The following is a 72,089-nucleotide window of genomic DNA, read 5'->3' as shown; positions in this document are numbered from 1 at the left end:
TTGAGTGAGATTCTTAATCCTGAGTTCTAGCTTGATTGCACTTTGATCTGAGAGATAGTTTGTTACAATTTCTATTCTTTTACATTTATTGAGGAGAGCTTTACTTCCAAGTATATGGTCAATTTTGGAATAAGTGTGGTGTGGTGCTGAAAAAAATGTATATTCTGTTGATTTGGGGTGGAGAGTTCTGTAGATGTCTATTAGGTCTGCTTGGTGCAGGGCTGAGTTCAATTCCTGGGTATCCTTGTTGACTTTCTGTCTCGTTGATCCGTCTAATGTTGACAGTGGGGTGTTAAAGTCTCCCATTATTAATGTGTGGGAGTCTAAGTCTCTTTGTAGGTCACTCAGGACTTGCTTTATGAATCTGGGTGCTCCTGTATTGGGTGCATATATATTTAGGATAGTTAGCTCTTCTTGTTGAATTGATCCCTTTACCATTGTGTAATGGCCTTCTTTGTCTCTTTTGATCTTTGTTGGTTTAAAGTCTGTTTTGTCAGAGACTAGGATTGCAACCCCTGTCTTTTTTTGTTTTCCATTTGCTTGGTAGATCTTCCTCCATCCTTTTACTTTGAGCCTATGTGTGTCTCTGCATGTGAGATGGGTTTCCTGAATACAGCACACTGATGGGTCTTGAGTCTTTATCCAATTTGCCAGTCTGTGTCTTTTAATTGGAGAATTTAGTCCATTTACATTTAAAGTTAATATTGTTATGTGTGAATTTGATCCTGTCATTATGATGTTAGCTGGTTATTTTGCTCGTTAGTTGATGCAGTCTCTTCCTAGTCTCAATGGTCTGTACATTTCGGCATGATTTTGCAGTGGCTGGTACCGGTTGTGCCTTTCCATGTTTAGCACTTCCTTCAGGAGCTCTTTTAGGGCAGGCCTGGTGGTGACAAAATCTCTCAGCATTTGCTTGTCTGTAAAGTATTTTATTTCTTCTTCACTTATGAAGCTTAGTTTGGCTGGATATGAAATTCTGGGTTGAAAATTCTTTTCTTTAAGAATGTTGAATATTGGCCCCCACTCTCTTCTGGCTTATAGGGTTTCTGCCAACAGATCTGTTGTTAGTCTGATGGGCTTCCCTTTGGTGGTAACCCAACCTTTCTCTCTGGCTTCCCTTAACATTTTTTCCTTCATTTCAACTTTGGTGAATCTGACAATTATGTGTCTTGGAGTTGCTCTTCTCGAGGAGTATCTTTGTGGCGTTCTCTGTTTTTCCTGAATCTGAATGTTGGCCTGCCTTGCTAGATTGGGGAAGTTCTCCTGGATAATATCCTGCAGAGTGTTTTCCAACTTGTTTCCATTCTCCCCGTCACTTTCAGGTACACCAATCAGACGTAGATTTGGTCTTTTCACATAGTCCCACATTTCTTGGAGGCTTTGCTCATTTCTTTTTATTCTTTTTTCTCTAAACTTCCCTTCTCACTTCATTTCATTCATTTCATCTTCCAGGGCTGACACCCTTTCTTCCCTTTGATCGCATCAGCTCCTGAGGCTTATGCGTTCTTCACGTAGTTCTCGAGCCTTGGTTTTCAGCTGCATCAGCTCCTTTTAGCACTTCTCTGTATTGGTTATTCTAGTTATACATTCTTCTAAATATTTTTCAAAGTTTTCAACTTCTTTGCCTTTGGTTTGAATATCCTCCCGTAACTCGGAGTAATTTGATCATCTGAAGCCTTCTTCTCTCAGCTCGTCAAAGTCATTCTCCGTCCAGCTTTGTTCCGTTGCTGGTGAGGAACTGCGTTCCTTTGGAGGAGGAGAGGTACTCTGCTTTTTAGAGTTTCCAGTTTTTCTGCTCTGTTTTTTCCCCATCTTTGTGGTTTTATCTACCTTTGGTCTTTGATGATGGTGATGTACAGATGGGTTTTTTGTGTGGATGTCCTTTCTGTTTGTTAGTTTTCCTTCTAACAGACAGGACCCTCAGCTGCAGGTCTGTTGGAGTACCTGGCCATGTGAGGTGTCAGTCTGCCCCTGCTGGGGTGTGCCTCCCAGTTAGGCTGCTCAGGGGTCAGGGATCAGGGACCCACTTGAGGAGGCAGTCTGCCCGTTCTCAGATTGCCAGCTGCATGCTGGGAGAACCACTGCTCTCTTCAAAGCTGTCAGACAGGGACATTTAAGTCTGCAGAGTTTACTGCTGTCTTTTTGTTTGTCTGTGCCCTGCCCCCAGAGGTGGAGCTTACAGAGGCCGGCAGGCCTCCTTGAGCTGTGGTGGGCTCCACCCAGTTCAAGCTTCCTGGCTGCTTTGTTTACCTAAGCGAGCCTGGGCAATGGCGGGCACCCCTCCCCCAGCCTCGCTGCCAACTTGCTGTTTGATCTCAGACTGCTGTGCTAGCAATCAGCGTGACTCCATGGGTGTAGGACCCTCTGAGCCAGGTGTGGGCTATAATCTCCTGGGGCACCGTTTCCTAAGCCCGTCGGAAAAGCACAGTATTCGGGTGGGAGTGGCCCGATTTTCCAGGTGCCGTCTGTCACCCCTGGAAAGGGAACTCCCTGACCCCTTGCACTTCCCGAGTGAGGCAATGCCTCGCCCCTGCTTTGGGTGGTGCACGGTGCACTCACCCAGTGACCTGCACCCACTGTCTGGCACTCCCTAGTGAGATGAACACGGTACCTCAGAGGGAAATGCAGAAATCAACCGTCTTCTGTGTTGCTCACGCTGGGAGCTGTAGACCGGAGCTGTTCTTATTCGGCCATCTTGGCTCCTCCCTCTAATTTAGATATTTGTTATGTGATTTCAGTACATGAGAGCTCTGAAGTGAATGCTTCCCGAAGTCATGTTGATAATAAATATGCTTCAATATTGGCAGGGAGGTGATTGCTTCAATTTTATGCCATCTGCTTTCTCCCTATCAAAACATAAAATCTACTTAAACTAGAATAGGACAGATTATGGTATATAAAATCTGTTCCATAAATTGTAAAATTACAATTTTTTTCTTCAAAGTCAATAAAGCCTTTTAACAAATAGAAGCAGACACATAGCTAAACTAACATTGTAATTTTATATAAAGAAAGAAAGCAAGAGAGAGAAAGAGAGCTGTGTAAACTCATATGCTTCCAGTTAGAGCATCTTTTCTCATTCTGCTCCCACCTTAAAGGAAAAGTCATATAGTGGATTGAACATTATTTTAAATCAGAAATCAGGCTCCATCATTTCCTACCTACGATATATTGGCCAGTATACCCAATCTTTTTATTTCTACATTTTGATGCACTTAAAACATGTTTACAGGATGGGTAAAGACATTAATTGTGACATTTACAAAGAGTTTGACATACCATTGGTGATTCAAAAGTGGCTGTTATTTTCAAAATTATGTCAATAGAAATAATTTGAAGAAATGTTTTATTGCTATGTCAAAGCCCACTTTTGATATTTAAAACAAATAATCCCTGAGTTTTTAATTCAATATGAGGTTTTTTTTTCAGCTTTTTTGTAATAATTTCATCTTCATGCTTTTCAGCCTGTGGAAATAATTATTTCTTTCAGCTCTAACCTTTTTTTAACTTTTGAATATTTCCTCTATTTTCCACTTGATCATAATTCTACTATCTTTTACATTTTTAGTTTCTTCTTTTTTTCCATACAAAAAAGAATATTGGCTGGATTCCTCCATATCTTCTTAACCCTTTAATTACCTTTATGTTGTGGTAAATAGTTATCTTATTTAATAAGCACTTAAATTTCGGTGTTTCAATTTGCCCTTATGCATTCATTCTGATTTTGTAATCCATAAGAAGTGATTTTATGTATACATTTGTTTTAAATTAAATGTATACCTTTTGCATGAGTTTCCTCTCATGTAATATAAGGCAATAGCTAATACGTCTTACCAGAGATTTTGAAGGTGTTTCCATTTCCTCAAATCAGATTAATTTTAACTCCTGTTGATGTCTTCTTTCCCAGTTATCCTAATAGGCCTGGAATACCTTATTTGATTTAATTTATTTTTAATATATGACTCTTGTTGTTTTCTATTTTTTATTTTGATTCTTGGATTTACAACATTAATTTTGAGAATTTTGTATTAGAGAAATAATTTTTTATTACTATGTAAATTAACTTATAGATAATGTATACACTGATAAGTATTCTTATTTTTTTCTTTCCTAGAGGAATGAAGAAAAGACTACATCAGAAGTAAAGAAAACCTTGATTTTTGGAAATGTAATTTTTAGTTTCACAATGAGGGAAAATACAATGTATGACCTTGGTTTGAAATAATAAGGATTTTGATAAAGATGGGATTAGGATGGAATTAAATGTCATTGAGAAGGTTCACATGACTAAACTGTAGTCAGGAAGCAATGAAATAAGTTAAAAGCTGCAGGATGACATTTAGGGAACGTTCTATGTTCACTTTATGCTAATTCATCACAACTTCTACTTCTTTGAGAGAAATGCAATCCTCTTTATAGAGTCACTGAAAGCTTGTTTCACTTGCTTGTTCCTCAAGGTATAAATGAAGGGGTTCAACAAGGGTGCGATAGAAGTAGTAAGAACTGAAACTCCTTTATTTATGGCCACTTCATCTTTTGCAGAGGGCTTTATATAGATGAAGATGCAGCTTCCATAGGCAATGGAAACCACAATCATGTGGGATGAACAGGTAGAAAAGGCCTTTTTCCTTTGCTGAACAGAAGGGAACCTCAGAATTGTTCTAACTATGTATGAGTAGGACAGAATCACACAAACTAGGGTGATAATGAGTGCAAATACAGCCATAAGTATAACCATCTGTTCTATTACCCATGTATCTGAGCATGAGATCTTCAGGAGAGGACCTGCATCACAGCTAAAATGATCAATGGCATTGGAGTCACAGAATTTGAGCTGGAGGCCTAAGCTAAGTGGTGGAACAATGATCATCAAGCCAGCCACCCAAGAGCAGAGAACTAATAAGGTACACACCCTGTTGTTCATGATGACCACATAATGAAGGGGTTTACATATGGCCACATAGCAGTCATAGGACATGGCTGCCAAGAGAAAAAATTCTTTTGCTCCAAAGAGAATAACAAAGAATATTTGACTGGCACAAGCATTGTAGGTAATGGTATTGTACCCCATTGATATACTGTACAAGAATCTAGGAATACAGACTGTAGTAAATGAAACTTCTAAGAAGGAAAGATTTCTGAGAAAGAAGTACATAGGAGTTTTAAGGTGGTGATCCACCAGTGTGAGGGTGATAATAGTCAGGTTTCCTGTTACACTCAACATGTAGGTGAGAAATAGAAAGATAAAAAGCAGAACTTGCAGGTGTGGGTCATCTGTCAGTCCCAGCAGGATAAAAGTTCTTATTACTGTGCAGTTTTTCATCACTGTTCTTTGATATCTACCCAATCCTCCTTTAAAAATCATGGTTTATGAGGGGGTAGATATTTGAATTCTATAGCAAAAGGATATGCATCTAGAAGCCAAGCTGACCAGCCTACATTTATTTTCTCCCTTTATAGAATAATCAATGTTGCCACTGTTCCAATAACCTTCCTAAATTTCACATATATGAGCAGTGGATATTTCCTTAAGAAATCAAGTTTTGTAAAACAATCCAACTTTTTCCTTGATCATTCCTTATCCATCAGAATTTACAAATGCAGTTGATTGTAGTTTGTTGCATGGAATGGATTTACAAATGGGTTAGAAAGAAATGATGTCATTTTATAGGTACTTAAATATTTTTTGTCCAGGACAAACTCTGAATATAGGATATATCCAGGTAATTGATAACATTAATTCTCTTCAGTTGTTATCATCTGAGGATTGTATTAAGATTAAATTGCATTTCTCCTGAAAAACAAACAAACAACAATGACAACAGAATACAACCATTGTCCCTGAGCCTTTCCCTGGTCTTTTTAGTCTTCTCTGCTGGCATTCCTTATTCTCAACCCTCTAGCACCTGTAGATGGGTTGATGTACAATTATTTTATCTATAATGTGAGAAAAAGTTGTGTTCAAGGTTTTTACAAAATGAATATTCTCATATGCTTTCATTTGATGTTCAGTTAATTGTGATTCCTTTCCTCTCAAAGCTCCAGAAGCAAATCTACATTTAACACCACCAAATATAATCTTCTAGGCTGTGTCTTTTTCAATATATCTTTAGGTCCTTTGAAAAGACATCATGTGTTCTCACTTATTGGTGACATCTGAAAATCAAATCAGTTGCACTCATAGAGAGTAGAAGGATGTTTACCAGAGGCTGGGAATTATAGTGGGGGGTTCGGGGGTAGGTGGGAATGGTTAATGGGTACAAAAAATAGAAAGGATAAATAAGAATTACTGTTTGATAGCACAATAGGGTGACTATAGTCAATAATAATTTAATTGTATATTTTAAAATAACTTAAATGATATAACTGAATTATTTGTAACTCAAAGGATAAATGCTTGAGGGGATGGATAACTCATTCTCCATGATGTCTTATTTAATATTACCTCCCTGTATCTAAATATTTCATGTAGCCTGTAAATATATGCATTTGCTATATACCCATAAAATTAAAAAAAAATTTAAAAAGATATTAATGTCTCCTCATCTCACCCCTACTCAATTAATGCTTTAACCCTCTGTGTCCTCACTTTCACCTCCACCCCCTGAAGAATCTGCAAAGACTTCATTACTGTTGAAGCTAAGGGCACATTTAGGTTTTTAATCTTGCCTGGAATTGCTATAGTATTTTTGTTTTAAAGTTCAATAATTCTTTAAATGGGCTTCATGTCTAATTCTGATATTCTTTCTATATCTGTCTTTTTAGGGTTTCTCTTTTTAGTCTCCTCTTTCTCTCTTCATATGTGAAATACTGGTATTCTCAAATCTTCAGACCTCCTGCTTCTTGTTTTCTGTTTGTTATTCTTCTTCTGGGTGATTTTGCCCAGTCCAGTTGATTTGATGATCATGTATGTGATGTAGCCAAAGATCAGGTAAAAAGCATTGTTAAGTATACATCACAAGTTGGGTGTTCCACAGACACCTCACATATCACATGCTCTAAGTCAAGTCATGCTGCCTCTTTGAGACTTCTGTTCTACTGGTGCTACCTATTGCTTGTTACAGGTTAATCACTTTTGTGTGGACTGCCAGGCTCTTCATGGGCAAGACCTTCCTTAATTTTCCCATCTCATCACTTACCATTTTCTTACCTTTCTTCTTCATGGCTCAAGTTGCCTTAGCATTGACTACTTGCAATTCTTCAATTTTCTACATGCTCTTGTTTGCACAGGCTAATCTTTTGACTGACTCATGCAAATCAGTCTTTAGGAGTCTACTTAGGTATTGATTCTTCAAGGAAATGTTCATTTACCCACACACCGAATGTGAAATTATGCTCCTGTGTTTTTTCCAAGTACTTATGTACTTGGTCTTGGATTATATCACATTGTATTATACTCTTCACCATACTTGTATTTCTCCTGTATGTTTCTATGAACTTCTTTAGAGACAATATTTTATATACCCTTATTTTCTCTTATATCTGGCCTATGTAGGGTTCTTAGTAAATTCAGTGAAGAAATAAAACAGATTTGTCTACATAGTGACAGTAAGCTATATTTTTAATGCTTATTCCTGTCAGTTGGTTCAAAGTTCTTATTTTCATATCTGTTTCAAACTGCACTGTCATTTTTAGTACATTCTTAAACAAAAGGCCAGACTGTTTTCAATTCAAAGTTCTGCAAATGCTATTTTGCTAGTACATTTTCCAGAGTTTTTCTTTGCTCTCTGAACTACTTCTTACTTTATCTTGGTATTATAATTCCTTATACGCTATTGTTATTTGCTTGGTTGTTTCTAGTAATCTCTCTCCTGACCTCTTCCTTCATAGGAACTTAGGATTTTTTTTCCTTTTTTTCCAGAATTTGATTGTCATATATTGTTTTCTAGAGACTACAATTGTTTTACTCTGTTTTCCTTTCTTTTTCAAGGCTGAAACCACCTACTATGTGTCTAAAGATTCATTTCTTTTCTAAGAGAGACTTTGGATTCTCTTACAGAAAAATCAGGTGGAATTCATATAGATTATATGCATGGATATATCCAAGAAGTTCAAAGATATCCTAATACTCTTAGGATCAGTGAATCTTTAGGGTCACTCAAATGTAAACACTATGAATAGGAGCTTTGTTCTTTCTCTGTTATATCTTTTACTGCTGTGGAGACTCTGCCTGACACATAGCATGTGTTCAACAATTTTTCAATGAGTTAATGTACCTTTTATACAACTGTATCTGTATTTTTATCTCTTAAAAAGCAGTTTTAAAAGTTTTTTTGAAAAACCCATTTTAAAAAAGTATTTTAAAATTTAGACAATATTAAGCTAAAAGGCTCCTACTGCAATGTCAAGAAGATTAGAATTGCTGCTGTACTTATGATTATTACTAGGTAGAATTTTCTTCTTTGTTTAAATAATTTACTTTCTTATTTATATCCTAAAGTCTGTTTCTTTCATACCAACACTCCTAGTACATTTGCTAATTAATATAACCTGAACATATTAGTGAAATATCTTTTTATTTGCATAATTCTAGTTCCACCCATCTCTTTCTACACATATTAGAAGGTTCATTTAGTTGCCCAATTTTCTATGCTATAATAGAACCAACCTCAGTGAAGAGTGTTTTTAGAGAAACAAAAATACTTAGCATAAAGAGATATGAACAAACCTACTTCGTGTAATAGAAAAATAATGTCATTATATTTCTATAGCCTGGAATAATCATGGAGTTTAAAACACTGTATTATTCAGCTTTTCTTTGCCTAGTCAGAACCCCTCCGCTTTTTTCCAGTACATCAGTCCACCTAAAATACCACAGCATTCTAAATTTCTTATGACTCAACACTTTTGGGTTAAGGAAAACAACCCTACAATAGCAGTGTATTTCTTTTTTTTTTTTCCTTTTTTTTGTGCAGTGAATGGAAGCCAGATACAGGATAAGGTAAAAGATACGTGGGTAGGAAAAGTTTAGTTTTAGGTCTTTTTTTTTTTTTTTTTAATCCTGTCTTTTTTGGTGATTCTATTACCCCTCAGGAGGGGTAATCATGATTAAGTTTCTTTGCTATGTTGGAATTCTCAGGACTTTGGAACCAGGTATAGTGAAAAAATAACTGTGACTACTCAGCTAACAGTTTTTAAATTTTTTCTATAATTAAATTAATTAATTTCTAATTAATGTTATAAAAATTCACTCATCCTCATATTTTCAAAATAAACAGATAAATGGTAGTAATTTGGAGAATGCTGGGGAATTTAGAACACAACTTATGAAATGGGAGAAAATATTTACAGACCATATATCTGATAAGGGCTTAATCTCCAAAATACGTAAAAAGTTCCTACAATTCAATAGCATAAAAAAGACAATGCAATTTAAAAACGGGCAAAAGAGTTGAATAGAAATTTTTCCAAAGAAGACCTATAAGTGGCCAAAAGGTATATAAAAAGATGCTTAATATCATCAATTATCAGGGAAATGCATATCAAAACTACAATGAGATATCACCTCACACACATAAGGATGTCTGTTAAAAAACAAATAAAAACAAAACAAAAGGAAGCTTTGGGCAAGTACATAGAGAAATATAAACCCTTGTACACTCTGGTTAGTAATGTAAAATGGTGTAGCCACCATAGAAAACAGTATGAAACTTTCCTCAAAAAATTTAAAATATAACTACTATATGATCCAGTAATCCCACCTGTTGGTATATATGCAAAATTATAGAAATAAGGAGTTTAAAGAACTAACTTTACTCTTAAATATTGAGCATTATTCACAATAACCAAGATATGGAAACAACCCAAATGTCCATCAACAGGTTAACGGATGAAGAAAATGTGGAATATATAATACAATAATGGAATGTTGTTCAGCTTTAAAAAGAAGAAAATCCTGTGATTTGTGACCGCATAGATGAACCTACAAGAGGTTATACTAAGTGAAATGATCCAGTTACAGAAGGACAAATACTGCATGATTATACTTATATGAGGCATGTAAAATAGTCAAATTCACAGAAGCGGAGAGTTAGAATGTTGGTTGCCAGGGGTTGAAGTTATGGGAAAATGGGGAGTTGTTGTTCAACAGTTATAAAGTTTCAGTTATGCAGGATCAGTAAGTTCTAGAGATCTGCTGAACAACATGGCGCCTATACTTAGCAAACCTTATTGTGCACTGGAAAGGTTTAAGAGAATAGATATCATGTTAAGGGTTTATGTAAAAAAAAACAAACCCAAAAAACTAAAAAAGAATCCAAGAAAGCTAAGTTAAGACTCACAGAAACTTTGGAGGAGTGACAGATATGTTTATCACCTTGATTGTGGTGATGGTTTCATGGTTGTGTGCAAGTGCAGTTTTTAGTATAGATTATACCTCAGTAAAACTGTTAAAACGTATATAGTGAGGACCATGAGACTATCTAAATCAATCGTAACTTCTGTAAGTATTAACAGGCTGCAGCACATTCTGCAAAATAGCATTCAGCCTTAGACTCACTGGTCTAAGTTCCTTGTGAATAGGCTAGGCTATCGGTGAATCGCATCTACAGGTGTAAGTTCAACAACACGGTTTGGAGAGGAAATAGAATACTTATTCTGACGGTCTTAAAGACAAAATTTACCTATTTAATTATTGGACCTATGGTTTGCCCTTTTCTACTTTTCACCTTCTCACACAGTCCTTTACCTAAACTTTGAGTTTAACCAGCCTCTCTTTTTCTCTTCAGAAATGCAATGGCACTTTTAATTTTTTTTCAGTCTTTATATTGTATTGACTAAGAGTAAATATATCTTCCTCTTTTTTTAGAAGACAAGTTGTGACAAGTGTATTTTGCCTCCACAGCTTTTGTTCTCCACACTCAACTTTCTAAATTACCAACCTCTTTTTGCCTTATTCCCTGAGGTATACTGGCTGTGTGCATTTATTGCATGGAGTTCTCCACTCTTCTCAAGGAATTAAGCAGCTCTGGATCCTTCTCTCTCTTTGCTCTCCTGTCAGAGCACATCCACTAAATTCTGTGTTAGGACATGCTTCCACCTAGCTGTTGGAAAATATGATGCAAGCCACGCACAAGGAGAGGCTCTGTATTTTGAAACTCATTTAATTTATACTAAAATTACCACCGGCCGGGCACGGTGGTTCATGACGGTAATCCCAGCAATTTGGGAGGCCAAGGCGGGCATTCAAGACCAGCCTGACCAACATGGAGAAGGCCCATCTCTACTAAAAATACAAAATTAGCCGGGTGTGGTGGCGCATGCCTGTAATCTCAGCTACTCGGGAGGCTGAGGCAGGAGAATTGCTTGAACCAGAGAGGTGGAGTTTGCGATGAGCCAAGATCTTGCCATTGCACTCCAGCCTGGGCAACAAGAGCAAAACTCTGTCTCAAGAAAGAAAGAAAGAGAGAGAGAAAGAAAGAAAGAAAAAGGAAGGAAGGAAGGAAATTACCACTGTATTATTTATCCAATGCTTTACTTTATTCTTCCAGAAATACTTGCATTTGACTAGGTTATTTAGTGTGTATAATTCTCTGAATTAGAAATATCAAAGACATCTATCAGTGTTGTCCCTTATGTCATCAGTAATCACCTAATTTATATATTTATAATTTCAGACACAAATGAAGGATGACTACAATACTAACTGGCTTCTTTAATTTGCATTATGGGTCTTATTTTTTTGATGTCATCTCTGACCATTATGACATTCTTTAGCAAGAGGAAATGACTTTCTTTCTGCTCATGGAGCAATAACTGCTCCCAGTCCCTAGCCTGCATTAATTATTTATAATGGTAGCTACAAACATATGTCTTATCTGACAACACAGTTTCTAGGGTTCTTGCTATTTCTCCATCACTCAATGAAATTGTATCTCCTTAGAAGATAACAATTAGTTTGTTATATGAATGCTTTTTCACCTGCTTTGCATATAAAAATTACTGCAAATACCATGCATCTTCTGGGTCTGGGAAAATGAATTCCTTACTCTTATGGACATGTGCTTTATAAAATCCCATGAGGTACATATGGCAAGGCCCATCTTGCTTTAAAGGTACCATTACAGGAAAATACACACTTATGCAGAAAACCTAATACAAATCTGTTAAGAGAGATGGTAAGAATCTGGTATATTGAGAATGAAGATGCTGACAGAGCATACTGGCCAGTAAGACACAGTCAGCTTGTCACATATGCTTACTTCTTAGTGAAACTCTCAAGGTTTTTCAAGAAATCCATAAAACTAAAATTGTTGCCTTTGATTACCTTACTGCCCCCAAAACTCGTCTCTTTGCAAGCCTCTCACACTATTCATCATCTTATTCCAGAAAAGAAAAACAGAGTTCCTTGTTTTCAAATATTCTGAGGTTTTTCATGTTGCCCCAATCCTCTTTCTTTCATGCAAATTCCATTTTTGACTTTGTTAGATAAAGTCAATGTATTCTAAGTTTTGCTTTTATACAAGCAAAGTAGTGTACTAATAATTTACTATGCCTTTTTCTTTGATTTTGGTTTAAGAACTAATTTTCTCCCACCTACTTCAGGGTCATGAAAAGTGCAATAAGCAGCATAAACTATGAAGTAACTGAGAATTGACATCCTTTCTGTCATCTTCGTTTTCATGCCTCTCCCTTTGAACACACACTAGACAAAAGCTATCTTAGTGAAAGGGTCTTCTATGCCTTGATCATCTTGTGCAGTGCAGTGCATCATGAGCAACAACACAAAGGCCTCTCAGACTTAGTGTCACTTAGGCATTAAGGGAGCATTTTTGTTGAACTAATAAATATGAGGGATTGAATTATTTCTGGCCAGACATTTAACCATAAGATAATATTTACAAGTTAGAAAAAAGCTAACATTATAAGCAATGTAATATGCTTTTTTGTATATATTCCAAGGATTTGGAAGGCATATTTCTGTGTGTCCTTTATATTTTGTGGGTGACCACAAACTACTGCATGTGTGACTACATAGGAATGCATAAATATGTCCTAGCTATGATGTTTAGTCTTGTCAAAGATCTGTTAATAGTTTAAAGACATGTTCGCTACAGTTTTCCATATTAAAAATTTGAAACAAGCTTAAACTAACAAAATTACAGAAGAGTCCTCCAACAAAAATTCCATTACTGGGTATATACCCAAAGCACTATAAATCATGCTGCTATAAAGACACATGCACACGTATGTTTATTGCGGCATTATTCACAATAGCAAAGACTTGGAACCAACACAAATATCCAACAATGATAGACTGGATTAAGAAAATGTGGCACATATACACCAGAGAATATTATGCAGCCATAAAAAATGATGAGTTCATGTCCTTTGTAGGGACATAGATGAAACTGGAAGTCATCATTCTCAGTAAACTATCGCAAGAACAAAAAACCAAACACCGCATATTCTCACTCATAGGTGGGAATTGAACAATGAGAACACATGGACACAGGAAGGGGAACATCACACTTTGGGGACTGTTGTGGGGTGGGGGGAGGGAGGAGGGATAGCACTGGGAGATATACCTAATGCTAGATGATGAGTTAGTGGGTGCAGCGCACCAGCATGGCACATGTATACATATGTAACTAACCTGCACATTGCGCACATGTACCATAAAACCTAAAGTATAATAATAATAAAAAATAAATAAATAAATAAAAATAAAAAAAGAATAGCAATACCACTACTATATAAAAAAAATTTCTTTCTCTTATCTCTCAAATGAGAAAGTAATTGTCATACCTATGTTAAAATACTTACTGTTTTGATAATTTTTCATGATTTCAGGTGGCAGCTCCCTAATGGGTTGAACTGTGTTGTGTTAAGGAAGATGTAACTTTGTACTGGTTTAACTTGATCATTAACCTTCAGGTATCTCCTGAAGGATCTTGAGGTCTCCTAGTTTTGCATTTTCACATTACAATAAACACTCTTTTTAGAAACTTTCTTATTTTACACTTTGGAAATATTTTCCTTGGACTCTGTCATAATGGTAAGAAAATTTGATGTAAGGCAGGAAAGCAACAGAGTTTCTTCTGATTTCAGAAGAGCAGAGAGTTAGCTTTTCTATTCCCAAAATATTTATTTTTTTCTGCTCTATCTCTTGGAAGTGCACTGGGATCATATGAATAAATAAAGGATCCTTAGTGGCCAGATTCAAACATCACTAGTGAAGCTTCTGTGTATTTAACTTTGGCAAAGCAACTAAAATAGGCAGCAACAGAGACACCTTCCTTTGAGACAGTAATGCAGAACAATAGCATCAGATAGAGGCCTGGTGCCCATGCTAATGAAAAAAATAATGCACAAGTCTGATTCCATTTCCCAATACACTTTCTAAGGATATGAGTATGTCTGTTTTTTAATAATCAAAACATTTTGCTTAATCTAATCCCCCATAATATAATTTGGTGAAGTATCTACCATATATGAAAATCAGTATGGGTGAAAGTGGCTATGTATACAGAGATATTGTGAAATCAGTTCATATTGTGTTAATCATAGGATAACTTATTTACATTTGAAAAACAGAAGAAATTACATAGGTCAGATATATTATTTATTCTGTCTACAGACAATGTCTTGTAAGACCATCATTACATGGATGACCTTCAAAAACAGCCCACACCATTAAGAACCACTGTTTCAATGCATTCCGGCTTTGTAATGTTTGTTTCTGGGATTTTTAAATAAGTGTATTTAAAAGTAACGTCTCAAACTGACTGTGAATGCTTTAAAAATGCACAAAATTAGGTTTGGAGGGCTGGCCAGAAATATTGCTTGAGGTTAAATAACAAAGAGATATGAAAGTCATAGCCTTCATGTAAATTTTTATCAATAAGATTTTATTGTTTCTTTTGTGTATGTTATGCATCCATCATTAGATTCATTGTCAAGTATTTGTGTAGTTCTATGTTATTTTCAATTATATATAATATATAGGTATATAATATTTACATATTATTTATACATAGCATATTTTTGATATAATGATATTAGAAATTCATTTAATTTTGCAGATTACCATTGCTCCATCAACATTGTTAAACTTAGTTATACAATTAAAATTGTCTATAGAATATGTTGAATGTTTTTACGTACACTTGGTAGATTTTTTAGAGATTATTCAGGGCCCCTCCATTTAAAAGAAATTTATTTCTTGACCTGTAGACTTCCTTTGAAGTGAAAATGTAGCAGCAACAGCCTAGGTTATGCTGCAGTAGTGAAAATTTTAGTAAAGTTGTCACCTGAGATAATCTGAAAGGTAGATATATACCAAAAGCATCTGTGGCTTTATGAATGGGAATTTGGAATTAACCTGTTTGCTATAAAGAAACTGATAAAAGAATTGGCCTATTTGGTGCTTGGTATGAATGGTAATAGAGAAAATCCAGAAACCACTGGGAATTAGAGTTGAAGATGCAACCATATCTCACCTCCCCTAAGTTAAAAATAAAATTTAGTCATCCTTTGAGGTATATTAAAACCATTTCACAGCAAGAACATGCCAGTGATGTTGCTACCACATTATTTGTTTCAACCTCTGAATCTATTAACTCAATATCTTAACATTAAACATGTAATTTCTGTTGGGTGTGGGACTTTTTCAGAAGGACATAGTTCTGCCTTAAAAATCTCTTAAGTTTAAAGTATCTGTAATTAAGTGTAAATAGGTACTTAAAAATAATAATGAGTGAGACTATTGATATATACAAGTAAGAATCCAGCATGTTAAAAGAGGATCATGTTTTTGAGTGGTTAGCCTGGGTAGGAGAGATTGAATGTAAATCAATTTTCTGCTCCCACAGTCTATAGACAAAAATAAAAAGAAAAAAGAAGGCTGAGAAATAAACTTAGTCCCAAGGAAGTTTTATTTTTCTTTAATGTTTGTTGTGGGAAGTCAGGGACCTCAAATGGAGGGACCGGCTGAAGCCATGGCAGAAGAACATAGATTGTGAAGATTTCATGGACATTTGTTAGTTCCCCAAATTAAAACTTTTATAATTTCTTAAGCCTGTCTTTACTGCAATCTCTGGACATCAATTGTGAAGATTTCATGGACATTTATCACTTCCCCAATCAATATTCTTGTGATTTCCTATGCCTGTCTTTAATCTCTTCATCCCATCATCTTCATAAGCTGAGGATGTATGTTGCCTCAGGACCCTGTGATCATTGCGTTAACTGCAAAATTGTTCGTAAGCATGTGTGTTTAAACAATATGAAATTTGGGCACCTTGAAAAAAGAACAGGATAACAGTGATGTTCAGGGAACAAGGGAGATAACCATTAGGTCTGGCTGCTTGAGAGCCAGGTGGAACAGATCCATATTTCTCTTCTTTCAAAAGCAAATAGGAGAAATATCACTGAATTGCTTTTCTCAGCAAGGAGCAGCCCTGAGAAAGAGAATGCATTCCCAGGGGTAGGTCTCTAAAATGGCCGCTCTGGGAAAATCTGTCTTTTATGGTTGAAGATAAGGGATGAAATAATCCCCGGTCTCCAGTAGTGCTCACAGGCCTATTAGGACAAGGAAATTCCCACCTAGTAAATTTTTAGTCAGACTGGTTGTCTGCTCTCAAACTCTGTCTCCTGATAAGATGTTATCAATGGCAATGCAAGCCCAAAACTTCATTAGCAATTTTAATTTCGCCCTGGTCCTGTGATCTCACCCTGCCTCCATTTGCCTTGTGATATTTTATTACCTTGTGAAGCATGTGATCTCTGTGACCCACACCCTAACCATGCACTCCCTCCCCTTTGAAAATCACTAATAAAAACTTGCTGGTTTTCCGACTCAGGGGGCATCACAGAACCTGCCTACATGTGATGTCTCCCCCGGATGCCCAGCTTTAAAATTTCTCTCTTTTATACTCTTTCCCTTTATTTCTCAGACTGGCCGACACTTAGGGAAATAGAAAAGAACCTACGTGAGATAACGTTGAATTATTGGAGGGGCGGTTCCCCCGATAAATGTTCTTTAAAATTTCTTTAGAACATTTTTGGATATGGCAAAGTAAAAAAAGAAAAGCAGACACCTCTCAGATTGTGACTCAAGAGCCATGAAATAAAAGTGGCTGGGTCCTATTCTCAAGGAACATAACTGGGAACCAGTCAAGAGGCTTCCCACAGCTACAGAGTAAGAGCCTCTGCATCGCCTATCAAGTTCTATTTTAGACTTGGTATTGACAGTGTTTGCTGTGTATTCCCAATTCCTATCCTCTCTGAATGATAGTGTTTCTTAGATTGTTTTTTCCCTGTTCCTCTAGTAATTGTAAGGTGTGTGCATTAGACAGATCAACTGTCTGAATTTAGAGAAGGCAGTTGTGGCTCTAAAGTATAGAAATTGCCATTAGATCCTGGAAGCTGAGCACAATGGCTGACTTGATGTGACCTTTGGACTGTCTCCCTGAGAGAGAGATAAATATGTTTTGTATGCAGCAAAGAGGGAAGTGAATATTTGTGACCAACAGGGTTAAACGTGGTAGAATGTCTCATCATTCTTAAATATTCACTCTTCTTCCCTGTGAGAATTCAGTTTTCTCAAATCATTGTCATTAGCTTCTGTAATGTGAGTTAATTTTACCCAAGAATCACCAGGTGGTTTTACCCATACTCTCTCCACTCTGTGATGAAAAGGGCATGTCCGAGATAAGGGTTCCTTTTACCCCTGGGCCCTAGGAAGAAAAATATGTGGAGAAGAGTACAATCAACATGTAAAATAAGTGTAAATAAGCTTTTAATAATTTTTAAAATTCATTTTAATTTTAAATATTTTTACACTTCTCCAGATATTATACTTAACCTGATGATCAATATTCATTTTGATTTACCAACATATGAATCCTTATTTATTCAATTCCTCAGTTCTTCATTCATCTTTTAATTCTTATGTCTTTTTTTGTGGTTCAGTTGGTAAAGAATTCTCTTGGATTTTGCTGATCTGAAGTGCTTCATTTAACTTTACTTGTCTTTTATTTTTTTCAATAAATCTATTGAACTTATTTCTCCTATCTAACTTAAATTTTATATCCTTTAACCAACATCTCTTCAAACTCCTCATATTTTCCAAGTCCCTAGTAAATGCCATTGTACTCTCTATTTCCATCAGCTCAACTTTTTAAATATTCCACATATTGGTAAAATTATGCCGTATTTATCTTTCTATGCCTGAGTTATTTCACTTTGCCTAATGTCCTCCAGGTTTACCTAGACTGTTACAAATGACAGCATTTTCTTCTTTTTCAAGGATAATTAGTATTTCACTGTGTGTGTGTGTATATATATTTATATATATATCATGTTTTCTTTATCTAATCATTTGTTTATAGACACTTAAGTTGATTCTATATTTTGACTGTTGTGAATAATGCTACAATGATCATTTTAATTACAAAATATTTGGGATAATTTTTTTGATACTCTGTGAGTATGCTATGTAAACTTTCACCCATTCACTTTAACATTCATCTGTAAATCTTACTTGGAGCAATGATTATGGTGGCGTGCTAATGGTGATTTATCACTTTCCTCATTCCTTCTACATTTATTAATTGAAATTCTGTGAGGAAGAGCCTGCCACTTCTTCCTAATTGATTATTTACTTACTTGCTTATGTCAACATAGACTCATCAATATTCATTTTATTCTGGGGATTATAATCCAATCCAATCAAGATGTTTAACTGGCTATTGGGAGCATTTTTAGGTGGAGTGCTGTGACCTTTCAATATGCTGTCATCTTTTGGAATTTTTAGACCATCCTTATTTTCTGAAACAAAAAGTTGCTTCAGACTTACCTTGAATTCTCTATACCTCATTCCTAAAATATACCAGTTTTACAAGGAGAAGTAATTCCATTTATTAGAGAAGGATATTGAAAACCCAATGCCTGAGTGCTAGGTGTGTCCACTGCCACTGAGGGGTCACTTCTTTTTCCCCTTCAAGGTAGTTAGAGATAGGAGATATATATATATATATATATATATATATAAAATCAATATAAATAGTCATGCACTGCTTAACAAAGGAGATACACTCTGAGAAATGCTTCATGTGGTGATTTTGCCATTGTGCACACATCATGGGGTATACTTATACAAATTTAGATGGTATAGCCTACTTCACAGCTAGGCTATATGGCATAGCCTATTGCTCCTAGGCTACAAACCTGTGCAGCATGTTACTGTATGGCAATTACAACACAGTGGTGTTTGTGTATCTAAACATAGAAAAAGTATAGTGAAAATACAGTATAAAAGATAAATATGGTACACCTATATAGGGCATTTACCGTGAATGGAGCTTGCAGGATTGGAAGTCACCCTGGGTGAGTCAGCTTGTGGGTGGTGAGTGAATGTGAAGGCTTAGGACATTACTGCATGCTACTGTAGACTTTATAAATGCCTCCACTTAGGGCACACTACATTTATTTTAATTTTTTTCTTTCTTCAATAATCAATTAAGCTTAGCTTACTATAACTTTTTAACCATATAACCTTTTCATTTTTTAAAACTTTTTGACTTCTTGTAATAACACTTAGCTTAAAATACATACACATTGTATAGATGTACAAAAACATTGTCTCTATATCATTATTCTATAAGCTTTTTTCTACTTTTAAAATTTTTTTTTTTTTTACTTTTTAAACTTTTTTGTTAAAAACTCAGACACAAACACACACCTTAGCCTAGGTGTACACAGGATCAGAATGATCAGTTTCACTGTTTTCCAACTCCATATCTTGTCCCAGCGGGAGGTTTTCAGGAGCAATAACATGCCTAGGAGTTGTCATCTCTTAGGGTAACAATGCCTTCTTCTGGAATACCTACTAAAGGATCTGCCTGAGGCTGCTTTATTATTAACTTTTTTAATAAATGGAGTATATTCTAAAAATAATAATAAAATTATAATATAGCAAATGCATAAACCAGTAACATAGCCAATTATTATTATATTAAAATATAATGTACTGCAGATAATTGTATGTGCTATACTTTTATAAGACTGGCAGCATAATAGGTTTGTTTACACCAGCAACACCACAAACAAATGAGTAATGTGTTGTGCTATGACACTATGACAGTTATGATGTCAACAGGGGATAGAAATTTTTCTGCTCCATTAAAATTATATGGGACCACTGTCATATATGTGGTCCATTGTTGACTGTACCATCATTGTGTGGCACATGATTGTGTGCTAATTCATGCATAAAGACATATCTATATTTATTCCTATATTTACTGATTATAAATTAAAACAAGTGAAACAAATCAAGAGTCCATCATGATACCTCTGACTACAATCACAGAATTTATTGTAATTATTATCTTTCTTTAATTGTAACTTCTTTCTTCAACATAGAAATACTGATTTCTACTATGACAATATATCTAAATATTTATTTAAATCTTGTACAACAATTAGTTTCATAATTCTTAACCCATGTTACAAGTCTACAAACTACATTGTTTACAGTTATTTTTGTGAAAAAGAAATCCACTCAAACCCTGTTTTCCGATTCATTATTGTTGAATAAATCATTTTTTTGTTGTTGCTGAGTGATATGTCAATATATGTATGTACCACAGTTTGTTTATCCATTCCTCAGTTGAGGAACATATATATTGTTTCCATTTTTGCTGATTATAAATAAAGCTGCCATAAAGATTCACATACGTGTTTCTGAGGGTATCAAGAGCCCTGCTGAGCTGAAGAGAGAGTTGAGCTGCCAGATATCAGAGTGGTTGGTAAAAGCAAACAGCCTAAATGGAAAGTAACAGTCAAGTTTGAAATCAATTACTGCAAATAGTATAGGAAAGGCTAAAATCAGAGAAAGTGTGGACTCCTGCCTGTTCCATTTTCTACCATGAAATGACACAGCATTGAGTGTCAAGTAGAACAACACAGACACAGGGCTGTCCTTACTACCATGGGATCACCCAACAAAAATCTCTTGCAGTTGTTGAGGCAAGGGGCCATGGGAAGGAGAGAGTGGCAGGGCTAGGAATGCAAAAGTGCTGAGTACTCAATCCGAGTGGAGAAATGTGTCTTCAAGTTTTCCCAAGAAGGAGGCCTGCAAGTGGAGGCACCTGGTCTGGAATTAAGGATAAATTTGACAGCATATTTGGCCAGATGATCTGAGTCCTTTACTGTTATTTCCTTCAGAGACTATAATGCATAACAGTGTATCATTTGATATGGGAAGGGCAGCTTGCTCCTGTGAACCCTGCTAGGGAAAGCCTTTGTAATTTCCTATAGTAGAGGCTGATAAATCACACATTGTTTTTTTGAACAGTATCAAGATCAAGAGCTAGACTCCTGAGAATTAACATAATTTTTCATTTCTTTTGGATAGGAGCAGAATTGCTAGTTCATATGATATGTGTGAATTTAACTTTCTGTGAGTCTTCCAAATGGTTTCCCAAGTGGTTGTACCATTTTATATTCTCACTAGAAAAGTATGAGGCTCCCAGTAGCTCTATATCTTTGCAAACATTTGATATTGCCAGTATTTTTGTTGTGAATATTCAAATAGATATGCAGGTTTTAATTGCATTTCCCTAATAATTCATGACATAGAGCATCTTTTCATATACATATTTGCAATCTATAAATCTTCTATGGTGAAGTCTCTATGCAAATATTATGCACAGGTTTTATTGTGTTGCTCGTTTTTTTATTCTAAGGTTAGAGTATTCTTTACATATTCTAGAGACAAGTGTGCTCTCAGGAGTGTGATTTGAAAACATTTACTCCCAGTCTTTAGTTAATAATTTCATTCTTAACAGTGTTGTTTTAAGAACTTTAAAACAATGAATAAAACGAATTTCAACTTACCACACTTTCTTCTTGTGGATTATGACTTTGGTCAAGCACAAAAACTTCTTGAAAAACCAAGGTCATTCAGATTGTTTCTTATGTTTTCTTCTAGAGTTTTATAGTTTTACATTTTACCTTTGGCTCTATATTTTACTAAGGGGTCACATTTTATATAAGGCTTGGGGTAAATGTTGAGATTTATTTCTTTACATATGGAGATACAATTGTTATAGAACTATTCATTAAAAAAATCCTTCCTGATTAAACTGCCTTGGTACCTTTGTTAGACATCATTTCATGTATGTCTATTCTTTTTAAATTGATATATGCCTTTATTTTTTTTTACTAGTACTGCACTATCTTGATTATTGTAGCTTTATAGCAGATTATGAAATGTATTGTGAGTACTCATATTTTATTCTTTTTCAAAATTGTTTATTTATAATCAGGAAAAATGGAAACAATATATATGTTCCTCAACTGAGGAATGGATAAACAAACTGTGGTACATACATATATTGACATATTACTCAGCAACGACAAAAAAATGATTCATTCAACAATAATGAATTGGAAAACAGGGTTTGAGTCTGTTGCCTTTGGACATCAAATTTAGGTTTAAGCTGTTAATATCTACAAATATACTAAGATTTTGGTTGGGATTACAAGAATCTATAGATTAAGATAGGAACAATTGGCATATTAAAATTGTCTTCTATTCAGAAACATAGTATATCTATTCATTTTTCAAAGGCCATATGATTTTGTTCATCAATGGTTGTATTTTTAAGCCTATGCATGCCATACAAATTTTCTTAGATTTATACCTAAGTATTTCATTTTTGAGGACAGTAAATGGTACTGTTTATTTTGGATTTCAACTACTTATTAATACTATAAATATACACTTTTCATTTTATAAATTAACTTTCTGTCTTACAAAATTGCTAATTTCATTTATTAAGCCTAGAAAATTTTTGAAGATTCTGCCTTTCCAGCAGGTAAGTTTTGACCTTAGAAATATTCTCATTGGATTTGGACTATTAAAAAAAGGAGAAGCCAGTGTTATTTGGCAGCAATTTCTGGCAGCAAGTAAGAGTCAACAGTGAGTCAATATGCGATTCGACCAGTGGCTTCTGGGCACCCTGAAAATTGTGAGCCTCGTTGCTGAAGATACCCATGATCATTGATCTTGGGTATTTTCTGTCTTTATAACACAATCTCATTGGTACGGAGATCAGTAACATGACGTGAGAAACATGTGAAGGTAGAACAAATGAAATTTAATGAAAATTTGAGGTAAGAAGAGGAAAAGAAGCAGTAAGAGATGAACCCTGGGCTTATGGTTTGGCAAATTAGGTAACTCAGCAAATAAATGATCATATGGAAAGCAAGTTTGACAGGAGGAAAAAGACAAATCTTTCAGTTTTTGAAGCTTGATTTTTATGAGCAGTCAGATATCCACAGAGAAATGTAGCTGGGGTACAGGCAAAAAAACAAAAATAGGCAAATGGAACTTAATTCAACCAAAAAAAAAAAATTCTGCACAGCAAAGAAATAACAGAGTGAAAAGACAACCTGCAGAATGGGAGAAAATATTTGCAAACTATGCATCTGACAAAGGACAAATATCCAGATTTTATAAGAAACTCAAAACAACTCGATGATAACAACAACAATACAGGTAATTCCATTAAAAGTGGAAGAGGACATGAGTAGGCGTTTTTCAAAAGAAGCCATACGAATGCCCAAGGGGTATATGAAAAAATGCTTAACGTTACTAATCATCAGAGAAATGTGAATTAAAACTACAATGAGATATCATCTTATACCAGTCAGAATGGCTATTACTAAGATGATAAAAAATAACATATGTTGGCAAGGATGTGGAGAAAAGGGAACTCTTACAAAGATTGATGGGAATGTAAATTAGTACAGCCTCTATGGAAAATCCTGTGAAGGGTTCTCAAAGAACAAAAATAAACTACCCTTTGATCCAGCAATACCCTACTAGTGAAGAGGAAAGAAAGAAAAGAAATCATTGAAAAGGAAAGAAGGAAAAGAGGTCACTAATAATTTAATCATTAAAATCGTTAATAATTAAATCATTAATGATTTAAATTATTTAAATCAATGATTTAATTAAATAATTTAAATAAATAATTAAATAAAAAGATATGTACCTGTACTCATAAGCTCATCACAGTGCTATTCACAAAAGCAGAAGTATAAAATTAAACATGATGGATGGAACTGGAGGCCATTATCTTAAGTGGAACAAGTCAGACAGAAAAAGACAAGTACTGCATGTTCTCACTTATAAGTAGGAACCAAATAATGTGCATACATGGATGTAGAGTGTGGAATAATAGACAATGGTGACTTGGAAGGCTGATGAGGTGGGAGGAGTGGATGATGAGAAGTCACTTAATGGGCACAATGTATGTTATTTGGGTGATACCCTAAGAGCCCTGACTTCACCACTACACAATCTACACATGTTACAAAATTATACTTATACCCTATAAACTTATACAAATAAAAGAAGAAGAAAATAAAATAAAAGTCCATGGAATATTTGCTTTGGCAGTTCTAGATATGCCATAATATCATTTATGGAGATTGCCCTATAAGCTGTAGAAAGGACAGCTTGTCGGGCAATATCCATAAATGATATTATGACTAAGATAATGTTATTTTATGTGATATTGTTTAGCAAGGATGGGTTTTTTGTTGTTGTTGTTTTAGAGAGTAGGCTTATTTGAGGTTATTTTGGGGTTAAGATCCAAAAGAAAAAAAAAATACTTTGGTTATGATACCCACTACCCAAGCCACCTCTTCATGGTGAAAATTAGAAAATCAGATAGTTAGGCCTTGGGCACATGATAAAAGTAGGTTAGACATAAATTTAAAAGCCGTTGTCTCAGAATATAGTATTAAACTCTGAGATACAATTTTAAAAGGCAGGGTGTATACAGAATGACAGCATAAAAATATTGTCAATGGCTTAGTTACAGAAGAAAAATATGTAATGGGTAAACTTGGGAAAGCATGTCCTAAACAAAAGGAGAAGACGTGCAGTGTTTTAAATCCAGGGTGGAAGAGTGCAAAAAAAACGGGAGATTATATAATAAAATAACAACAAATATCTATTGAGTTCCTGAAACAAACAGTTTAAATGACTTAATTTACTCTCAATGAATTTTAAAAATTCTATGAGTTATGGAGTATTAACCCGATTTGACAGTTAATAAAGCCAAGTAACTGAGAGGTTAAACTTGCTGCACATCAGTTAAGGAGAGTTAGCTACTTCATTAATACAAAATAAAATCTCTCAAATCAGAATTTAGCAGTATTAAAGTACAATCCAGTAAGAAAAACATTTGGTTTGGGTTGTGTGGACTTATCGCAGGTGCTTTCGTGGAAAGGAATGATTTGTCATGTATTTTCACATCTAGTTAAAAAAAGTAAACAAACACAATGAAAAATGAACGATGATAATTGTTTCCTACATCATCCTACTGTCCAAAGAATCTCAGCTGCTCTAGTATGCAGATGCCAAGAATGTGGCTTCCTACATAGGGAACATGAAAATTCCAGCAACTAGTAACCATTTTTAAGTTATAATGTTTAGTTATGTATAAAGCATAATGGAAATAAACATTATGCTTTATATATTTAACTCTCTTTTGACTATAATTGGTAGGAATCCAAGATAAAATATGACACTTGGACAAGGCATAAGGTCAATCCTTTACTATCACAAATTTACTCAGGAGATGCCAGTTTTTGAAGAGTTTTGAATGCATTATCATTTGCCCTTTACCTTGTGTCTGTATCTGCAGATAGCCATACTTTCCACACAGCCAGATTGGCCAAATAGATTTGACTGATTTAGGTTTGAATGGCATTTTCTTTACTCAAGAATTATTTTGCGTTTACTTTCAAGCAGGAATAGCTACCAGCCCCCAACTGCACCTCTCAAAGAACAATGTGACCCAGGTAGGCCATGTAAATAACATTAACTACAATAACAATGACAATAATAATATAGTTAACATTACTAAGCACTTTAAGGATGGCAAAGTCTCAAGCTTGCAAACCACAGAGTCAGACTTACAAACGCAAACAGCCTAACTCTACCATGCATAAACTAACCAGCACACTTCGGCTGAGAATCATGTAACTGATCCTCTTGGATCAAAGAAATGTCAATTACTAACACCTACTCAAAGATAGGTCAATCAACTCTTCTCAACTGACACTTCTTTTGGAGTTGGTCCCAGCGAGTCTGTTTTCATTGTTTCATGAATTGAAAAGAATAAATGGGAGAGTGCAAAGTCTATTTATAATTCGACAAAAGAGTATCTGTAGTAAGGAAGAAGAAAATAAACTTAAACAGTAAAGATATGACATATAAAAACAGGAAGAGACAGAGGTCTCACAAAAGTGAGACTGAGCAAGATTGTGTCATGGCACATATGAATCCTTTTTTCTGACTCCTGAGCTAAACAGAGTAATTCAGAACTTTCAAGTCTTCCTAAGATTATCAATCCAATAAATCTTTTTTTTTTGGCTTAAACATGTTTTATTTTGATATTTATTTGGCAACTAATATAATCACACATAATACAGTGGGCAAATTTTATCAAAACTAGTCTGAAACAACTGATGAAAGACAGAAAACAATACCATAAGCTACTATATTGCATGGTTATTGAGTCGTAAATCACAATCTTGGATAAAAGTCCTCAGAGAGCATTATTCCCAAGCCAGATGTTGCTAGTTCTCTGTAGAAATGTTTTACAGAAATGTGGCTAAATGCTATCACCCTTTTCTTAAGTAATAACTATAATTAGAAAATTTCTACACTCAGGAAATTATTCTTAATGACACAGTTTGTTATATTAATTGATTTTGTTATTTAAGCATTCACAATAAATTGATCTAAAAACAAAAGAAAAACTAATACAGGTTATTCTAATTCATAATTTGCTGTCATAATGACAAACATGTAATTTAATTTTTTTCTATTTTATATAGGATATAAGTTAAGCATAAATTAAATGTTATCACTATAAAAATTAATTCTATTTAAATTATTAAATTCTTAGAGTTTGTTCATATACCAGTTATTACTATATCCCATAGTTTCCTTTAAGTTTCATTTTAAAGAAAAAAAACTGAAAGAGTGAAAATATATATTCACTCTTCATATAGTCACATATATGAATATACACACATATATTATGTGTATTATAAATAAATCTATTTATATGTAATATATAAATATATTTATAATATATAAAGATTATACATAAATATAATAGCTTTAGAATATATGTATATATGTGTGCATATTCATATATGTGAATGTATGAACATACAATGTGTACATATGTGTGTATATTCATATATGCAAATATATGAATATATGAATATACACATGTATATATACACAAACATTGACACACACAGAAACAAACACACACATATATTTGACTACATACATGTGCATGTGCACTCATATATTCACCTATGTGATTTAACATAGATGGTACATTATCACATTCTGTTGAAATAAGTTTGGCGGTGATAATATAATTACAATTATATTATTTTAAGTATATAGATTAATATAGGAAATGACTTTAGTTCCTTCTTTGAATTGTACCAAGGAATGTGCATCAGATCATTTAATAATGACTTTTCTCTATAAATTCATATAAGGACTTGTAAGAACATTAAATACATTAGTATTTAATTTAACATTAAATAAAATAGTAGAAACAGTTGTGTTCCTGAGAAGACATACAAATAAGAAGATAGAAAGGAACTAAAGCTGAAATCTTTATTGGTTCTTCGGTAAAAAATGTGTGTGTGTTTCATTTATAAATTGCATTCAAATCAATGTTTTTTTTTTGCGGAAAATCTTTCTCAGAACATCCTTAAATGCTTGCTTCACCTGCTGATTTCTTAGAGTGTAAATAAATGGATTCAGCATAGAAGCGACAGAGGTATTGAATATAGCTACTCTTTTTGTCAAAGCAACTCCTTTCTTTGCTGATGTTTTCACATACATGAAGATGCAGCTTCCATAAGAGATAGAGACAACAATTATATGTGAGGAGCAGGTTGAAAAGGCTTTTTTTCTTTGCTGTGCTGAGGGGATTCTCAGAATAGTTCTGATGATGTAAGTATAGGAGAGAATTACTAATGTCAAAGTGGATATAAGAGTAAACAGAGCTAAAATAAAGCTCATGAGCTCTAGAGTACTTGTGTCTGTGCAAGAGATTTGCAGTAAAGGAGCAGAGTCACAGGTAAAGTGGTCAATGACATTGGAGTCACAGAAATCCAGCTGTAAGCCCATGGCCAGTGGTGGAAAAATTACCAAGAAACCAGCCAGCCAAGAGCTGATGATAAGCTGATAACAGATACTGTCACTCACGATGGTTGTATAATGCAGAGGCTTACATATAGCCACATAGTGATCATAGGACATAGAGGCCAGGAGGAAAAACTCCGTTGAGCCAAGGAAGATAAAGAAAAATAGCTGAGCTGCACAAGCATTTTAAGATATGGATTTGTCCCTTGTTAGAATGCTGATCAGAAATCTAGGATTACAGACAGAAGTAAATGAAATTTCCAAGAAGGAGAAATTCCTGAGGAAGAAATACATGGGGGTCTTCAGGTGGGAATCCAGCAGGGTAAGGGAGATGATAGTTAGATTTCCAGTAACACTCAGTACATACGTAAGAAATAGAAAGGAGAAAATCACAACCTGCAGTTGCGGATTATCTGTCAGACCCAGAAGGATGAAATTTGTCACTGATGTTCTATTTTTCATTTCTGATGATTGATTCCTGTCAGAGATTACTGATAAAATCAACATCAAAAGCAAAAAAACAATGAGTCCAAAGACACGTATAAATATTTGCACATTTTTTTTTTTCAAATACTATTGAATTGTGACAAGAAGCACTTGGGACTTTTAAAATAGTGTGTGTATATACATTTATATTTCTCATTTTCCATAATTCTGCTTTTAAAGATATATCTTCTATATTTAATATCAGTCTCTGCTACATGTTTAGTCTGTCTCCATAGTTTACATTTATTTTGGGGAAATTTATTAATAGAACATAAACTTTTCTAATGCTTTACTATTTAGCTAAAATGTAGGGGGCATTATGCTTTGCTTACTGTATCTTTTATAGGAATAAAAATTCTGACTGATGATGTAAATCAGTGATCAACCCAATTTTTTGGTGAAAATTCTAAATATCTTTTTTAGGATGTAGACACTACTACCTCTGTTAATTTATCTTTTACCCCTTTCTTTGTAAAACAAAATAATAATTCAGTGGGTAAGTCATTCTAATGTGTTTTGAACATTTAAACAATGGCTTTAAATAGATAGTATCCAATATTTTTTTCAATCCACCACACATCCTATTTTCAGGTAATACAGGAGCCTCCAAAACCCCTATCTTTATTCTTGATTTTTTTTTAAAGAGAGCCTTTTCATTAAAATCCAGTTAATGTAGTGTTTTTCAGTTGAATATTTTAAAATTTCTAGTAAAATGTTTTAAATGTAGTCAGGCACCCAAAAGCATGTTCAGAAAATATTTTAATGAAGTACACAACTACTGCATATATGTAAATCAGATATAAAATGCACAAATACTTCATATATGTTGTCTACTAACTATCTTGGACACCCACATCCATAATATGCACCAGCTCTTTCTAAGTGTAAATGTATAAATATTAAGAAAAATATGCTGTGTTCCACCTATTTAATTGCTAGAAATTACCATTTAAAAGATTTTTAAATCTCCATTAATTTCTGAACTATTAAATATGCATATACATAAGAGACAGAGAGGGAAATAAATATCATATGAGATTAATCAATGCTACAGAATAGAATGAATAGAAGCTAAATCACAAAAAATAAATTTAAAGTACCTATTATGAAAATTTGGATGGTTAGAGTTAAATATTGAACAGAAAATAATGTGCTCAATTCTCTTAAATCAAAAGTCATGTAGTGGGTCAATTCTACATGAAGAAATAACTGTTTTTTTCTCCCCTCCTACAAAGTTACAGATTTTGTTATAAAGATCTTGATGTTTCATCTTAAAACATCCAGTGAAATAGTGTCTTCATGTTTCCACCCAACATTGCCCAAAATCTGGAAGCCTGAAATATTCTACCAACCATCTTAACAATAAATCCTTAGTTAAAAGTTTTGCTGACATAAATGAAAAAAATTCTAGAATTATTTATGATAGGCTATTCTGATACTTCACAGAGGGCCATTTCTATTAATTTTCCCTAGGAAAAGAGTAAATAATACCTTTAATATGTTTTCCTTTACATAATTTCAGAAATATGCTTTAAGGAAACAAATGCTTAATGACATTTGGGATGAACAATAATAGGGCACTAGTGAATACATGTACAAGTTTGACTCCAGTAATCATATTTCAATTGGTTGATTTTGGGACCTGTGTCCCAGGAGAAGACTGAGAAAATTATCCAGCAGGATGTTAGCTGGGTATCTGGGGAGGAGTGAGGTCTAGCAAGAATAAACCAACAACCTGCAATGTTCATTGTCATGTATCATCCTTAAGACTACGGGAAAAAGCAATTTAAAATATGACAAGCAAAATAAGCCACGGGTCTATAAAAGAAAAAGTATCTGGTATTATAATATTTGAAACAATGTTGAAATCACTGAAGACTATCACACATTATCACTGGTGAAACTTATATAGGGAGTGTAACTCCCTTCATCAGTTGAGCTGACTAGTATTTATCTAAAATTAGAAGCAACTCAAATTTCATCTGTACATTTCTGTATTATTTTCCACATATATATAAAACAACAAATACTTTTAATACTTTATGCAAAATATATTTTTACATAAGAGCACAATAAATTGAGATCATTCTCAATGCAGTGATTAAATACAGTGCGAAATATACGATTAAAAATGGTATCTTCTTCTTTTTTTTTTAAAAAATAATTACATGTTTTTTAAGAGAGGAGGTCTCACTATGTTGCCCAAGCTGAAGTGCAGTAGCTATTCATAGGCAGGATTGCAGCCTTGAACTCCTGGCCTCAAATGAACTTCCTGCATCAAGCTCCTGAGTAGCTGGAGCTGCAGGTGTGCACCATTGTTCCTGGCTTAAAAAATAGTATCTTCTTGTTGAACGTGTTATATAAGTGGAAACCAGGATATTTAAATTATATTCGCATAAACAGTAATGGTACTTCAGTAATAAAAACTCAGTCATTGATTTATTATAGACTTTATCACAACTGTAGAGACAAATATAATTTAAGAAAACTAAATCACAACATGAATCTTTTTATTTGAAGAAGATGCCTTCATGTGATGTTAACATATATTCAAATGTTTATGTGCAGAGATAACCACTGTTACCAATTTGATGTATACTACTTCACATACATTTTAATTGTGGACACCTGCTCTATCAGTCCATTTTCATACTGCTATGAAGAAATACCTGAGACTGGGTAATTTATAAAGAAAAAGAGGTTGAATAGACTCACAGTTCCACATGGCTGGGGAGGCCTCACAATCATGGCAGAAGGCAAAGGAGGAGCAAAGGCATATCTTACATGGTGGCAGGCAAGAGATTGCATGCAGGAGAACTGCCCTTTATAAAATCATCAGATCTGATGAGATTCATTCCCCATCATGAGAACAGCATGGGAAAAACCTGCCCCCATGATTCAGTTACCTCCCACCAGGTCCCTCCCATGACCCATGGGGATTATGGGAACTACAATTCAAGATGAGATTTGGGTGGGGACACAGCCAAATGATATCACCTGTCTTTGACACTTAGTAATATATTTTTAAGCATTGATACCTAAATAGAAAATCTTCCATTTGTCTCTAAGCAATAGTTAACCATTTAATATTAGCTTAGACAATTACAACATCCATTTTAATGACTAAATATGGTTTCATTGTATGGATATGTCATAATGAATAAAATTATTCTTTGCTGAATGTACCAATCTTTGAAAATATCCTTTATTATAAATAATATTAGAATGCATAGACACACAAATGCATCTTGGCATTATTGTTCTATTATCTCTTGATTGTAAGTTTTCTCAAATGAGTTACTGAGCCACAACTTTGCACAATTAAAATGTTCATAAATATTTCCATGTTTTCCTAGAGAACTGTTTGTTTGCCTTACCTATTTCTATAAAAATGATTATTTTAATATAAATTCAGCATATAAAAGATTAAAACCTTTAATCCTTCCTAGTGTAATAGAGAATAAAACAGGGATTATGTGCCTGCTTCTGGGATATTGATTCTATTTTGATAATGTCTTACTGATTTCAGAATATTTATTGTGGTTTTTTATCCTTCAATTTGATACCTGGTAGTATAATTATTTCTCTTTTTCCCTATTATTTATTGATATCTTGGTAAATTTTCCATTTTTTATAAATTGTTAAATATGTTTCTAAGAAGGAAGTATGATGGTTTTTATTTGTGTTATGCAAATAGACACATATAAAAAAGATGGGCCGAGCGCAGCAGCTCACACCTGTAATCTCAGTACTTTGGGAGGCTGAGGCAGGTGGATTACCTGAGGTCAGGAGTTCAGGACCAGCCTGGCCAACATGGTGAAACCCCATCTCTACTAAAAATTACAAATATTAGCCGGGCATGGTGGTGGATGCTTGTAGTCCCGGCTGCTTGGGAGGCTGAGACAGGAGAATTTCTTGAACCCGGGAGGCAGAGGTTGCAGTGAGTCAAGATCGTGCCATTGCACTCCAGCCTCAGTGACAAGAGTGAAACTCCATCTCAAAAAAGAAAAAAAAAGCTATCCATCTTAAATATTTGATCAAAATATATTCTGTTTTTAATTTTACAATAGAGCATAATATCTTCTAGAAGATTTGAATGAATGTCCTGTTTCTTGATTCTAGAGAAATTTTACACATAAGTATAAAACATTAAGGCACTATTTTTTGAGAAATTCAACACTGATTTAAAAGTATGAAATACTTGCATAATTTTCATATTATTAAGAAAATATTGAATGATTTCAGTTTGTTAGACATGGTCAAGTTTAAGACATTTCTTGACTGGGAAGCCTGTGCTCAAAAGAAGGCCATTATGTTAGGAAATAAAATAGAGAGAATTTATAAGGAAAAGTACACAGGGAAAGAAAGAAATTGGTATAGAGGTAAATCTACTACACAGTAAAGTAGACGTAAGTTTGCTGTGAATTTCACTGGAATTACTGTTTTATATTTGGTGGTGGCCTTGCTGTAGTGCAAACTTTTAAAAAGATCTATAGTTTACTGTGATATGCATTTTTGCCTTTGTACCAGAGTAAACTGTGATTATAATTCTTTCTTTCTACTTTGTTTATAATAAGTACATCTGTTTAATGCTCAGTGATAAAAATTTGGAATATAAAAGTCAAGTCCTTAATATCCCATTTGGTATCTTTTTGTAGTCCACATCAAGAACACAACAAATTCCTCATTCACATAAGTGATAATGTGTAAGTAAATGCAGAACTCAGCCAAGCTTCACATGTTACATTCAAATTCCAAGAGTTATTGGTTATTTCCTTATCTAAATAAGTAATAATTTACTTGAAATAATAGGTAAAAACTCATTATGTTATCTCATAGTATTAAATATATGTATTTTTTATCATCCTCAATTGTCAATCCCTTAATAAGAACCTAAAATAGCCCATGTTCATGAATGTCGTGGGATCTAAGTCTTTACTTAGTATGAGTTAATGTGTTCAATATAAATATGTGTGTCTGCACCTATTAGGAAAAAAGAGACATTAGAGAAAAGACAGTTGTATTAGTCAGGCTTCTCTAGAGAAACAAACAATAGGATGGATGGATGAGTAGATAGGTAGATAGATAGATGACAGATAGATAGATAAATAGATTTATTTATTTATTATAAGAAATTTGTTCACACAATTGTGGATGCCAAAAAGTTCTAAGAGCTGCAGTTGACAAGCTGGAGACCCAGCAGAGCTAATGGTATACTTCCATTGAGTTCACACAGAAGCAGGGCCTCTGGGCTGGAAGCTCTAGTAGATGTTGCCAACCTGCCCACCAGTAGTAGTGGCAGATGGGGTCACATGCTCTGCCATCTGACTGTTTCCCAGGACAACAGGAAGATGTGCTCTGTAGTTGAGTTCACACAGAGGCAGGACCACTGGGCCAGAAACTAGCAGGCACTGCCCACCTGGTTACTGGTGGTAGGATTACCTGGTTACCACTCATCCATCTGGCTGTTTCCCCAGGCAATAGGAAGCTATGCCCTCCAACTGAGTTCACACAGAAATGGACCCACTGGCCCAGAAACTCTTGCTAACATTGTCTGCCTAGCTACCAGTGGCAGGGGCAGGTGAAGTCATGTGCTATGGTGTTTGGGTGTTTCCCAGGACAACAGGAGGTTGTGCCCTCCAGCTGAGTTTACACAAACATGGGATCGCTGGGCTGGAAGCTCCAGCAAGTATTGCTTGCCTGGCTACCAGTGGTGGGGGTGGGTGGAATGGCTAGCCCAGTTCAGGACAAAGCAAGACCACTGGGCTGGAAGCTGGCAGCAAGCCCCATCTCACAATGAAAGTCTGGCAATCTTACTGCTCCCAAGTACCACAAGTGTGGCTTCTATTTGGCCTATGGTGGGGAGCTAGAGCTACCAGCCCAGCAGTCCTACTTCTGCCTGAATTTGCAGAAGGGCGTAGCCTACTCTTGCTGTGCAAACACTCAAGTATCAGGGTGGGCAACTCCACCCTCCTCTGCCTCTTCTAGCCAGATAGACCACACCCACTAGAACTTCCAACCCAGTGGTCCCATTTCCCCCAAACTCTGCAGGCAGGCCCAGCACCATGTTTCCCTGGGAAATACATGGACAGCAGATTAGGGCCACACTGGCAAGGACATGGCTTGTGTTTTCATATGGTTAGGCCTTATGTTCCCACCCAAATCTCATCTTAAATTATAATCCCCATAGTTCCCATAACCCCCACATGTCAAGGGAGAAAACAGGTGGAGGTAATTGGATCATTAGGGTGGTTTCCCCTATGATGTTCTCATGATAGCCAGTGAGTTCTCATGAGATCTGATGGTTTTATAAGGCAGTTTTCCCTGCTTTTGTTTGCAACTCTCTCATTTTCCACCATGTAAGACATGCTTCTCTCTCACATTCCACTATGATTGTAAGTGTCCTGAGGCTTCTCCAGCCATGTGGAAATGTGACTTAATTAAACCTCTTTCCTTTATAAATTACCCAGTCTCAGGTATGTCTTCATAGCAGTGTGAGAATGGACTAATACATATGCCAACTGCAGGTGCTGCCTGAGTGAGTCCCATTGACTAGAACACCCAACAAAACGAATGTGAGCACAGAGACAGTAATCAGAGGGGGCTCTTCCACAACCCAGGAGCAGACTAGAATCAAAGCCAGTCAACCGAGTTCACCTTATACCATAATCAAACTCCCAAGGGCATCAAACGTGAAAAAAGCAAAGCAAACCATCCAAAGAATACTAACTTCAAAGATTAAAGAAACATCAGCCCACACAAATGAGAAAGAACCAGCACAAAAACTGTGGCAACTCAAAAAGCCAGAGTATCATCTTAACTCCAAACAACCATAATAATATTTCCAGTAGTGATTCTTAACCAGGATGAAATGGCTGAAATGTCAGAAATAAAATTCAGACTGTGGAAAGGAATGAAGATCATTAAAATACAGGAGATACTTGAGACTCAATCCAAGATATCTAAGGATTACAGGAAAACAATACAAAAGGTGATAGCCAAATGGACATTATAAGAAAGAATCAAACTTATCTGATAGAGCTGAAAAACACACTAGAAGAATTTCATAATGCAATTGCAAGTATTAACATGAAAATTGAACAAACTGAGTAAAGAATATCAGAGCTTGAAGACTGGCTTTCCAAAATGACTAAGTCAGAGAGAAATTAAGGAAAAACAATAAAGAAGAATAAACAAAACCTATGAGAAATATGGGATTACGTAAAGAGACCAAATCTATGACTCATTGGCATCCATGAAAGAGAGGGAGAGAAACCTAGCAACTTGGAAAACATATTTCAGAATATTATCCATGAAAATTTTCCCAACCTCACTACAGAGACCAACATTCAAATTCAGGAAATGCAGAGAACCTCTGTGAAATACTACACGAGAAGATAACCCCAAGACACATAGTTATTAGATTCTTCAAGGTCAAACTGAGAGAAAAATGTTAAAGGCAGCTAGGAAGAGGCAGGTAATATACAAAGGGAATTATATCAGGCTAACAGCAGACCTGTCAGCAGAAACTCTACAAGCCAGAAGAGATTAGAGGCCTATATTCAGAACTCTTAAAGAAAAGGATTTACAAACAAGAATTTCATATCCAGCCAAACTAACCTTAATAAGTGAAAGAGAAATAAGGCTCTTTCAGACAAGCAAATGCAGAGGGAATTCATCAACATCAGACCTGCCTTGGAAGAAGTCCTGAAGGGAGTGCTAACTATAGAAAAGACCATTACTGGCAACTACAGAAGAAAGACCATCACTGGCATCACACTTAAGTACCTGGACCAGTGACAACATAATGCAACCATACAAACAACTCTGCATGATAACCAGCTAACAACATGATGATGGGATCAAATCTGCATGTATCAATACTAACCTTGAATGTAAATGGGCTAAATGCCTCAATGAAAACCCAATGGTTTACTATCTTCAAGATACCCATCTCACATGCAATGACACCCATAGACTCAAAATAAAGGGATGAAGAAAAATCTAACAAGCAAATGGAAAACATAAAAAGGCAAAGGTTGCTATTCTAATTTCAGACAAAACAGACTCTAAATCAAGATAAAAAAATTAAAAGAAGGGCATTACACAATAGTAAAGGGCTCAATTCAACAAGACGACCTAACTATCATGAATATATATATATATATATATATATATAGATATATATATATATACACCCAACACAGGAGCACCCAGATTCATAAAGCAAGTTGTTAGAGACTCATGAAGAGACTTAGATAACCAACCAATAATGGTGGGAGACTTTAACACCCCACTGATAGTATTAAACTCAGCATTTGACCAAATGGACCTGATAAACATCTACAGAACTCACTATCCCAAAAGAACAGAATATACATTCTTCTCACCTGCACATGGCACATACTCCAAAAATGACCACACATCAGGTCTAAAACAATCCTCAATAAATTAAAAAAAATCATACCAAACATGCTTTCAGACCACAGTGCAGTAAAATAGAAATAAATACTAAGAAAACCACTCAAAACCATAAAATTACATGGAAATTAAACAAACTGCTCCTAAGTGACTTCTGGGTAAATAACGAAATTAAGGCAGAAATAAAGAAATTCTCAGAAAATAATAAGAAAAAAGACACAACATACCAGAATCTCTGGGACACAGTCAATGCAGTGTTAATAGGGAAGTTTATAGCACTAAACGACCATATCAAAAAGTTAGAAAGATTTCAAATTAACAACCTAAGCATCACAAATAGAGAAACTAGAGAAAGAACAAACCAACCCTAATCCCAAGGCTAGCAGAAAAAAAATAACTAAAACCATTGCTAAGCTGAAGGAAATTGAGACATGAAAATCCATACAAAAGATCAATGACTCCAGGAGCTGGTTTTTTGAACAAATTAATAAGATAGACCACTAGCTACACTAATGTAAAAGAGAGAGAAGATCCAAAGAAACACAATCAGAAATGACAAAAGGGACACTACTACTGACCCTACAGAAATACAAAAACCCATCAGAGACTATTATGAACATCTCTATGTGCACAAGCTTGAAAAACTAGAAGAACTGGATAAATTCCTGGACACATACAACCTCCAAAGAATGAACCAGGAAGAAATTGAATCCCTGAAGAGAAAAACATTGAGCTCTGAAATTGAATCAGTAATAAAAAGACTACCAACCAGGAACAGAGAGATTCACAGCTGAATTTTACCAAATGTGTAAGAAAGAGCTGTTAGTATTCCTGCTGAAACTATTCCAAATAATTGAGTAGGAAGGACTCCTCTCTAACTTATTCTATGAGGCCAGCATCATCCTGATACCAAAACCTACCAGAGATAACAAAAAAAAAAAAAAAAAGAAAACTTCAGGTCAATATCCTTGATTAACATAGATGGATAAACACAAAACAAAATACTAGTAAACCAAATCCAGCAGCATATCGAAAAGCTAATCCACTACGATCAAGTAGGCTTTACTCCTGGGATGCAAAATTGGTTTGACATACACAAATCAATTAATGTGATTCACCACAATTAATGTGATTTAGTTTGAGCAGAACTAAAAACAAAAACCACATGATCATCTCAATAGATGCAGAAAAGGCTTTTGATAAAAATCAACTTCTCTATACTTTACAATCCCACAACAAACTAAGTAATGAACACACATACTTCAAAATAACAACAGCTCTCTGTGAAAAACCAACAGCCAATATTATGCTAAATGGGCAAAAGCTGGAAGCATTCCCTTGAAAATAGGAACAAGATAAGGATGCCTTCTTTCATCGCTTCTATTCCACATAGTACTGGAAGACCTAGCCAGAGCAATCAGGCAAGAGAAAGAAATAAAAGACATCCAAATAGGAAGAGAGGAAGTCGAACTATCTCTGTTTGTAAATGATATGATTCCATACATAGGAAATGCCATAATCTCTTCCCAAAAGTTCCTTCAGCTGATAAACAACCTGAGCAAAGTTTCAGGATACAAATGCAATATACAAAAATCAGTAACCTTTCTATAAACCAATAATATTCAAGCAGAAAGCAAAACTAAAAACACAATCCCATGCAAAATAGCCACAAAAAGAATAAAGTACCTAGGAATATAGCCCACCAAGGAGGTGAAAGACCTCTACAATGAGAATTACAAACCACTGCTCAAAGAAATCAGATGACACAAATAAATGGAAAACCATTCCATATTAATGGATAGAAAGAATCAATATTTTTAAATGACCATACTTCTGAAAGCAATTTATAGATTCAATGCTATTACTATCAAACTATCAATGACATTCTTCATAGAATTACAACAAACCTATTTTAAAATTCACATGGAACTAAAAAAGAGTCTGAATAGCCCAGGCAATCCTAAGCAAAAAGAATAAAGCTGGAGGCATCACATTACCTGGCTTCAAACTATACTCCAAGGCTACAGTAACCAAAATAGCATGGTACTGGTACAAAAACAGATACATAGACCAATGAAACAAAATAGACAGCACAGAAATGAGGCTGCATACCTGCAACCATCTGACCTTCAACATAATTGACAAAAATATGCAATGGGGAGAGAACTCAATATTTAATAAATGGTGCTGGGATAACTGGCTAGCCATATGTGGAAGATTGAAACTAGCTCCCTTCCTTACACCATATACAAAAATCAACTCAAGATAGATTAAAGACTTAAATATAATACCTAAAACTATAAAAACCCTGGAAAATCTAGGAAATATCATTCTGGATACAGGACTTAGCAAAGATTTCATGACAAAGATGCCAAAAGAAATTGCAACAAAAGTAAAAATTGACAAATGGGACCTAATTAAACCAAAGAGCTTCTGCATAGCAAAAGAAACTATCAGTAGAGTTAACAGACAGCCTGTAGAGTGGGAGAAAATTCTCACAAACTAAGCAGGTCTAATATCCAGCATCTGTAAGAAACTTAAACAAACTTACTACAAAAAACAAACAAACCCATTAAAAAGTGGGCAAAGGACATGAACAGATACTTTTCAAAAGAAGACATACATGTGGCCAACAAGCATATGAAAAAATGCTCAGCATCACTGGAGAAATGCAATTCCAAACCACGGTGAGATATCATCTCACACCAGTCAGAATGACTCCTATTAAAATATTAGAAAATAACTGATGCTGGTGAGGTTGTGGAGAAAAGGAAACACTTATACATGGTTGGTGGGAATGTTAATTAGTTCAAGCATTGTGGAAAGCAGTGTGGCAATTTCTAAAAGAACTTAGAATTACCATTTGACCCAGCAATCCCATTATTGGATATATACTCAAAGGAATATAAATCATTCTACCATAAAGACACATGCATGCATATGTTCACTGAAGCGCTATTCATAGTAGCATAGACCTCTACAATGCTTATGTTGCAGAAAACCAAATAGTATGTGATCTCACTTATAAGTGGGAGCTAAATTTTGAACATATATGGACACAAAGAAGAAAACAACAGCCACCAGGCCTACTTGAGGGTGGAAGGTTGAAGGAGAATGAGGATCAAAAAACTACTTATCAGGTACTATGCTTATTACCTGGGTAATGAAATAATCTGTACACCAAGCCCCCATAACATTCAATTTACCTGTATAATAAACCTGTACGTGTACCCCTGAACCTAAAAGTTAAAAGTCCTATATTTATCTAAATGAAATAATAAAGCCAGGGGACTAAATAAATATATGTCTTTATCTTACAAAAAAGAAGAAAAACAATACAAAATAAGATTATAAGGGGATCAGAACATGCTATCCCCAAATATGACACTTTAGCATATTGATTATTTTGAGTTAAAGGCAATTGAGAAAACAGTAGATGCAGGAAGAGCTCTTTGGCCTTCCACTTTCTACCTAAAAGCAGGGTATGAATTTCCTCTGAGAAAGATGCTCTTCCTGTAACAGGAGAGGAGAACACTCTTATCACCAGAGATGGGGAGGTAACACTGAGAGAATGTGTAAGATCAAATTTTACTAAATTGACCCCTTCTTTTCATTAGTTTCCCCTATACATTTCCTAATCACATTCCTACAATTTACTGCCCCCAGGCCATACTCTTTTTTCTATTTTTTGTTACAACTCCACAATTTATCTATTTTTATTATAATGGTATATAGGCTTTTGGGTCTAGCCTTTCTTCAAGTATTATTTTTTTCTATGAAGACCTTTATGCACCTTTATGCACACATAAAAATTAAAATTTTAACACCAAATAAAATTTGCATACTTTTCTTATGTTAAAAATAAATTAATTAGTCAACTCCCTTGAAGATGTTCCAAAAACTGAAGACAGACACGGACAAAGACAAGAAAACAATACATGAACAAAATAAAATACATAACCAAAGAAACTGAAATAGTAAAAGAAGCCAAATCAAAATTCTGGAGCCATAAATTACAACAGAAATACAAACAACTTAGAAGGATTCAAAAGCAAATTTGTGCAAGCAGACAAATGAATCAGAGAACCTAAAAATAGAGCAATTGAAATTATGAAGTACGAGGAAAACAATGAAGTCAGTGAACAGATACTAAAGAATCTGTGAAGCACTATCAAGCAGGCCAACAAGAGCATTGTGTTTATCCCACATGGAGAGCTGGGAAAAAAATAGGGAAGAAATAATATTAAAAAAAAATGGATAGAAATTTCCCAAGTTTAAGTCATGAAACTACAAATCCAAGAAGCTATATAAACTCTAAGTTGGATAATCTCTAAGAGACCCACATCAAGACATATTTTTAATCAAACAATTGAAAGCCAAAAATGAGAAAATCTTGAGAGCAGCAAGAGATAAATGACTCATCACATACAAGTTATACTCAATTAGACTATCACTCCATTTCTTATTAGAACCCATGAAAGCAATAGGGAGTAGGTTGATGTACAGTCATACACCATATGATAACATTTTGATAAATGGCAGACTGCACAAATGATGACTGTCCCATAAGATTAAAATGGAGCTGAGACATTCCTATTGCCTAGTGAACATTGTAGCAACATTGTAGCACAATGCTCTACCTTTTATATGTTTAAGTATGCAAACCCTTACCATTGTGTTATGACTGCCCACGCTACAGTAACATACTGTTCAGCACAGTAACAGTACAGGTTTGTAGCCTAGGAACAATAGACTATATCATATAGATAGCCTAGGTATGTAGTAGGCTATATCATCTAAGTTTGTGTAAATATACTTGATAATGTTTGCACAATGACAAAATTACCTAATGTCATATTTCCTAGAATGTATCCTCATCTTTAAGTCACACATGACTATATTCAAAGTGTTAAAAGGAAAAAAAGTATTGGCAATTATAAATCCTATATCTGGCTCAACTGTTCTTCAAAAATTAGGGAGAAATTAAGATTTTTCCCAGATAAAAGCTAGGGAAGTTCGTTACTACTAGAACTGCCCTTTAAGAAATATTACAGTAAGTTCTTCAGGTAGAAATGAAAGGACACTGGACAGTAACAGCACTCCATATGAAGAAATAAAAGTCTTTGATAAAGGTAAATACATGGACAACTATAAAAGTTACTATTATTTTAATTTTGTTTTATAATTCCAATTTTAATTATAAAAGAATTAATATAAAATGCATAAAACTATTGTTCTATGATATTTGGCACACAGTGCACAGCAATGAAATCTGTGATATCAATTACCAAAAGGGGAAAGGGAGATTTATAGGAACAGACTCTTTTATAGTATTAAAGTTAAATGTGAATAAATTTAAATTCGATTCTAGTAATTTTAGGGTGTTAAATATAATTCCCATGATGAACACCAAGAAAATGTCTATATAATATACACAGACATGAATAAAATGTGAAAATATGTCATTACAAAAAATCAACTAAACACAAAAAAAGACAATGATGGTGGAAATGAAGGGCCAACTATAGGCGATGTAAACACCAAATAGCAAAACAGCAAGAAGCAGAAGCACATCTCTTATAATAATTACTTTAAATTCAAAACAGATTAAGCTCTCCAATCAAAAGAGATAATTGCAGAAAGGATTTTAAAAGATCCAACTATGTGCTGTCTTCCTGAGACTCTCCTTAGATTCAAATATATAAATATGTTGAAAGTGAATGTATGGAAAAGATGTTCCATTCAAATAGTAACCAAATGGGACTGGATTACCTGTAATATTAGATGAAATACTATTTAAATGTAACAATATTATGAGATAAAGTGCATTATATATTAATAAAAGTTTTCATCTCGAAGAAGATAGAAAAATTACAAACATTTACTCACTTAACAATGTATTCAATATATATGAAGCAAAGATTTACAAAATTGGGAGGGGGATCACATAGTTCAAAAATAATAGTTGTAGAAATCAATTCTCCACTTTCAGTAATGGATATAACAACTAGAGAGAAGATAAGGAAAGAGAGGACTTTACCAATAAAATAATGGGCTAGAATGAACAGAGATATACAGAATATTTGACCCAACAACATCAGAATATATGTTCTTCTCAAGTTCACAGGATATTCTACAGGATAGAACACATGTAAGGCCACAAAATAGTCTCGGTAGTGTGTTTTTTTTTTTTAAGAAGTATACATATATAATGTAGTTTTCCTATAATGATGTAAAATTAAAGATCAGTAACAGAGTGATGACTAAAAAATTTTCTGCACAAATATACAGAAAGTAAGCAACACATTTTTAAATGACCAAGAGGCCAAAAAAAGAACCACAGGGAAATTAGAAAATATTTTGAGAAAAATGAGTATAAAAACATACCACTTTGGGAGGCTGAGGTGGGCAACTCACCTGAGGTCAGGAGTTTGTGACAAGCCTGGCCAAAATGGCAAAACCGTGTCTCTACTAAAAATACAAAAATTCACCAGGCATGGTAATGCACACCTGTAGCCCCAGCTACTGAGGAGGCTGAGGCAGGAGAATTGCTTGAACCTGGGAGGCAGAGGTTGCAGTGAGCCGAGATTGTGCCACTGCACTTCAGCCTGGGTGACAGAGTGAGACTCCATCTCAAAAAAACAAACAACGAAAAACAACAACAAAATCCAATAACATATCAAATCTTATGAATATAGTGTAAGCAATGCTAAGATATAAATTTATAGGTGTAAACAAATTAAATAACCTAGATGAATGGACAAGTTCCTAGAAAGATACAACCCACCAAGACTAAATCATGAAGAAATAGAAAATCTGAACAGACCCGTAACTAGTCAGGAGCTTGACTCTGTAATCAAAAACCTCCCTGCAAAGAAGAATCAGAGATCTGCTAGCTTCACCTGTGAATTCTGCTAACATTTAAAGAATTAAAACCAATCCTTCTCATACTTTTCCAAAAAAAAAGAAGGAAAATCTCCTAATCCATTTATGACATCAGCATTAGTAAGTTTGAAAATATTGAACTTGTGCAAAGCATCTTTTCTAATCACTATGGAATAATACTTGAAACCCATATGAGGAAAAAAATTGAAAAATTTGCAAATATATAGAAATTAAACAGCATACTCTTAAACCACCAACGGGTCAAAGGAGAAATCACAAATAAAAATGAAAACACATCATTTCATAACCTATCGAATTCAGACAAAGCATTGCTAACATAATTTCATCCATGCTTTCACAAATGGCAGGGATTTCTTCTTTATGACTGAATAATATCCCTTTATGCGTCTGTGTGTTGTGTGTGTAAACATATATGTATATGCATACATATTACATTTTCTTTATTCATCTGTCACTTATCACTTAGATTATCTTCATATCTTGCCTTGGTGAACAATGCTGCAATGGACGTGGGCGTGTAGATATCTCTTCAATGCTGATTTCATTTCCTATGAATATATACTCATAAATATATAAATATATACTCACAGATGAACTGTGTGGTAATTCTATTTTTAATATTTTGAGAAACCTACAAACTGTTTTCCATGTGACTGTACCAATTTACATATGGCTGTTCCCTTTTCTCCACTCCCTCATCAACACTTAATCTCTTATCTTTTTGAGGCTACCCACTCTAACAGGTGTGAGGTGCTATCTTATTGTGATTTTTATTTGCATTTCCCTGATGATTAGTGATGTTGAGAATGTTTTCATATGCTTTTTGCCCATTTGTATGTCTTCTCTGGAAAAAAAATATTTATTCAGGTTTTTTGCTCATTTTTAAAATTGGATTTTTTTTCTATTGAGTTATATTTGTTACTTATATATTTTGGATTGTTAACCTTTTAACAGAATTATTTTTTTTTTCCCAGCCCATAGGAGGTTTTCTTTTTATTTTGTTGATTGTTTCATTCCACTACAGAAACTTTCAGTTTGGTGTAGTCCCACTTGTTTAATTTTGCCTTTGTTGCCTGAGCTTTTGGTGTCATATCCAAAAAATCATTGCAAAGACTAATGTCAAGAAACTTTCTCCCTATGATTTCTTCTAGGCGTTTTATGGTTTTAGGTACTGCATTTAAGTCTTTAAGCCATTTTGGATTAAGTTTTGTATACAGTGTGAGGTAAGGGTTCAATTTCACTCTTTTGCACATGGATATTCAGTTTCTCCAATACCATTTATCGAAGAGACTATCATTTCCTCATTTCTATTCTTGGAATCTGATCAAATGTGATTTTTTTTCTAAAAAAAAATTTGCTTTCTAATTTGTCACATTGTTCTATGTGTCTGTTTTATATTCCAGTGCCATACTGTTTTGATTGTTATGACTGTGTGATATAGTTTGAAATCATAAAAGTGTGGTGCCTCCAGCTTTGTTTTTTCTTTCTCATGGTTGGTTTGGCTATTTGGGATTTTGTGGTTCTTTACCAATTATAGCATTGATTTTTTTTCTATTTCTATGGAAATGCCATTAGAATTTTGATAGGGATTACATTGAATCTGTAGTTCAATTGGATAGTATAGACATTTTAACAATATTAATTTTTTGAATCCATGAACACGTGATATCTTTCCATTTATTTTTTACTTCTTCAATTTTTTATGATCAGTTTCCAGTAATTTAAAAACTTTTCTGGGGAATATTTGTAAAAACTATCTGAAAAAATATTATATCTGTCTTCTCATTTTGAATATTATGAATTTTGCTTCTGCTTTGTATGTTTTAGCATTGGTTAAATGCATCTAGGACAAACGTCTCTATAATACAAAGTGGGGGCTGTGCATTATTATTTTGTTGTCATGAATACAAATTATATTAGTTTCACGTTTGAGTAATAGTTTAATTGCTCATTTACTATGTGTTTTCCTTATGGCTTTAACATAATTATTTTCATATCTGTATCAACTAAGAGATTTTAAAATTTTTTGTTGATGATTTGTGGGTAAATAGTAGTATAATTTAAGATCTGATAAATTTTTTTCATTGGGTCTATTTAAAAGATAAAGTGATACATTATATCTCAAATTTTCCTAATCAAATTTCCTTATGTTTCCTATCTTATACTAGTATCTTTTTTATAGTATTGCTCCATTATAGTAGGATTTTATACACGGAACATGCATATATGTCATGGATGTTTTGTATATTACTAAGTGAATCTTTTTTTCAACCATTTTATAGTCTACCACTATTTACAAGAATATATACTTTAAATGAATGTTTTATACTTCTAAAATTTAGAATAAAATAATATTAAAATCTTGGAAATGTTTCAGAGGCGTAGCTCTTAGAACGTTGTATCTTTTAGTAATTTCTTTCATAGTTAAAATGTATATTCAGTTTATTTGCTGCTTTATAAATATTTTCTAGTTAATACTTTTCCTTAAAAGTAATGTTTTTATGTAAATGCACATAGTACCATTATTACCTTAGTATCACATAATTACACACTTTTATGGTTTTATTAGTATTAAAAATATTATAACCTTATAAATTTAAGGTCATCTCATATCTTATATAAGATGAGAATTTATAAGTAATTAGTTTATGTATCAATTTTGCTATTTTATATTAATTTATAAAATTAAATATATATATATTTGGTTTTCCTCAAACTAAATTTTTAATTTTCAAGGCTCTGAATTTCATATTTATTTAACATATTTTTATTCCTACTAATTAAATTGTGTGCACTATTTATGCTGACTATTTGGAAACTGCATAGGTGTATGATTTGTCTTTGAACTATTCTTATTTATTTGGGCATCAATAAAATTATGTTCTCTGATCATTATGTGCATGCTAAAGCGGTGTGTATCAAACCTGCATTAATTTTCAGTAACTTCATGGATTGTATTTTTATGACCTCCTACCTTCATCTATTTGATGGTGAATTGTTATGATAATATATCACAAAATGTAAAGTCACTGCCTTTAGTGTAAAAGCAATCATTTCTAATATCTCCGCTTGCAGCACTTTATTGGAGATTGTTCTCACCAACAGCTCCAGTCTCTCACACTTTCATTTTCGCTTAACAGAACATGTGAAATCTGGAAAGACACAAATAAATCTTTCTGATGAAGCAGAGTTGGCAAAACTTGGATGGCTTGAAATAGCCCATTTTCACAGAAGATTATTGTTTCTCAGCTGTTTTTCCATGTACAGATTCTGAATATCAGGTTCAACAGAATATGGGACTACAAAGCACAGTTTTCTCAACATTGAAATTAGGTGCTAATCCATTCATTAATTGTGGGTTGCTGTTAATTTTTTATAAAATGATTTATTTTCAGGTAGGATTGGAATAGGCTATTTAGAGCTTGCTATATGTCTTTTTAAAGCAAAGACCAAATTTATTTAATAGTCACACCTCACAATCTTGATATGCTTGATAAATATAAAATAGATATGATAAGATGGAAAAATTACAGAAAAAAAGGAAAAGATTAAGAACAAACCTGCACATTGTGCACATGTACCCTAGAACTTAAAGTATAATAAAAAAAATATATAAAGAATACAGAAAAATGTGCTTGAATATAGAAAAAAATAAAAGAAGCTTTAAGATGACCATGAAATCTTTGACCAAGCTATTTAATTTGAATTCTACCCGCTATATTACTTTCTATACCATATTTCTTCTATTTTTTTAAATAGCATTTGTCCCTTACTAAAGTACTAGGTAATTTTCTATTATATTGATTGTTTCATATGTGTGTTTTATCACTAGAGGTAAGCTCTACAATGGTGTGAATCTTTGCATGTGTGTTCCTTTGTGTATAACTATTACATAGAAAGATGATTTGTGTTTTTATTGGTTTATCTGTGGTTCAGCCACAGATTTAGTTATCATTATTGCTTGTTCAATGATAATTTTTTTTGGTGAATTCCCTAAGGGCCTGTTTTACCTGCTGGTTTCTTTTTTTTTTTCTTTTTATTATTATTATTATTATTATTATACTTTAGGCTCTATGGTACATGTGCGCAACATGCAGGTAAGTTACATATGTATACATGTGCCATGCTGGTGCACTGTACCCACCAACTCGTCATCTAGCATTAGGTATATCTCCCAATGCTATCCCTCCCCCCTCCCCCCACCCCACAACAGTCCCCGAAGTGTGATGTTCCCCTTCCTGTGTCCATGTGTTCTCAATGTTCAATTCCCACCTATGAGTGAGAATATGTGGTGTTTGGTTTTTTGTTCTTGCGATAGTTTACTGAGAATGATGATTTCCAATTTCATCCATGTCCCTACAAAGGACGTGAACTCATCATTTTTTATGGCTGCATAGTATTCCATGGTGTATATGTGCCACATTTTCTTAATCCAGTCTATCATTGTTGGACATTTGGGTTGGTTCCAAGTCTTTGCTATTGTGAATAATGCCGCAATAAACATACGTGTGCATGTGTCTTTATAGCAGCATGATTTATAGTCCTTTGGGTATATACCCAGTAATGGGATGGCTGGGTCAAATGGAATTTCTACTTCTAGATCCCTGAGGAAACACCACACTGACTTCCACAAGGGTTGAACTAGTTTACAGTCCCACGAACAGTGTAAAAGTGTTCCTATTTCTCCACATCCTCTCCAGCACCTGTTGTTTCCTGACTTTTTAATGATTGCCATTCTAACTGGTGTGAGATGGTATCTAAATGTGGTTTTGATTTGCATTTCTCTGATGGCCAGTGATGGTGAGCATTTTCTCATGTGTTTTTTGGCTGCATAAATGTCTTCTTTTGAGAAGTGTCTGTTCATGTCCTTCACCCACTTTTTGATGGGGTTGTTTGTTTTTTTCTTGTAAATTTGTTTTAGTTCATTGTAGATTCTGGATATTAGCCCTTTGTCAGATGAGTAGGTTGTGAAAATTTTCTCCCATTTTGTAGGTTGCCTGTTCACTCTGATGGTAGTTTCCTTTGCTGTGCAGAAGCTCTTTAGTTTAATTAGATCCCATTTGTCAATTTTGGCTTTTGTTGCCATTGCTTTTGGTGTTTTAGACATGAAGTCCTTGCCCATGCCTATGTCCTGAATGGTAATGCCTAGGTTTTCTTCTAGGGTTTTTATGGTTTTAGGTCTAACATTTAAGTCTTTAATCCATCTTGAATTGATTTTTGTATAAGGTGTAAGGAAGGGATCCAGTTTCAGCTTTCTACATATGGCTAGCCAGTTTTCCCAGCACCATTTATTAAATAGGGAACCCTTTCCCCATTTCTTGTTTTTGTCAGGTTTGTCAAAGATCAGATAGTTGTAGATATGTGGCATTATTTCTGACGGCTCTGTTCTGTTCCATTGATCCATATCTCTGTTTTGGTACCAGTACCATGCTGTTTTGGTTACTGTAGCCTTGTAGTAAAGTTTGAAGTCAGGTAGCGTGATGCCTCCAGCTTTATTCTTTTGGCTTAGGATTGACTTGGCAATGCGGGCTCTTTTTTGGTTCCATATGAACTTTAAAGCAGTTTTTTCCAATTCTGTGAAGAAAGTCATTGGTAACTGGATGGGGATGGCATTGAATCTGTAAATTACCTTGGGAAGGATGGCCATTTTCATGATATTGATTCTTCCTACCCATGAGCATGGACTGTTCTTCCATTTGTTTGTATCCTCTTTTATTTCCTTGAGCAGTGGTTTGTAGTTCTCCTTGAAGAGGTCCTTCACATCCCTTGTAAGTTGGATTCCTAGGTATTTTATTCTCTTTGAAGCAATTGTGAATGGGAGTTCACTCATCATTTGGCTCTCTGTTTGTCTGTTATTGATGTATAAGAATGTTTGTGATGTTTGTACATTGATTTTGTATCCTGAGACTTTGCTGAAGTTGCTTATCAGCTTAAGGAGATTTTGGGCTGAGACGATGGGGTTTTCTAGATCTACTATCATGTCATCTGCAAACAGGGACAATTTGACTTCCTCTTTTCCTAATTGAATACCCTTGATTTCCTTCTCTTGCCTAATTGCCCTGGCCAGAACTTCCAACACTATGTTGAATAGAAGTGGTGAGAGAGGGCATCCCTGTCTTGTGCCAGTTTTCAAAGGGAATGCTTCCAGTTTTTGCCCATTCAGTATGATATTGGCTGTGGGTTTGTCATAAATAGCTCTTATTATTTTGAGATATGACCCATCAATAGCTAATTTATTGAGAGTTTTTAGCATGAAGGGTTGTTGAATTTTGTCAAAGGCCTTTTCTGCATCTATTGAGATAATCATGTGGTTTTTGACTTTGGTTCTGTTTATATGCTGGATTATATTTATTGATTTGCATATATTGAACCAGCCTTGCATCCCGGGGATGAAGCCCACTTGATCATGGTGGATAAGCTTTTTGATGTGCTGCTGGATTCTGTTTGCCAGTATTTTATTGAGGATTTTTGCATCAATGTTCATCAAGGATGTTGGTCTAAAATTCTCTTTTTTTGTTGTGTCTCTGCCAGGCTTTGGTATCAGGATGATGCTGGCCTCATAAAATGAGTTAGGGAAGATTCCCTCTTTTTCTATTGATTGGAATAGTTTCAGAAGGAATGGTACCAGCTCCTCCTTGTACCTCTGGTAGAATTCGGCTGTGAACCCATCTGGTCCTGGACTCTTTTTGGTTGGTAAGCTATTGATTATTGCCACAATTTCAGCTCCTGTTATTGGTCTATTCAGAGATTCAACTTCTTCCTGGTTTAGTCTTGGGAGGGTGTATGTGTTGAGGAATTTATCCATTTCTTGTAGATTTTCTAGTTTATTTGTGTAGAGGTGTTTGTAATATTCTCTGATGGTAGTTTGTATTTCTGTGGGATCGGTGGTGATATCCCCTTTATCATTTTTTATTGCATCTATTTGATTATTCTCTCTTTTTTTCTTTATTAGTCTTGTTAGCGGTCTATCAATTTTGTTGATCCTTTCAAAAAACCAGCTCCTGGATTCATTGATATTTTGAAGGGTTTTTTGTGTCTCTATTTCCTTCAGTTCTGCTCTGATTTTAGTTATTTCTTGCCTTCTGCTAGCTTTTGAATGTGTTTGCTCTTGCTTTTCTAGTTCTTTTAATTGTGATGGTAGGGTGTCAATTTTGGATCTTTCTTGCTTTCTCTTGTGAGCATTTAGTGCTATAAATTTCCCTCTACACACTGCTTTGAATGCATCCCAGAGATTCTGGCATGTTGTGTCTTGGTTCTCGTTGGTTTCAAAGAACATCTTTATTTCTGCCTTCATTTTGTTATGTACCCAGCAGTCATTCAGGAGCAGGTTGTTCAGTTCCCATGTAGTTGAACGGTTTTGAGTGAGATTCTTAATCCTGAGTTGTAGCTTGATTGCCCTGTGATGTGAGAGATAGTTTGTTATAATTTCTATTCTTTTACATTTATTGAGGAGAGCTTTACTTCCAAGTATATGGTCAATTTTGGTATAGGTGTGGTGTGGTGCTGAAAAAAATGTATATTCTGTTGATTTGGGGTGGAGAGTTCTGTAGATGTCTATTAGGTCCGCTTGATGCAGAGCTGAGTTCAATTCCTGGGTATCCTTGTTGACTTTCTGTCTCATTGATCTGTCTAATGTTGACAGTGGGGTGTTAAAGTCTCCCATTATTAATGTGTGGGAGTCTAAGTCTCTTTGTAGGTCACTCAGGACTTGCTTTATGAATCTGGATGCTCCTGTATTGGGTGCATATATATTTAGGATAGTTAGCTCTTCTTGTTGAATTAATCCCTTTACCATTATGTAATGGCCTTCTTTGTCTCTTTTGATCTTTGTTGGTTTAAAGTCTGTTTTATCAGAGACTAGGATTGCAACCCCTGCCTTTTTTTGTTTTCCATTTGCTTGGTAGATCTTCCTCCATCCTTTTATTTTGAGCCTATGTGTGTCTCTGCACGTGAGATGGGTTTCCTGAATACAGCACACTGATGGGTCTTGAGTCTTTATCCAATTTGCCAGTCTGTGTCTTTTAATTGGAGCATTTAGTCCATTTACATTTAAAGTTAATATTGTTATGTGTGAATCTGATCCTGTCATTATGATGTTAGCTGGATATTTTGCTCGTTAGTTGATGCAGTCTCTTCCTAGTCTCGATGGTCTTTACATTTCGGTATGCTTTTGCAGTGGCTGGTACCGGTTGTGCCTTTCCATGTTTAGCACTTCCTTCAGGAGCTCTTTTAGGGCAGGCCTGGTGGTGACAAAATCTCTCAGCATTTGCTTGTCTGTAAAGTATTTTATTTCTCCTTCACTTATGAAGCTTAGTTTGGCAGGATATGAAATTCTGGGTTGAAAATTCTTTTCTTTAAGAATGTTGAATATTGGCCCCCACTCTCTTCTGGCTTGTAGGGTTTCTGCCAAGAGATCCGCTGTTAGTCTGACGGGCTTCCGTTTGATGGTGACCCGACCTTTCTCTCTGGCTGCCCTTAACATTTTTTCCTTCATTTCAACTTTGGTGAATCTGACAATTATGTGTCTTGGAGTTGCTCTTCTCGAGGAGTATCTTTGTGGCATTCTCTGTATTTCCTGAATCTGAATATTGGCTTGCCTTGCTAGATTGGGGAAGTTCTCCTGGATAATATCCTGCAGAGTGTTTTCCAACTTGGTTCCATTCTCCCCGTCACTTTCAGGTACACCAATCAGACGTAGATTTGGTCTTTTCACATAGTCCCACATTTCTTGGAGGCTTTGCTCATTTCTTTTTATTCTTTTTTCTCTAAACTTCCCTTCTTGCTTCATTTCATTCATTTCATCTTCCAGGGCTGATACCCTTTCTTCCATTTGATTGCATCAGCTCCTGAGGCTTCTGCATTCTTCACGTAGTTCTCAAGCCTTGGTTTTCAGCTCCACCAGCTCCTTTAAGCACTTCTCTGTATTGGTTATTCTAATTATACATTCTTCTAAATTTTTTTCAAAGTTTTCAACTTCTTTGCCTTTGGTTTGAATATCCTCCCGTAGCTCGGAGTAATTTGATCGTCTGAAGCCTTCTTCTCTCAGCTCGTCAAAGTCATTCTCCGTCCAGCTTTGTTCCATTGCTGGTGAGGAACTGCATTCCTTTGGAGGAGGAGAGGTACTCTGCTTTTTAGAGTTTCCAGTTTTTCTGTTCTGTTTTTTCCCCATCTTTGTGGTTTTATCTACTTTTGGTCTTTGATGATGGTGATGTACAGATGGGTTTTTTGTTTGGATGTCCTTTCTGTTAGTTTTCCTTCTAACAGACAGGACCCTCAGCTGCAGGTCTGTTGGAGTACCTGGCCGGCCGTGTGAGGTGTCAGTCTGCCCCTGCTGGGGGGTGCCTCCCAGTGAGGCTGCTCGGGGGTCAGGCGTCAGGGACCCACTTGAGGAGGCAGTCAGCCCGTTCTCAGATCTCCAGCTGCGTGCTGGGAGAACCACTGCTCTCCTCAAAGCTGTCAGACAGGGACATTTAAGTCTGTAGAGGTTACTGCTGTCTTTTTGTTTGTCTGTGCCCTGCCCCCAGAGTTGGAGCCTACAGAGGCAGGCAGGCCTCCTTGAGCTGTGGTGGGCTCCACCCAGTTCAAGCTTCCAGGCTGTTTTGTTTACCTAAGCGAGCCTGGGCAATGGCAGGCGCCCCTCCCCCAGCCTCGCTGCCGACTTGCTGCTTGATCTCAGACTGCTGTGCTAGCAATCAGCGAGACTCCGTGGGCGTAGGACCCTCTGAGCCAGGTGCGGGCTATACCCTCCTGGGGCCCCGTTTCCTAAGCCCGTCAGAAAAGCACAGTATTCGGGTGGGAGTGGCCCGATTTTCCAGGTGCCGTCTGTCACCCCTGGAAAGGGAACTCCCTGACCCCTTGTGCTTCCTGAGTGAGGCAATGCCTCGCTCCTGCTTCGGCTGGTGCACGGTGCACTCACCCACTGACCTGCGCCCACTGTCTGGCACTCCCTAGGGAGATGAACACGGTACCTCAGATGGAAATGCAGAAATCACCTGTCTTCTGCGTCGCTCGTGCTGGGAGCTGTAGACCGGAGCTGTTCCTATCCGGCCATCTTGGCTCCTCCCCCCTACCTGCTGGTTTCTTAAGGTATAAATAAAGGGATTCAACATAGGAGCAACAGAGGTATTAAGTACTGTTACACCTTTTCTCAAAGCCACACCTCTTTTGCAGATGTTTTTACATACATAAAAATGCAACTCCCATAAGAAATAGAAACCACAATCATATGGGAGGAACAAGTTGAAAAAGCCTTTTTCCTTTGCTGGACAGAGGGAATCTTCAGAATTGTTTTAAGGATGAGTGTGTAGGAGAGAACCACCAAGGCCAAAATTACCATGAGTGTGAATACTGCTAGCAAAAATGCCATAAGCTCTAGAAACTGTGTGTCTGTGCAAGCAATCAGCAGCATAGGGGAAGAGTCACTGATGAAATGGTCAATAGTGTTGGAGTCACAAAAATCCAGTTGGAGGCCCACAATCACGGGGGGAAATATAATGAGAAAACCAGCCAGCCAGCAGCTGATTACAAGCCAATTACAGACTTTGTTACTCATGATGGTTGTGTAACGTAGAGGTTTGCAGATAGCCACATAGCGATCATAAGACATGACAGCCAGAAGAAAAAATTCTGTTGATCCCAGAAGAATTAAAAAAAATACTTGGGCCATGCAAGCATTATAGGAAATGGTTGTGTCTCCTGTAGCAATGTTGATCAGAAATCTAGGAATGCAGACTGTTGTAAATGAAATTTCTAAGAAAGAGAAATTCCTGAGGAAGGAGTACATAGGAGTTTTCAAATGAATATTTGACAGTGTTAACATAATGATGGCCATGTTTCCACTTACACTCAATAAGTATGTGATCAACATAAAGAAGAATATCACAACTTGTAACTCTGGGTCATCCGTAAATCCCAGAAGAATGAATTCTCTAATTGATGTCATATTTGGCATGGCTTAGTTCTGAATTCTGATAGGTCTGTAGATAAAAAGAAGAGTGAAAGTCAATACATGATTTGATTTCAAATACACTAGGATTGCTCTTATTCTGCATCAAAAACTTCAATAGACCCATTCAACAAGAAGTGGCAGAATATCCATTAGAATTGCAAGTTCATGACAGAATTTATTTAGTAGTGAAAAGATTAATTTGTGTTTTATTACTTTAAAAAACATTTAAATTTTATATTTGATAATTGTCTGCTGTATAGTTTTGATTACTTAATGTACAGAAAGGTTTTTTATAGTTAAATAATAATAAATATTTTGCTTGCTTTGTTCTGTTTGTGGAATATTGAATAAGTTATCAGAATTCATAGTAATTTTGAAAACTTAAAGGCCATAAAATACAAATGCTAATATTGTCATTAGAAAACAGACTTTTGGCCAGACACAGTGGCTCATGCCTGTAATCCCAGCACTTTGTGGGGCCGAGGCAGGCTGATCGTGAGGTCAGGAGTTCGAGACCAGCCTGACCAACATAGTGAAACCCCGTCTCTACTAAAAAAAATAGAAAAATTAGCCGGGCGTGGTGGTGTGTGCCTGTAATCCCAGCTACTCGGGAGGCTGAGGCAGGAGAATGGCGTGAACCCAGGAGGTGGAGTTTACAGTGAGCCCAGATCACGCCATTGCACTCCAGCCTGGGCAGTAGAGCGAGACTCCATCTCAAAAAAAAAAAAAAAAAAAAAAAGAAAAGATTTTGAGTTATTTCAATTTAAAAAATGAGCCTTGATTTCTTTTCATAGCAAAAACAAACAAAAACACAGAAAATACTATATTTACGGGAAATTAATTGAACTCCATCTCCTCTTGCTGTAGGCAAAACTGAGCCTCTTAGCTCCTTTGTGATTGAAGTTGACATAAACACAATGCCGACCTTTATTAATGAACAAGATCACAGTATAAAATTCCAATTGGACTTTTTAAATATAGTCAATCAATCCAGTGTTTGTTTTAGTTCTATGGGCCAAACTCTGCATGCATGCATCAATTATTCTGAATTAGTCCATTTTGATTGATACAGGTACCTGTAGTGGTCTATGCCAACAAAATAGGAATTTTAGTGAAGTACATAATCAACATCCCGAATATGAATTGCTAAGCATGATCTGTTGCTACCAGTACTAGGAACAGAGAAACCATCTTGACAAATTTTGAGTGAACCATGAGAGCAATCTGATTTAATGAACAGAGTCAAAGTGCGAGGTATCAGGAAGGGTAAAGATGACATTGAAATGGGGTCATGCATCCTGGGTCTGGCATCCCTGCAATAAGTCATACCAGCTGAGGTTTATCTAAGAAAATGCTGTCTAACTCCTTCCTGAAGCAGGTATTTTTATGCTTCTGAACTAAGCTGTGACAAATTTAAAAAGACTCAGAGATCTATGTTGAAGTTTAAACTGCATCCATGAGGTTTTGTTCTCTTGTGACATCTCTCTCATTTTTATAGATAATTTGATGTAAAATCTGGTGTCAAAGGTTCCTGGCTAGGTACTTGGCTATTGAATATTGTGAGGTACTTTTCTGTCATACAACCCAAAGTTATTTTCATGGTCTTGACGGGATCGTCTTTAAATTTCAAATTCACATGGGCATATTTGATGCTTCAAGGATATCTGGCGACCAATTGAAAATCATGCTGTGGGGACCCTGTGATTCCCTGCACAAAATATAAGGAGTTCCTTCAAACAGAGGGGCTAGGATGCTAGTGATGCTCTTGATTAAGCAGCTAGCTACCTGGCTGGCCACATGTTAATGTAACAAAATATGATCAGACAATTTCTCAATTTATCTGCTAAGATTGTTCTAGGACATTTTTTTCATCATCTTTGATTAGAGCAGGTATACCAGGTAACATGCAAAAGATACAGGGTGAGACTTCTCAGGATTAAGAAAACATCCATGCTAAATAACTGTGCTCTCAGAAAAGGAAGTAATGATGATGGTGTTAATTTCAGTAAGTTTAGATAAATGTAATGCATACCAAAAAACAAAAAGACTCGGAGAGAGAAAACAATACAAGCATTGATAATAAAAACAAACAAACAAAAAAAAAGAATTGACAAAATGCCTTCATGTTACATTTTAAAAAGAGTAGCTGTCAAGAGTGCTATGATTTAGGAAGATAAATTAACAACATGAAGAAAAGAAGAAATATACTCACTTATGTTAGTCCTTGATAGATTCAAGTAATAGTTTAAATCTAATTAGTTTTCTCATTATCTATAAGAGAAATGTAATGTTTTAGCTAGAAAAGGGTCAGTTTTACACCTTTTATCAAACTAATTCATTTTTGTACAGCTGCTCAATTATTAAAATTTTGAAGATTTTTTTCCAGATTCCCCCTTGTTATAAACCATCTATTTCTCAATCCAAAAGCCACTCTCGGTGAGTATGAGAAAATGCAGTTGGCATATTTTGAAATTTTTTTTTGCATTTAAATGTCAACTGTTTCATATTTTCTCTGACATTGCTCAGTGATACAGGCTTTCCAAACAGCTTTTTCTCCAAAAGAAATAGAAAGGCACATTTTGTGTGTTTTAAGATATAATGTTAGAGCGGAGGTTGTTTTTGAGGGAAATATAATAAGACCCTCCCTGGAGACAGAAAAACTAGTGTATTCACAACTCTATTAATTTTGGCAACATTGTAATTGGGTTCTCTTGGGAGACATTAAATATTGGAAGAATATAGAATTTTGCATATAATGTTAAACTTTGCAAGACACAAAGGGAAAGATGAAATAATAATCTCGACTAATTTTTAAAATTATCCTTCTGATTATTATTTCAACTAAAAAGAGATTCACATTGGCTCTCTAGTAGATTTCTATAAGAAAGCATGAATTAAGAGGTTGGAATGTACAGTAATTGGGGCTTAAACGAAATCCCAATCTGAAGATTCTATAGCACAAGCAAAGGTAAAGAAATAATTTTCTCTGTGGAGAAAACCAAGCATTTTTAGTTGAATGACTTAGTAAAATATTACAGATGTCTCAAATGCCTAGCATTTGTGGATTTAGAGAGAACAGATAAAATGTATGACCCAAGATTTAGCATTTTATGGTGTAATTTTAGTTAGTTCATTAGCATAATGCATTCCAAGCTTCATTTAATGGTGGTGTGGGAATGCCAGATCGTAAGGTCCATGCTTTACCATGATGTCAAAGCTAAAACAGTACATGTTACCTTGAATAACAGGAAATATGTGTGGGGATGGAAGTCATAATTATGGTAAGCAACACTCTCAGATTATCAGACAGTGGTTAAGACTAGATGAAACCTAATAGCCTGAGTCTACCTGGAGAAGCTGTCTAATTCTTATAACAATATCAGCCACATAATACCTGACCTTTGAGCAGTGTATATACTCAGTAATATTCAACTAAATTTTATGTTTTGCTTTCTTCTCGTTTATTTTCTTGTTTTTTAAAAAGCTCACTTTAAAGAAAACATACAGAACAAATCTGTGTAAAACATCCACTTGGAAAGAGTATTTTTGTCCATTATTTAAAGGTCACTGCTTCACGAACAATTAAAAAAAAAAGGCTGAATTGGCCATCATGAAAATTAAAAAGTTCTGCTTTGGGTGACAGAAAATAACAGATTGGGAAGTTAAATAATCAGTCAGTCTCTCCGCTGAAGAAGACATTAAGCTGGCAAAACTGAGAGAAGTTAATTTTTTGGAACTCTGGAATCTAATAAAAAACAAAGCAACAAGAGGAGCGCTTAATGAAGAAAAAGGTAGCTACATTTTGGTAAGAAAACATTGTAGTATTGCATTTACCTACCTAATATCCCCCATTTCCCAGCAAAATGGCAGCCATGGGACAAAAACCTGCTTTCCTGGTGTGGCTTGCTGATGTAAGGGGGCTAACACAAAACTTGTTCTTAAAATACTGCATTGTAATGAGAACACATGGACATAGGGAGGGGAACATCACACACTGGGGCTAGGGGAGGGATAGCATTAGAAGTACCTAATGTAGATGATGGGTTGATGGGTGCAGCAAACCACCATGGCACGTGTATACCTATATAACAAACCTGCACGTTCAGCACATGCATCCCAGAACTTAAAGTATAATAAAAAAATACTGCATTGTGCATTTTTGGTTATGCATTTTCACCAGTTTGGGCTTCCCTGACGGACTGGTGAATAGGCTAACCTCTGCTTCATCCTCCTCAAGTAGGAATGGCTATCTCATAGGGCCTGAAGCTCGCACCTCTGGCTGATCCGTGAGCTTCATGCAAGTAGGAGGTGAAGGTTAAAGCAGGGTTTTAGGCAGCCTTACTTAACATTGAAGGAGTGACCCGTCCCAGAGACAAGTTGCAAAGATCAGAGAGTTCTCTCTCTCTCATTCTTTGGCTCCTGGCATTTAAAGAAATCCCTGCACCGTCACTGGCTTGCTATTAAGATAACAAACTAGGAAATAATACAGTCTTAGCGAAAATAGTTTAGTAAGGGCAGTAAACAAATGGATTAATCCAGCCCTCAACAAGCAATAATAGCAAAACTTAGCAAGAGGGAAGAATCTGATTTCCCTTGTGATCACATTGTAATATTCAAAATATTCAATTTAAAAAGTGACAAGGCTTACAAGAAATAGGAAAGAATGACACATTTACTTTAGTGGGGGTGCCGTGAGGGACATTAGGTAAAAGAAAGAAATTGATAGAAACTGACTCTGAGAATTTGTAGACATTGGACATACTAAGCGAAGACTTCACCTCACCTGTCTTGAATATATTCAAAGACCTCAAGCAGACCATGGACAAAGAACTTAAAGAAAACAGGAGAATGATGAATGAAGAGCATATCAGTAAAGTAATAAAAATTATAAAAATGAGCCAAATAAAAATAACGATGCTGAAAAATGCAATAGCTGACATGAGAAATCCACAGAAGGCTTCAATAGCAGATTTTAGCAAGCAGAAAAAGAATCAGCAATCTTAAAGATACGACAATTGAAGTTATCTAGTCAGAGGAACAGAATAAAAAAAGAATAATGAAAAATGAATAGAGCCAGTGAGACTTCTGGAACACCATCAAGTATACTAAAATTTGCATTATGGAAGACCCAGAAGCAAAAGAGAAAGAGAGAAAGGGTCAAAAAGAGTATTTGAAGAAATAATTTTTAAACTTTCCAAATTTGAGGAAAGATGTGAATCTACATACCCGAGAAGCTTAATGAATTCCAGGTAGACTAAATTCAGGGAAATATACCATGAAACACATTAAAATAAAATGTCTAAAGCCAGCGGATTTCTAGTACTTTGCTTTACTAGCACTTGGAAGTGAATACATTTTCTAAAAATTTTGCTCTGGAAAGATTTATACTGATTTTCATTTAATTCCACTTATTAACTATTATAATCAACTTCATCAGATAAATTTTGACCAAGAGGATAGAATTTTCCTCTGTTATTTGCCTGATATCTATTAGTATCTATATCTATCTATAGATATCTATAACTATTAATTATACATGATATACACATTATATATACATATATACACATGTGTATATATACATATATAATGATGTATACATATACATATATAGAATGTATATATCATATGTAAGACATATATACATATGTGTATATATAAGGCATATGTCATATATAATATGTTTGTATTATAGTTTTACAAAAAGACTTGCATTGTTTCATTTTCTTTGTAAATTGTGTGTTATAATAAGGAATTTGTAAACAAAATAATCATAATTTTGGTTTTCTGTTGGTATTATATTAGAATTTGAAAAAACATGTAAGTCATTCCATGAAAGCACAATGGTAAGAAGTATGTGATTGTTAAAGACAGCCTCTTCTTTGAACAATAATGAAAACTATTTGCCAGGGAATTAGATTTTCTACAGTCATTTACATTAATCAAGATAATCAGACCAGGCTGAAAATCAAGGTGCCAATATCAAATCCACGTACCTTATACCTAGTCAGACTCACAGCTACTGAGTCCCGATAATTAATTTTATTAACGACACATTGATTTTGAGGGACTCAATAACTAGAGGTAATAAGCCTGAACTCTTTTTTTTGCAGTTCCCAAAGCCTCCAAAAGTCATTTGCTTGGATGGGGGAAGATGTTGAAACTGTGAAAGAGACAATGAAAAGATGAAGGCAGTATCACAGGTTTGGCAATAAAGGAAAACTAACATATAAATAATTTATCTCTTCATTTATAGAAAACTTTTTAGAAGTCATGTAGCAGTCAAAGAACATGGCAGCCAGAAGGTAAAATGCAGTCAAAGAACATGGCAGCCAGAAGGTAAAATTCAGTCATCCCCAAGAAGATGAAAAAAATGGCTGAGACACACAACCATTATAGAAATTGTTATGTCTCCAGTCATGACGGTGACAAGGAATCTGGGAATGCAGACAGACATGAATGATATTTCCAGGAATGAGAAGTTCTGAAGGAAGAAATACATGGGAGTCTGCAGATGGGGATCTGAAATGGGGAGAGAGTGATAAAGATCAGATTCCCAGTCCCACTTAGCACATAGGTAGCAAGCAATATGAAAAGCACAACCTGCCACTGTGGGTCACTTGTCAATCTAAGAAGAATAAATTCTATTACTGCCTTGCAATTTCTTATTACTTATTACTTTCTCTCTTTATTATGTTACTCTTTATTTTAGCTATAAAATAAATGAAGAAATAAGAAAGCTATAACACCAGTAAAGAAACTTACACACACACGCACACAAACACACATTTTAAGAACATCATTGTTATCTTTTCTTTTACAATAAAATGATTTTGTGGTACATAGACCCACAATATTTTTAAACAATTTTGTTATTTATTATCTCACATATTAATTCATTATTTGTATATTTCTTTCATTAGATTCTCATATATTACAATACAAATATCTCTCTTCTGAATGTTCAACATACTTCCTGAAAATAAAATTAAACCTCTTAGATTGAATCTTTTCAAGTAACATTCTGAGAGTTCATTTACCAGCATTTTTCAATACTTCGATACTCATTTCAATACTTTTTGATATTTTATTTCGCTTTCCTTTGATATTTTTAATTTTTAAAAACTTTTAAATAAGCTTGTATTTCACCTTCCCTATTTAAAATTTTAGAATTAAAAAAGTCAGCACACTCATTAATCTGGTAGAGTAGTCTGTCCCTAATAATGGTTTGCAGAGATATTTAATGTCTGGAAGTGGTTTTTACTCTAATTGTAATGTTGTAATGAAAGACATTCTAGTTTAGTTAATTATCTATGATAATCTCCTATAAGATTGTAAAATGTACTCTTCTTGAACATGTTTTTATTTACCAGCCACCTATCATAAAGCTACTGTTCATTATGCAAAGTAGTACTTTTATTTAATTCTAACTGTATTTTACTAAGCTGCAAGTGTTTTATTAATCCCATTTCTAGACCAATATAGCATGTCTTCACATTACCGTGTATTCTTTTCTCCAGTGGTGATAAATTAGTTCAATACTCAAGATACATTTTAGATGAGGCAAGATTGTTTTTCCTTCATTTTTTTTCTTCTGATATCATCCTTGATGTTATGATGCTTTACTTCTTTGTTCAAGTTTAGTTATTTTCCACAAAAGCTTAAATGTGCTGCCACTTAGCATAATTTTTTAAAGTACCTAAAGGTCCAGACAGCTTTTCTGAGTTTGTAAAGTCTCATCTGGTTCCGGTATTCATCAGAGACTTTATCACTTTCAAATGGAATATTTTCTCAGGATTAGATAATTTATTATGTGAATATATTTTTCACCAATTTTTACCTACAAGATTCCTAAGAGGGAGATATTTGCCCTTCCTATTATCCATGTTCTTTGTGAACCCACAGTTGCAGTTTCTTTTGGTCTTTTGCCTTTATATTATGGATACTGACCTTCACCACATGTAAAATTCACATTGTGTAAAACTAAATACATAAGGTATATCTACTGTGTTAAAATGCATCAAATTGTTTTGAATCTTGTGCAAAAATACATGTTTTTCTGATATTGATTATATTGCAAACAACTGTATAGGACATCTCCACAAGAACACAAAATGTCATTCAGTACCATGAGTCGCAACCCATGCAGTAAAGAAGAAACTTGAAACTTATTGCTTCAAACTACAGGAATGTAATGGTTTTTAAATTTTCCTGCTATGTATATATTTTGATATTATGAAATGTCATAATTGTGTGGTTTAAATGTGCTAATACTTAATATTGTACATAATTGAGATTACTTGTATAAAGCATAAGCATATACTATTAAGCAGAAAAATTATATTCCTGAAATAACCATTAAGAATGTACATACTTTTAAGGTAAACATGACTGGATTAGTCAAAATGTCATTTCTAGTTGCTTTTTAAATTTACTTAAATTAAAGCATCAAGATTTTTCAAAAAACCTCTGCATATTGTTCTGCTTCTTTTTCCTTGTATTTATAACCAAATATTCAATATATGGTTAGAAGATAAAAATCCCAGGAATACCTCTACCATGTTCACAAAAAGGGTATATATTTACCCATTTCTGCACATCCAGTCAAATTTATCTAAGGGTCTGAAGTCATTGGATACTCTACCTATTTCTACTTAAGGAAGTATTATCCTGACATTTAAAATGAAATAAATTATAGTTGAAGTAGAGGTGAAGGTAACACAACTCCCCAAGCCTGATACTCAAGATCATACTTTGGGGGTGGTAATATTATTATTCAAGCTAGCCATTATTCTGTTTCCTCTAGATGGAGGATAGCCTGCAAAGCTTATTATTTAAGCTCTGTTTCCTCTAAATGGAGGAAACAGAATAATGGCTTGCTTATTCTATTAATATTCCTATTAATATTCCTCTAAATGGAGGAAACAATAATGGCTAGCTTCTTCTATTAATGTTCCTATTAAAATTCCTCTGAATGGAGGAAACAGACTAATGGCTGGCTTGAATAATAATATTACTACCTCGGGATTTATTGAATGAATAAACAAAAGGAGATTAGTGTTCTCAAGACACTGGGAGCTAAGTAATAGTCTGAATTAGCACAGATTTTATAATAGAATATTTAGGAAATAGTGGCCTAAAAACACAGCAGAAGATATAGGAAGATTTACAGATATATAAATATCTTATAACTTTACAATGAGAAGAAACTTAATAGTGGAGTACTAGATATTGGCAGTATCTAAATGACAGACTATGCTGTGAACAAGTAGGTTTATCTTTAAACTTAAGGAAAATGTCAAAAATTCATTGTGATGTTCCAGACTTAGGCCAAGGTTCTCATTACACTAAATCAAATGTCAAGATTGTCTTTAAGATTTTTTATTTTTCCACTGATTGAAAATGTAGAAAATATGAGTATAATAAAAATCATTACTGCTTATTAGATAACTTTTAAAATATTTATTATGTATTGAGCTCACTCTTGGATTATAGGAACACCATCATGATAAAGCTAGCTGCTTGCAGTTTTTACATCTTCTGGAATACTGTTAGAAGGCTACATTATTTGTTAAATTTCACAATCCCTTCTTCGTATCTCCAGCTAACAATTTTCCCACAAATGTCAATTTATTATCCTCTGCTTCGATATAAAAAGACATCTATAATATCCCTTTTACACTAGTTATTGTGAGACATATTTAGTCGATATTTAATCCAAGAACTCCATCAAACATATAAGTATTTTAAATTAAATTAGAACTAAGATTATTTAATGGTCATAGGATGCTAGACACTTCTTAAAGATTTTAAGATGTTTAATGTTTCTTTGGGAGACAAAGTTGTAAAATAAAGTTACAACAAAATTATTAAAGGTATATAATTAAACAATACAGATGTCATATGAAGAAAAAATTGTTAAAGTATAACAGCTACTTTAAGTTCAAAGTATATAATATTTAATTAGCCACGATTAAAGCCAAGAACTTGAGTAAACATTGTAAGTATGCTTTAATAAAGAGGTTGTTATAAAAGTATTTATTACAGGAAGATGGTTACTTGCAGATCAAAATACTACTTTAAAGTGTACATTTAGTAGTAGCATGATATAAAGAAAGATGGAAAATTGGTTTGATGTGTATAGTGAACAAAAAATAAATTGAGGTGTAGAATGGGTACACTTTTTAGTCAATGATCTAATATAGCCCTTTTTATTCTGAATTTTGAGTGTACAGGATAATGCCACAGTGTTTATGATGGCAGCAGCTGCTGTCCTCAAGCCGGCTACAGCAGAGAGGTGCCACAGCGGGCTGCACGCTCAGTGGAGCCGGCGGGAGTCCGGGACAAGTGACAGTCCCGTCCATTCTGAGTTGGGGAAGGAGCTTCCCGGGTGCCCGCCTAAACCCGGGCTGTAGACCTGGAACTCTGGCTCCATGGAGCAGGCAGGAGCACGGTCCCTCAGAACGGCTGTAGCCGCCCAAACTCGGGCTGCAGGTCCAGCAATCACTGCATTCTTGGGCGGCCTGGGAAGGCTCCCTTTGCCTTTGCAGGCTCGGAGGTGCCTGCTCCTGCTGCCTCTCCTCTCCCCACTCCCGATGCCTGCTCAGATCTCGGAGTGGTGTTGGGGCCGACCCAGGCACTGTCACAGTCTGGCTGGGTGTGCTCACGCTTGGGGCACTGCTGACATGCCAGTCCCCAGTGGACTGGGCCCCCTCTGGACTTTGGGTGCAGACGAGCACAAGAGGAGAAGCTGAGAGGGTGGTGAGGGTGGCTGGGTGCTGGCTTGCAGGTGCCCCTTGGTGCCAGTAGCCTGGGTGACATGGATAGCTACTGTAGGCAGACAGGTTCCTGGGAGGAAGGGGGTGGTGCCCCTGTAAGGCCCCACCTTCGGTCCAGGGATGGCCTGAAGGCTGGGCACCGGGCTGCCAGTCCTGTAGACCGTAGACTGGAGTGGGAACTTGTGGTGCCTTTTCTGCTGCTGATGGCTGCCCATGGACCAATCTGCATGTACTTCCTCTCCTCTGGGTTCCATAAAAGCCCTGGGCTCAGCCAGAACGAGGCAGAGGATGGAGAGGATGGCCAGAGGACTGGTTGAAGTGAGAAACTACCCTCTCTGCTGATAGCTGGAGATGACTAGAGGACCAGCTGAAGAGAGGAGCTACCCACTCTGCTGAGAGCTGCAGAGACCACTAGACGACCTGAGGGCAGAGAGGAACCACCCAATTCAGGGCCTCCTCTCTGCTGAGAGCTGAACTGTGGATGAGACAACCTGCCTACAGAGAGGAGCTGCCCCCTGCTGGTCTCCTCTGAGCTGTTCTATCACTAAGTAAAGCTCTTCATCTTGTTCACCCTTCACTTGTATGCGTAGCTCATTCTTCCTGGACGTGGGGCAAGAACTCAGGCAAAAGTGCCACCAGCCACAGAGGTTTCCAGCCAGAAAAGTGACACTCTAAAGATCCCGTAACATTTAGTTTTTAGGACTCTTGGCAGGCAGTTATTTTAAAAGGTCATACATAATTCTAATATAAATTATAAAAACTTGTAATTAAATAAATTATATTTAAAATTAATATAATAATTCAAAACTCACTAATTCTCAGATTAAATGACAGTAAACTTATAGAAAAAGAGTTCACAGATTGAAATACAATTCCATTTGTCAAACTGTGGTTGAGTTGCAAAAATAAATTGCTTATGAACATAAGTTTGGTAAAAGTCAATGAAATATTGCATGAAAATCAACTGGGTATATAGAATTGACACTAAAATTTATAATTACAGCAGGTTTTTATTTTTTGGAGGACTGGTTGTTATTACGCAGCATATCCTTTCTCTCTGCCCACATGCACTGAAGGATCTGGCCTTTATTGAGCATCACATTGCTTGAGCCATATCTGCATCAATAGATGCAACACAAATTCAGATTTGCATAGAATCTGCTAAGCAGCTACCAGAAAAATAAAAAGCTTTGTAAAGCAAAGAGAAATAAAAACATAATTTTTGATTAGCTGGAATATTTAGCTCTATGATGCCTAAAGGAGTCCAGTATTCTTACCAATTCTAACAAAACTTATTATGAATTTAACAAAACACTTCCTATAAGCAGATGATGTAAATCATTTTGCTCAGATTCACAGATGCAAATATCATATGGCTATTTTAGACATTTAGACATTCATACTCTTTCTCAGATTGAATGTGTTAGTTTTCATTCACCTGCTTTTGATTATGTGTAACCTTTTTTCTACAAATACTTGTTTGAATAACTCATTTTTTAAATGGGGGAGAAAAGAGAACCCAAAAACTAGGAATTTAAATACATATTAAGGAAAAGTGATCCGATAGTAACTTAAATGATTTCATGTGTTCATGCATTGCTTGTGGAAGAAGACAGGAAAAAAGCAAATTGATAAATACTAAACAAATTTTTATTCTTACAAGTGTATAACTATAATTAAGAACCTCTTATAGGAAAAGTTTATATCAAGGTTCAGGCAGTGTAAACATACTTAATCCCATACTCTCCATTGTCCATAAAAATATCAAAACTTTTTTAAAAGAATGTAACCATATAAATACAATCGAGGGTATCATTAGTATACTAGAAGTTTTAAGAACCACTTGGGAGATAGAAAGCACAGGGGTTTAAAGGGCTAGTAAAATCAAAAGAGAGAAAGGCAAGCCAGAATCTTTTCAAAGGAGCTGCAGGTAAACTCCAGGCCCAGCATCAGCAAATTAACAGAAAGAAATGGGCTATCATCAGTGTAGTTCATTAAGGGTGATTTGTGGTGAGAGTATTGGGGCCTAACAGAAACATCAGAATCGGACTTGAGGTAATTTTGGAATTTGAGCCAAGAAAAGACATTGAGCAAGATATTTTATAATATTAAATAATGGAATTCACATTGAAGATATAGAATGCCAATGTACCAAATAGCATATGTAAACATTTATAATGCAAAAACCAAAGGAGATAAAAGGAGAAATATAAATATACTAGAGGTAGGAGACTTTATCTCACAGAAGAATTTATTTTAGTACATTGTGCTAATGCAATGAGATAAATAATTTTTCAGAATTGCTTGATGGTAAGTTTTTTTTTTTTAGGTTACTGATTATTATTATTATTTTTTTAAATTTTATTTTATTATTATTATACTTTAAGTTTTAGGGTACATGTGCACAATGTGCAGGTTAGTTACAGATGTATACATGTGCCATGCTGGTGTGCTGCACCCATTAACTCGTCATTTAGCATTAGGTATATCTCCTAAAGCTATCCCTCCCCCCTCCCCCCACCCCACAACAGTCCCCAGAGTGTGATGTTCCCCTTCCTGTGTCCATGTGTTCTCATTGTTCAATTCCCACCTATGAGTGAGAATATGATGGTAACTTTTTAAAAAAATTTTTTTCTTGGGATCAAAGGGAAAGTCTTTCAACGATTGTTTAAAGCTAAATTCTGCAGCCTGGCCAACATAGTGAAACCCTGTCTCCACTAAAAATACAAAAAATTAGCTGGGCGTGGTGGCAGGAGCCTGTAGTCCCAGCTCCTCAGGAGGCTGAGGCAAGAGAATCACTTGAATCCAAGACGCAGAGGTTGCAGTGAGCCGAGATGGCACCATTGCACTCCAGCCCGAGCAACAGTGTGAACCTCCATCTCAAAAAACAAACAACAAACAACAAAAAACAAACAAACAAAAAAGCAAATAAAACAGTACCTAAATGTTCACAGCATGTAAATATAAATGGGTTATCAAGCCAAGTGAGGTCAAAATGGGATAGAAGAATAAATCCTGAAGGAAAAATAGTTGAATATATTAATGGTATTGGATGGAGATATAGAACAATGTCAGTATTATGTTACAGATAAGTTTTCATTTCAAGTTCAGGCTATACATTTCTTTGTGACTAAAATTTATTTGAAAAACATTTTTTTGATCAAGTTCTGAAAGGAGTGTTTTACCTGCTTGTTCCTTAGGGAGTAAATAAAAGGATTTAACACTGGGGCAACAGAGGTATTGAGCACTGCTATACCCTTGGTCAAAGCCACTCCTTCTTTTGCTGATGTTTTGACATACATGAAAATGCAGCTTCCATAAGAAATGGAGACAACAATCATGTGTGAAGAACAAGTGGAAAAGGCCTTTTTCCTTTGTTCAGCAGAAGGAATTCTCAGAATTGTCTTAAGGATGAATACATAGGAAAGAATCACTAATGTTAAGGTTACCATGAGAGTGAATATGGCCAGGAAAAATCCCATGAACTCTAGAAACACTGTGTCTGTGCAGGAGATCAGTAGCATAGGAGAGGAATCACAGGTAAAGTGATCAATGATGTTGGAGTCACAGAAATCCAGTTGAAGCCCCATGATTACAGGTGGAAAGATAATGAGAAATCCAGCTAGCCAAGAGCTAATTACAAGCTGGATGCAGACTCTGCTGTTCATTATTGTTGTGTAGTGCAGTGGCTTACAGATAGCAACATAACGGTCATAGGACATAGCAGTCAAAAGGAAAAATTCTGTTGAACCAAGGAGTATAAAGAAAAACACCTGGGCCATGCAAGAATTATAAGAAATGGTCATATCCCCTGTTATGATGCTGACCAGAAACCTAGGAATACAAACTGTTGTGAATGAGATTTCTAGAAAAGAGAAATTCCTAAGGAAAAAGTACATGGGTATTTTGAGGTGCACGTCTATCAGAGTAAGAGTAATAATTGTCAGGTTCCCAGTTATACTCAGTATATATGTAAAAAATAGAAATATAAAAATCAAAACATTTAGCTTTGGGTCATCTGTTAATCCCAGAAGAATGAACTGTTTCACAGAAGTATAATTTTTCATTTCTTATTGTTGACTGCTACCAAGTCTAAAGGAAAACAAGAAACAATGATTTAGTGAGTTCAGGGTTACATTTTATCACATCTGCTGGGTTAGGAAACATATAAGGCCTATAATAAACCAAAAGAAAAATCAGCCAACCAAGTTATACTGAATTATAAACATATGTATTAACCATGACAAAAAAATCTATGTCTGGTACTTGCCTTGTTGGTCACCGGCTATTTAATATTGAGTGTGTTACCTGATAGGTTTAATAAATACATCTGTATAAGAAAAATATGCTTACCAAATGTGTTTTACTTTCTCTTAAAAAATTGATTGGCCATGTACGGTGGCTCACACCTGTAATCTCAGCACTATGGAAGGCTGAGGCAGGCAGATCACTTGCAGCCAGGAGTTCGAGACAAGCCTGGTCAACATGGTGAAGCCCTGTTTCTAGTAAAAATATAAAAATTAGCTGGTCGTGGTGGTAGGTGCCTGTAATCCCAGCTACTCGAGAGGCTGAGGCAGGAAAATTGCTTGAACCCAGGAGACGGAGGTTGCAGTGAACCAAGATTGCACCACTGCACTTCAGCCTGGGTGACACAGCAAGACTCTATCTCAAAAAGAAAAAAAAAATTTGATTGTATGTACATGAAAACTAGAAACATAAAAAACATTAAAATGTAAAATATTCTTTTATGGTTATTAAGATACTATACCAAAGATCACATGCCCTGATTGTCTGAAAATAAAACATTTTGAAGTATTTTTAGAAGTTATTTTCCATAATATTTCAAGATATTTGATTTCAGTCTTGTCTATATAGAGAATCGATAATTTATAAATAAATCAGGACCATCAAACTAATATTTCTATAATCCTAAAATACAAGCAGAATTTTTCAAAGTTTTGAAAACTTTCCGAAGTTTTTTCTTTCTGAATTAAATGATATTCTATAGAAGATATTCTAACAGCCAAAGTTAAGTCATCTAAGTTGTAAATTAATCAGAAAAATGCAAAAAATGAGGCAAGTAATTGAAAATACACTTACAATAATATAATTCCATGTGGTAGCAGTTTAACTGCTAAAACCCAAATGCTATGTGGCTTTACTTTAACTGGCATCAGTGGTTGATGCTTTACTTTGGGAACATTTCATAAGCTTCTCAACTCGTTTTTGTCTTGAATTTTCTTACATAATAACATACTTATATAATGAGGAGATGGAATTTGGAAAGATGAACCAGGTTATGCACAGTGGGATGGAACATAATGTAGGAACAAGTCCAGCTGAAAATTCTGCTTTCTCTTCCAGAAGTGGGAGAGGACCCGATAGGTGACATAGCCCAGTTGCTGTTAAGAGGTGCTACAACCAGACTATGGTAAAGTATCCAAAAGGTCCTGCAGCTGGAGATCCAGGAAAAGGCTGACAATACGGTGAAAAATCTGGGTGTCTCAATCAGTGGCAAAAGTCTGAAAGTCTGAAACTCACTGAGTAACAGTGTCTCTGGTACTAGTTTGTTGTTAGTAGTAAAGCTAGAGGCTGTGGAAGTGAAAAAGGGCAGTAGCAAAATGGGCAGTTTGGGTCTGGTTACAGCAGAGGGATTCAGACCAAACCAGATGCAGACTCTGCTGACACTCCAGGAAAGATCAAGCTTTCCTGGAGTGTCAATCAATGAGACTCTCAAAAACAAAAAGAGGAAGGAAGGAAGGAAGAAAGGAAGGAAGGAGGGAGGGAGGGAGGGAAGGAGGGAAGGAAGGAAGGAAGGAAAGAAATGTGGATCCTTGTTAGAATCAGGACAATACTTACAGGGAAATTGGTAAACAGAGATGATGAAGTTGTATATTTTACTTGTTAATTAAGTGAAGTTCTTAGATCATCAGAAGGAGAGGGTTCAAATCACAAGAAAGAATCCAAAAACAGCACCAGTGGAAAAGATGAGCTGCATGGCATATGAATGAAAATGGTTGGGATGGAGCATCCTTGAAACGTAAAAGGACTCTCCAAAGGCTAGGCATTCAGTATCTCTTTTTTCTCCCCAAAATTTCCATGACAATAACAATGCCCTGACCCTGGATACTAGGAAAACTTTCTAATATAATATTTTAAGTGACTCTGAGTAACTCTTGTGAAAAAAAAGATCTGTTATTATTTTTTTTCCTTTCCTCACCTTCCCTCAGGAAAACTTGTTTTTTTAAAGTATTCTCTCCAACACAGGCTGTTTATAGCAGCTTTTTTCTTTCTTCTTCAAAATATTCACAGAAGACTGTTGCCATAAAACAGAGTTAAA

General features: G+C 35.2%; 4 protein-coding genes across 4 annotated transcripts; all 4 read right to left on the bottom strand.

Moving 5' to 3' along the window:
- Positions 1–4,384: 4,384 nt before the first annotated feature.
- Positions 4,385–5,323, bottom strand: LOC129010324 (olfactory receptor 6C2). The gene has a single exon (XM_054444368.1). It carries the CDS (start codon positions 5,321–5,323, stop codon positions 4,385–4,387), a length of 939 nt encoding a protein of 312 aa, XP_054300343.1.
- A 22,387-nt stretch (positions 5,324–27,710) lies between these two features.
- On the bottom strand, positions 27,711–28,672 carry LOC129010389 (olfactory receptor 6C76-like). Its single transcript, XM_054444560.1, is given in 2 exon segments — positions 27,711–27,754; positions 27,757–28,672. Coding segments are annotated over 2 exon segments (960 nt in total).
- Positions 28,673–47,977: 19,305 nt separating this feature from the next.
- Positions 47,978–54,974, bottom strand: LOC129010212 (olfactory receptor 6C65-like). Its single transcript, XM_054444167.1, is given in 4 exon segments — positions 47,978–48,000; positions 48,003–48,033; positions 54,094–54,185; positions 54,188–54,974. Coding segments are annotated over 4 exon segments (933 nt in total).
- A 13,912-nt stretch (positions 54,975–68,886) lies between these two features.
- Positions 68,887–69,816, bottom strand: LOC129010209 (olfactory receptor 6C76-like). The gene has a single exon (XM_054444166.1). The coding sequence runs from the start codon at positions 69,814–69,816 to the stop codon at positions 68,887–68,889; it is 930 nt and encodes a 309-aa protein (XP_054300141.1).
- Between the last annotated feature and the right edge of the window lie 2,273 nt (positions 69,817–72,089).

Source organism: Pongo pygmaeus, chromosome 10 (assembly GCF_028885625.2).
Source record: "Pongo pygmaeus isolate AG05252 chromosome 10, NHGRI_mPonPyg2-v2.0_pri, whole genome shotgun sequence".
NCBI lineage: Eukaryota > Metazoa > Chordata > Mammalia > Primates > Hominidae > Pongo > Pongo pygmaeus.
Note: the sequence above shows the minus strand (reverse complement) of the source record. Positions and strands in the feature narration are given on the sequence as shown.

Bases quoted from the DNA above. Each gene is read 5' to 3' on its own strand.
- LOC129010324 (XM_054444368.1), bottom strand. From the start codon at position 5,323: ATGAAAAACTGCACAGTAATAAGAACTTTTATCCTGCTGGGACTGACA.
- LOC129010209 (XM_054444166.1), bottom strand. From the start codon at position 69,816: ATGAAAAATTATACTTCTGTGAAACAGTTCATTCTTCTGGGATTAACA.